Raw genomic sequence first — 72,089 nt, forward strand, 5'->3', positions numbered from 1 at the left:
AACATGAATCATGTAACCATGGAAAAATATTCTAAACTAACTAACTAAATAAATATTTTCAAATAAAAAAATTTTGATATTAGAGGATGTGGAGACAAGATGGTGAAGTAGTAGGAAAAAAAGTTCAGTAAGCCCTTCATTCTGCCCCCCAAAAAACTAACCTTACTTCAAGCAGGTCTAAGAAAGGGTGAAAAACCAAATTTTGATGAGAAAATCCAAGAAAAAGTAACTTTTTCTTGGCTAGATCTGAATAGGGAGGTCTGTGAACATGGATTTTAGATCTAGTCAGAAGCTACCATGTGTAGCATTCTAGGAGGTCCCAGGCACATAGGTAACATCTCAATGGTAATGAATGATAAATGGTTGTTTCCCTCATCTCACCATAAAGTGAATTTTCAAGTACAGTAAGAAGTTAATACATATGAAAGGAAGCCTAATGCTAGACAAGGCTACATTAAAATGCAATATGCCAAAGGAGCTTTTGCAACTTTGCTTATATTTTCTTCATTTAGCCACTGGTTTCCTGATGATAAGGTTCAAAAGACACATTGTCATTTGAATAAGCATTGGTATATCACAAAAATGCCATAGTCTCTCATACTCTTATCCTCTAATACAGTTTAAACTAGAGAAAGAGTCTCTGTTTTCTCTCTCTCAATCTCAAATCATCCACTAATAGGTTTGGATAAGAATCACTGTAAATTGCTATATATGTAATAGAAATTTTAAAAAGTAAAGGCACAGAGATATGTATTTGCAAAGGAACATGGTTTTCAATTGCATGTTGAGATGGATGTAGCAAGGAAGCAAAAAGGATAGTGGAATAGACACCAGACCTCTAATCAATCACACATTGGCTATTTCATCCTAATCTATACTCTGTTCATCTGCCTAATTTCTATTCTCCTGCATTTCACTTAGGAGTGGTCAGTATATCATTTCTGCTCCCAATCTCCTCAACTTTGCTGTCTACCTAAATCCCAGGTGAATAATTGCCTCTCCACCACTTTGTTCTCTTGTTAGCAAGGAAAGGACTGAGGAGTGAACTATTATTTAAGTACCTATTCAAAGAAATAAATAAAACTGGGCCAAAATCTGAGTTAAAATTGACTTTATTTGTAAGCGTACATAGTCAGTGGTTTCATTACACCCAGAATGTGATGAAAAACATCTCATGGATGTTCACAGTTTTCATAGGCTTTTGACATTTATACAAATCATTGATTAACAAATTCAAATATTCAAAGTATATTAGCTTGTAGTTGATAAATTCTGGTACTAGATCCAAGCATTTTATTGATCCTGTCACATATCCTCAGACAATGATTCTAGGAAGAGATTTATTGATCTTATAACTAATATACACAGATAATAACTCACAAAAAGAAACTTAAATAAACACAAAGTTGTCTCTTTGAGTTATAAAATCTGAGGACGCTTCTATTGACATACATTCCTAAAAAAGTATATGTGAGCAATAAATTCCTTCTTTTATAACCAACTGAATTATTACTTCTGTAACCTTTATCCAGAATCAGGAATTAGTAAAGATGTATACTTAACATAAGAAGGTTTACAACAAGAGCTCTTAAGCTAACTCTTCTTATCTGTCACAGCTAATTAACAACTGGGTTAACCTTTCTAATATTATAGTTACATATTTTACTAAATGATTATATAAGATGAATTGGTTTTATAATAAATGTTATAAAAATAAGTGAAATAAATGCAAGTTAAGCTCATCACTAAAATGTGCCAAGACACTGTCCTTTGGAATTATTATTTGTTAATAAAAAAGTCAATGAAAGAATTATCAATACATATTTCATTTGATCCTTACAGAAACCCTGTGGGATAGAGATTTTTAAGAAGACCCCAGTCATTATGAAGTAAGCCATCAGACACTTCAGGAGCAATGGTCTTTCTTCTTCTGAGTCTAAACCATTTGACTTCTTTTCAGAAAAACTCATCTAGGTCACCTGAAAATGGTAGCAACTGAGGTTATTTTCTGTGTGGCTCCTTCACAGTCTAGCTCATGATTCTGCCTCATCTCAGCAAAAAATGCCTTTGAAGGAAAGGTTGTATGTACCATAATGAATTGATTGATAGAGGAAAAGGACGGTGACAGAAACACTAAAGAGATGACAAATAGCAGACACAGACTGGCAGATACAAAGACAGACATAAAGGCAGACATAGGTATACAGACTTAGACAGACTAACAGATAGATAGATAGATAGATAGATAGATAGATAGATAGATAGATAGANACAGACTAACAGATAGATAGATAGATAGATAGATAGATAGATAGATAGATAGATAGATAGATAGATAGATAGAACTTTTTAAAGGGCTTACTTTGTGTCAGGCACTGTGCTAACTGGCAGTTGCTACTCAGTTTTTTCAGTTGTGTCTGACTCTGTGAAACCCTTTGGGGTTTTCTTGGAAAAGATACTGGAGTGGTTTGCTTTTCTTTATCCAGTTCATTTTATAGATGAGGAACTGAGACAAAGATAAATTAAGTGACTTATCTAGGGTCACACAACTAGTAAATGTCTGAAGTCAAATCTGAACTCAAGAAGATGAGATTTCCTGACTTTAGGCTGGCATTCTATCTGTGTGCCACCCACCTGCCATGCAATACAAGCAACCAAGTTTCTACTCCTGAGTAGTTGACATTCTAACAAGGGAAAATGACACATGAATGGAGTCACAGTGGGGATGAAGAGATTACATACCATGGTATGAGATGGAGATATCTAGGAAGCAATGTGGTGACTTGTATCTAGGTAAGATAATTACAAATTTACCTATCAAAACCATGGATATGTCAAATTGCAGAGTCCAATTTTCTTGTGGAAAGGAGATAGATATGATGGCCTTAATGAAGATGGCATGTCACAGAGAGAGCTAGGAAGGAGTAGAGCAGTGAAGAGGGAAGGAAAGCAGTATTTGCTTATTTTGCTCTGCATTGGTTCCTGTAGATATTTCCAGCTTTTTCTGAAATTTATCTTGTTTATAATTTCTTATACCACAATAGTATTCCATTACCAAAATGTACCACAATTTGTTCAGTCATTTCACAACTGATGGACATCCCCTCAATTTCCAATTCTTTGTCAACATAAAAAGAATTGCTATAAATATTTTTGTATAAGTAGATCCTTTCCTGAGAATGGAAGAATGTTAAGGAACCTTGTCCATCAATAGGGAATTTTTCTTTTGCTCTTATTTTATTATTCCTGTTGACTCCCTAAGAGCATAGGGCTGCAACCATCTCACGCCAATGGACTCTGTTCTGGGCAACTTCCCCCAGCTGGGCCCATGTCATTCCAACCGTTTTTGTTTCATTTTCGGCAGATCTTCGCCAGGTCTGTTTTGGCCTTCCGACTTTCCTCCTCCCTGAAGGGTTCCAGCTCAATGCTTGTCTGGCTACGTTGTCTTCCGGTTTTCATAGCGTATGTCCTATCCATCTCCACTCACGTTTCTTTATGTCCTGACTGATGGGATACTGGATTGTTCTTTCCCAGAGTCTGGCATTGGAGATCTTTTCAGGCCATCTGATGTTCAAGATGTGCCGTAGACATCTATTAACAAAGACCTGGAGTTTACTGGTGTTAGCGCTCGTCACTCTCCAGCTTTCTGATCCATATAGGAGGACGGCCTTTACGTTGGTATTGAAGATTCGGAGCTTAGTGACGAGGGACAGTGTTCTGGAGATCCAGACAGACCGCAGGGTGTTAAATGCATGTCTGGCTTTGTTGATTCGGCTTCTGATGTCCTCATCTGCCCCTCCGTCCTTGCTGACTATGCTACCCAAATAGGTGAAGTGGTCCGTCTCCTTGATGTTTTCTCCCTGTAGTTGGATTGGCAGGTCCTGTCTGCTGTTGACTGTGATCACCTCGGTCTTCTTCTTGTTGATCTTCAGACCTGTCTTCTCCGCTTCTTCGGAGAGTCCTGCAAGTTTGGATTGCGCATCCTGCTGCTTGTGAGAAAGGAGACAGATGTCATCCCCGAAGTCAAGGTCCTCAAGCTGCTTGGTAAGAGTCCATTGAATGCCCGTATTGTTGTCCTTGGTAATTCTTCTCATGGTCCAATCTATGACCATCAAGAAGATAAGGGGAGAGAGCATGCAACCTTGCTTCACTCCGGTCCTCACTGTGAGGGGAGCCGTCAGTTTCCCATTATGGATGACCTGGCAGGTAAAGTCTTCGTATAACCGCTGAATGATGTTGATGAGCTTCAGGGGAATCCCGTAATGCTGCATCAATCTCCAGATGATGCTCCTGTCTACACTGTCAAATGCCTTCTCGAAATCCACGAAAGTCATGTAGAGGGGGGACTGCCATTCAATGGACTGTTCAATGATGATTCTTAGAGTGACGATATGGTCGGTGCACGATCTGTGCTGACGAAACTCTGCTTGTTCTGTTCTCAGCTTCTTGTCCAAGGCCTCCTTCAGTCTTTCTAAGATTACTCTGGTCAGGATTTTGCTGGGAGCGGATAGAAGCATGATTCCTCGCCAGTTGCTGCATTGGGATAGGTCACCTTTCTTGGGTAGCTTCACCAGATAGCCTAGTTTCCAGTCTGTCGGGACTTGTTCCTGTTCCCAGATCTGCAGGAGGGGTTGTAGCATCTCCGCTGACATTTCTGGGTCTGCCTTGAGTGCCTCAGGGGGGATGCCGTCTGGACCTGCAGCCTTGCCGTTTTTCATGGTCTTGATGGCTTTGACGATCTCAACTTTGGTAGGTGGGCCCGTGTTCACCTGGAGCAGTTCAGTGGCTGGCGGTATGTCCGGAACAGTTGGTGGAGGCGGTCGGTTCAGGATCTCCTCAAAATGTTCTGCCCATCGGGCTCTCTGCCCTGCATCGCTTGTTATTGTCTTGCCAGTCTTGTCCTTCACTGGCTTGCTAGGGTTGTAATTCTTTCCCGATAGAATTCTTGTTATTTCGTATAGCCTCTTCATGTTCCCCTGCCCAGTTGCTGTTTCTGCTTCTTCGGTCATATCGTGAATGAACCTTCTCTTGTCATATCTTGCGCTCTTCTTGACCTGACGGTTAATTTCCCAGTACTGTGCTCGAAGTTCTTCTTTCTCCTGTTGATCTTGGCACTGGCTGATCTTCTGTTTCAGATCTCTTCTCTGTTGTATCTTGGCCCATGTCTCCTGTGTTAACCATTCCTTGCGCTTTCCCTCTCTCTTTCTCAGGACTTCTGCGCAGGTGGTCTTCCAGGTCTGCTGGAGTTTGGTCCAGTGGTCTTCGACTGTCTCTCTCATGAGTCCTGTCAAGGCCGCGAACTTGTTCTTGATTTCGCGATTGAATGCTTCTTTCTTCTCTCTGGTCTTTAGATCTTGCATGTTGAAATTGTGGTGTAATCTGCCTGAAAGGTCGTTGAATGATTTCAACTTGGTTCTAAAAGTTGCCACCAGGAGTTGGTGGTCCGAGGCCACATCTGCACCACGTCTTGCTCTAACATCTAGAAGGCTTCTTCTCTACTTGCGGGAAACTGTGATGTGATCTATCTGATTTTCCATCCTTCCATCAGGCGAAGTCCAGGTTGACTTATGAATTTTCTTGTGTGGTAATATAGTAGCCCCAATAGCAAGATCGTTGAAGGCACAGAAATCCATAAAGAGCTCTTCATTTTCGTTACAGGTGCCAACTCCATGCCTTCCCATGATGAGTTCCTTTCCTGTGTTGTCTTCTCCTACCTTTGCATTCAAGTCTCCCATGACGATCTTCAGGTCTCTTCTTGGTGCGCCGTCAAGTAGTGCCTGTAGGGAGCTGTAAAACTCTTCTTTTTCCCCTTCCTCTGCCGCATTGGTGGGTGCATAGCATTGGATGATGGTGATCTTCTTCCCCTTCTTTTGCTCTATGAAGGACATATTCCTTGCTCTTGGAAATCACCTTTGGTGAACAAAAGTCTTTTTATGTCCTGCTATGGGCTTACAGAATAAAGTTATATCATTTCACTGATGTTACAGAATACAAAAAGCTGTTGACTGTCAGTTGCATCAATAGATAATTTTTTTTCTTATCAGAACCTAGTCAAAATTAGTGTAGTTGTTGATTCAACATTTAAAGCGCATTGTTCTCTGTGCTCCATTTTCTTCATCCAGTATAGTTAATGCCTACATAAGAACAACCTATTTATTCTTGTACCAGGTTATTTAAGCCAATTTAAGATATCATGGGGTATTATTTCTATCTACAAGCATCCTCAGGCTAATAGAGTGGTATATGAATGGATAAATTTTAGTAGAAATAAAGCATATGAAACTTACCAGAGATCACAGTAAGAGGCACAGAGCAAGAGCACGTTTTCGAATGCAATAATTTCCCAGCCACTTATGGCACTCATTTCTGTGTGTCATGATATATCTAACTCTTACCATGCAGGTATTTGGTACTCTTTTTCAAATATCCTGTAAGTTCATTTTGAATCTAAAGATTCGCCTGATGACTAATATAAAAACTGGCACCCCACTTCTTCCAGGATTTCCCAGAGTTCTAAACCAATAATGTTAATAGAATTTCCCATTAGATTGTGGATTTCTTGAGAGCAGGGATTTTTTTTGTCCTTTTTTGCATCTCCAGCATTTGGCTAAGTACATGACAAATAGTATGTCCTTAAGAATTCTCATCGACTGACTGTCTACTCTCCATGTCCTCCAAAAATATTATAAATGCTATGCACTTGGATTATAGCACTTTTCTTTCATCATTCTCAATTATTTTTGCAATTTTGTGATGTTAGCATAGGGAAATTTGAAGTAGAAAGCATGAGAGACAGCTAAAGCAAATACCTTACTCTTATTCTTCTTATTCCACTACTATATTTATTTTTATTGAGAAATGCTTTCCCCTTTTGTTTATTTTATTGTCCTATAGTTCTCCTTTAAAGGGTAAGAGATAGGTATGTTTCTATATCCTCCTTCCCAATAAATCAAGGTAATGGTCCATTAGGTTTTGGGATGGAAACCATGTCCCTTCAAAGGAACCCAGGTGTTTGAGACTGAAGAATCCTCAAAGGCTAATTCAAATTGTATATGAATATATAAGAATCAACAAAAGTCCCCACTCTTTTGAATTATAGCTTCATTTACTAACCATCACTTTTAGAACTTTTCCAAGAATGAAAGACCAGGTAACTGACTGATGTAGTCTATAATTTTCAGAATTCTCTCTCTCTCTCTCTCTCTCTCTCTCTCTCTCTCTCTCTCTCTCTCTCTCTCTCTCACTTTCTCTCTCTCACTTTCTCTCTCTCTCTCCTTCTCTCTCTCTCCTTTTCTCTCTCTCTCTCTCCTTCTCTCCTCTCTCCTTCTCTCTCCTTCTCTCCTTCTCTCTCCTCTCTCTCCTCTCTCTCTCTCATTTTCACTCTCCCTCTTCCTCTTTCTCACCCCACTTTTTCTCTCTGAGTATGTATGTGTGTGTTATTCTCATTCTGCAATTAAGTGCTCTTGTTGCTAGTTTTATAGAACTAGGCTATACTCTTATATACATCCTTCTTTAATTGCCTTTACATTTATCTTATGAACATATCTTTTAAAAATCTAAATTGGTTGGTGAAATCCCTGTGCATCCACATCCATCTTCTTAGATAATTCCTGTATTTTCAAATTATATGTAAAATAAGTTCACAGTTTCTTATTCAAGCATCTTTCTTGTTCTTTGCATATTGAAATGTTTCTTTATTGATGATCATCTAGTTTCCATTAAAAATTTTAAAACGAAGAAGAAAAGATCCAGGGCCCAATTAGTTTGAATAATGAATCCTATGGAGTATTTACATTAATTTGAAAGAATTCTATTTAAAATTTTAATTAAAAAATATGTTAATTTTTGAGCCCAATGAAAATATGCAGTGCAAATTAAAATAAGTCAACTACTTTTCCAGAGTCATTATTTGCACTGATTGGGACTAGCTCATTTTCCTATTAATCCTGCACAACTTTGTGGCATGATATAAAACCTAACGTTCTTCTAAAGGCTTTGGGATCTGTTACTCTCAAATCTAGGGTCTATATATCATATTATATCCAGCTTTCCTTTACTTTGTTGTTAAAAAATGTAGGATAGAGTACAGTACTTCCCCTTAATATTCCCATCACTTCCACCACAGCAACAATTCCTTCCTGTTAATGAAAGCCAGATCAAGAAAATAGTATTTTACTGCCTCCTCCATATTTTCAAAGATAAAATTATCAGTAAGGTAAAAAAAAGAAGTTAATTGCTTCAAAGGGTTGTTTGTTTGTTTGTTTGTTTTTTACATAGAAAGATAGGAGCTGTATGGATAATTGTAGTCCTCTATCACAGTTATGTCAAGCACCTTTATCATGATTATAATATCATTTTTTCATCCAACTAGTTTGTATGACAAAAACTGCTTTTGTTTCTCTCTTATTTAAACTTTATTCAAATGTTTCTCCAATTCTCACACAGATCACATTCCAGTAAGAATATTCCTTTCACTGTCTCAGTGATAATTGTTGGCTTGAGTGATTTCTTTTAATTAGGACATCAAGTTCATCAAGCTTGTTGCCTAAATATTGGGCATTTATGTAAAGGCAATTGAAGCCATGTTTTAAAAAAGTATTTTAATTAATTAATTAACTTGTTTTAGCATTCTTTTCTTTCTCATATTTTAACTCCTGTGAACATACAGATATGTCAGATGTTTAGTCTTCTTTCTTCATTGTGAATATTTCTGTATATATACATAGCTTTCTACCTCCTACCTTCTTATTAAAATCCAATTTATTTCATTTTGACTTGATTCTATTTGGAGAATATCAAAATTTTTTACACCTTTTTTGTTAATAACTAAATTCTGAATAAGAGCATATCATTCTTTTCTCTTAGGCCATCATAAAAATCTACATTCTATTCTTAGATACTATCTTTTTTAACTATTCATTCACTGTATATTAGTAAGGCAATCTTTTGCTCCTATGGTTTTCAGTTTCTTGACCAACATAGTCATATTTAGCATCGAGAGGTTCCTTCTCTCATTACCATTCATTCCTTCAGAAATCACCAAGATTGGAAAATATTTATATATTTCTAATAGCTTTAGTATGATCTCTGCTATGCCATTGGTATTTGCCCCATAAACACAATAGACCTTGTTATCTTTGTTACCAAGTTTCCAAATATTTGCCTCCGTACTTTTGAGTGGAGAATTACCCATCACCATTACTTTTCTGTTTTCTTTTTGATATATACAAATTATATTTTTCTTTTTGGTTCTGTGACTTTACTTTATCTTTCCCTAGGTAATATGTAATGGCTCCCTTTACAAAGCATCTAGTTCCTTCTTTTCTTAAAGATGCTTAAATTTCTTTTTTTAGGTACAGTCATATACTTTTCTCTTTTAAGTAAGAACTTTTTTCAGTGCTTTAACCTCTTGACCCAGGATAACTTTCCTCTGTTCCATGTTAGATGCTTTTTACCTCACTCAAACCCAGTTTCTACTGTTTATATAGAAACACTTCTTTGATCCTTATAAGCTCTTATGTGGAAAAGATGTTAAACCTTTTCACTTTTCCCAGGAGGACAGAGAACAAATGATACTGAAAACATTAATAACAGTAATTTCTCTATAGTGTATATGCAAGCATATTAGTAGATAAGAAAATCTACTGGACTGGTAAAGAAACTTATCAGTGCCATTTGACACCTTTTTTGCAACTTTTATTCTTTGAAAGTTACCTAGAGTACTGAGAGGTTAAAGGACTTGTCCAATCTCATAATCGATAAGTGTCAGATGCAGTATTTGAATCCATATCTTTTTAGCTTCATGGACAACTATCTTGTAGCTCTCATGCTACTCTCTCACACAGTGCAATTCACTGGAAAATTCTGCTTTCTCTCCTTATTGATTATGATTCCAGGCTTTGTTTTTTGAAATACTTGTGGGTATTTACATTTCATTTTATAAACTTTTCATTAGGACATTTGTAGCTTTTTAAAAACTCGTAACAACTTGACAACCACATCTAACTTCTTTTCCTTCATCACAATTTTATTCAGGGGAAAATGAATTGAGAAATTGATTTTTTGAGAAATTGAGAAAAAAAAGAAAAATAAACAAAACCTAAGTATCATCTTTTACTTCAATGTAATAACACTATTGTGTACCCCCCACCCTGAGCCTTCATTCTACCTTAATCTATCTATCTGAATGGACACCTCATTAAGCAGTTGGTATACAAGGTATTAGAAAGTTTCATTTTTCTGCATTGTTTATCTGGCAAGAAGGCTCCCCAAAAGAAATAGCAAGTGAATTCTCTTGACAAGGGCAGTATATAGGAAAAGTGTTGCCTTAAATTTTAAAAAATATGCTTGAATACATAATTTTGTAGTATGGAACATTTTCAGTGTCTATTAAACATACTTATATTTAAAGTAAGTAAACTGTATGGAAAAGGTTCAAATACATGATCCTTTGCTCTAATTTTTTAAATTCTAATATCTGTTATCAGCAATAAAACTAGAGCAATGCCTTTTAATCTCTGCAATAGTTGGTGTCCTTAGGAGGCAGAAAAAGTAATCATGATCCCAAATGCCCTAGAAGTGTATTGCTTATGTTGTCTATTTACTCTTACATTGTCTGCATAGATTTGATGCACATTGGATGATGCATGGTCCCAAAGCTTCTAAAGTTCAAGCTATGTAAGTGGAAATTATTACCATAATAATATCTGTATTGACTCATGGGATGTTCCTTTATTCAGATTTAAACTCTAAGGATTTTGCTAATAATGATAATTATCTAACAAGCATATAATCTGTTCAAGAAGATATAATTTTCATGAACTAGAAGATCAGGAAATGCACTTACAGTGTGATATAATAGTTTAATAAGGTGATGATTTTATTTTGGTATTTTAAAGGTAGAACCTATAGCATGGGTCTCATGCCACAAAATGATATAGTTCACAATAATTGCAATGTTGAGGAAATATAGTTTAATGGAATATTCACTGTTGAAATTTATGGCACATTAATATTTCATTACATTCCATATCATAATTTGTTTAGCAAAATAAATGTCTAGATGGGAACTCTCTTAGTTTCCAAATTTTGACTACTATGAAAAAAACTCTAAATATTTTTGTATTTATGAGTCCTTTTTCCTTTTCTTAATTGCTTTGGCATACAGACCTAATTGTGCTATCTGTGAGTCAAAAGATATTCACACCATAGTGACTTTGAACCACTTCACAACTCCAACAACTATGAATTAAAATATTATTTTACTACACATTTCATTTTCTTCTTTTGTCATCTTTGCCAATCTAATCAATATGAGATGGGAACTCTGAGTTGTTTTAAGTGGTATTTTTCTGGTTATTAGCAGATAAAATGTTTTCATATGTCAGTTTATAGCTTAGATTTCTTCCTTTGAAAACTACTTGTTCAAATCTTTTGACTATTTAACTTTTGGAGAATAACTCTTAGTCTTACAAATTGATATTAGTTTCTTGCATATCCAGAAATAATTTCCTGATGAGAAAAAAATGAAACAAAACAAAACCTTTCTGCAAAGATTTCCACTTCATTTCCCATTTCTTCTCATTTTAACTGTATTCTTTTTTAAACTTTTAAATAATCATAAATTTCCATTTAGTCTTCTATTATTTATATGAATGTTAAATCTTTTCCTATACCTACATATGAGTAATAATTTCTTTTGTGCTCCACTAATTTATCATATGACCAAGTCATTTGAAGTTTCTCTTATCATTTGATGTACAATGTTCAACTATTCTTAATTTCTGTCAAACTTCTTTCCAGTTTCCCCAAAATAATTTCAAATGGTGAGTCTTTATCCCAGTAACAGAAACCTTTGGATATACTTGACCCAATTCTCTTTTGTTTATTTGTTTGTTTTGTTTATTTGTTTCTTATATACCCAATCTGTTCTCTAGTGCAATTCATTTAATAATTATGACTTCAAAGAGTAGTGTGAAATCTGATGCTGATAGGCCCCATTTCTACTTCTTTTTTCATTATTACCCTGAAGATTCTTGACTTTATTTTCTTTTACATGTCATTTTTTCTAATTCAACTCATTTATACTTTGGTGATGTGAATGGTTTAGACAACATTTTCCTTTTAAGTGTATCGGCATGGTCTGCCTAAAATCAATCAATATTTCACTATTTAAATCAGTCTCTATTTCTCTAAATATATTTGGTAGTTGAACTCATATAGTGATTTTATGCATTGAGATAAGCTCCCAGTTGTTATACAATTTCTGTAGTTGTAAATGCATTTTTACTTTCTGTCACTTACTGGATTTTTTTTTGGTAATATATAGGATCCTTCCACTATTATAGTTGTGCATATAGTTGTGTATAGTTATTATAGTTCCTTCCTCTAATTTGAATAATTTTTCTTCCTTTAAATAATTAAATACTGTAGAATATCAGAGTTCAAATTCCGCCTCAGATACTTACTACCTATGTGAATATAAGGAACATGATGCCTCTCTCAGACAGATTTCCCCAATTTTTGGGTGGGGGGTTATAATATCATCTACTTTACATTGCTATTATGAGGGGAAAATGAGATTTTGTACTTTAGAAAACTGTGCAAAAGTTAAAGTGTTAAATAAATGTTAGCTATTATATTTTAAATAAAGGCATTGAGTTGTGATAAGAAGACTCGCTTCTCTTCACTTTCCCTCTTCTCATTTCCTTTTCTCTTCCCCACATCACAGTGACTATCTCACCCAGGCTGGAAGTTCAGCAGATAATAATGAGCCTGATCCTTTCTCACTGTTACAATTAAAATTATCTTGAGAGGTTGATTCTTGGGTAAGAATAGAAGCTCATTGATTATAACAGTTTATTGGTTAGGGCAGCATCCTAACTGATAAAGTGATGTGAGTCTCCATAACTCTCTTGGGACAAAGGACAATCTGTGCTGAGGTAACTTAATAAATAGATTTTTTAGGAGCTCATTATTCTGTCTCTTTCTTGAATATTCCAAGACATCTTTAATTGATAGCTAATTAAGAGGTGGTCCATGAAATTTACCCCTCTATATCCCCACAGATAACTGGTCATGTAATCAGGAAAAGGACCCTTCTCCCCTTCATTTAATAATCCAATTCTGTCAGAAAGGAAGATTTTCCTTGAGATTTCCAAAGGCAAAGAAACTACAAAAAAGCAACAGACTAGATGGTATCTCTCACCCTGGTCTCAGACAAGGAAATACACTGTAATTTTCCCTAATATATAAAAATTAATACAGTATATAAAAATAAATTCTCATATGATTTAGGTCAGTTTATCCTACATTACGGAACCTGATAGCATCCCTCTAAAGGACATCACATCTTTAGTGCCAGGCAAAGTGGAAATACAATTGGCTTAGACCAGTGATTCCCAAAGTGGGTGCTACCGCCCCCTGGTGGGGGCTGCAGCGATCCAGGAAAGCAGTGATGGCCAAGGTGCATTTATCTTTCCTATTAATTGTTATTAAAATTTTAAAAATAATAATTTCCAGGGGGCTAAGTAATATTTTTTCTGGAAAGGGTGGTAGGCCAAAGAAGTTTGGGAACCACTGGCTTTGACTATTGCAATTCAATAATCTCAAACTCAAGTGATTTACTAGCCTTGGCCTACCAAGTAGCAACAATTTAAAAGATGTGAGACCATGTTTGAATTATCTTTATATGTCTATTTAAAATGTTTTATAATATTTTATTATTCACTTTTCCATTTAATAACAATTTAAATATACATTTTCAAAAATTTTGAGATCCACATTTTCTCCCTTTCTTCCTTCTCTCCCCTATCTGTGAGATGGCAAGCAATTTGCTTTTGTTGCTACATGTGAGATCATACAATACATTTTAGGCATGTTGTAAAAGAAAACAAAAGCCAAAAAAGAAATCTACCATCCCAAAGTAAAGTGAAAAGTAGTGTGCTTTGACCTGTATTCAGATGCCTTCAGTTCTTTCTCTGGAAATGGATGGCATTTTTCAACATAAGTCCTTCAGAATTGCATTGCTAAGAATAGATAAGTCCTTCATAGTTGGCCATCATACAGTATTGATGACACAGTGTACATACACTATTTTTCTGGTTCTGCTCATTTCAATTCACATGTATTCATTTTTATAGAACAGTAGTATTCCATCGCAATCATATACCACTGTAACTTGTTTAGCCATTCTTCAATTAATGGACATCACCTCGATTTTCAGTTCTCTGCCACCACACAAAGAGTTTCTATGAATATTTTTAAATAAATAGATCCTTTTCCCTTTTTAAAATCTCTTTGGGGTACAGAACAATACAAGTATTGCTGCATCAAAAAGTATGCACCATTTTATAGCTCTCAATTCACAACTCCACTAACAATGGATTAGTGTCTCAATTTTCCCACATCCCTACCAATGTTGATCATTCCTCTTTACTGTCATATGAGCCAATCTGATTGGTGTGAGGCAGTATCTCGAAGTTGTTTTGATTTCTATTTCTCTAGTCAATAGTAATTTAGAACATTTTTTCAATTGACTATAGATACCTTTGTTTCCTTCATCTAAATAGAGCTTATTCATATCCTTTGACAATTTATCAATTGGAGAATAACATTCTTATTTGTTTGACTCAGTTTTCAATATATTTGAGAAATGAGGACTTTATCAAGGAAACATGTAAAAAACTCCCTAGGTTCAGGTTTTCTGCTACCCTTCAAATCTTTGTTGTATTGATTTTGTTTATACAAAAACTTAAATTTAATATAATCAAAATTACCCATTTTATATCTCATAATGTTTTCTATCTCTTGTTTGATCATAAATTCTTCAATTATCCATAGATCTCTTAGATAAACTATTCTATATTTTCCTAATTTGCTTATGGTATTGATCTTTATAATAAAATCATGTTTTCATTTTGACCTTATATTGGTATAAGATGTGAGATATTGAACTATACCTAGTTTCTGCAAAATCCTTTCCAGTTCTCACAGTAGTTTTCTGTCAAAAAGTGAGTCTTGTTCCAAATGCTGAGATTTTGGGGTTTATCAGACACTAGATTATTATTGTCATATGTTACTGTGCATTGTGTACCTAATCTATTCAATTGATCCACTTTTCTATTTCTTAGTGAGTACCAGAGTGCTTTGATAAGTATTGCCTTATAGTACAATTTGAGATCTGGTACAGCTGGGCTACCTTCCTCATTTTTAAAAATTAATTCTCTTGATGAAAATGTATCATTTTTTCTAGTTCTATAAAATAATTTTGGGGTGCTTTGAGTTTAAATAAGTAATTGTCATTTTTGTTATATTGACTTGTCCTACCCAGGAACAAATAATATTTTTCCAATTGTTTGGATCTTTTATTTATATGAGAGATGTTTTCTAATTGTGTTCATATTTTTGGGTTTGTCTTAGCAAGCAGACACAATTATTTTATTTTAACTTGAGTTATTTTAAATGGAAACTCTTTTTCTCTATATAGCTGCTGGATTTTGTTGGTAATAAATAGAAATACTGTTAATTTATGAGGGTTTATTTTCTATCCTGCAACTTTTCCAAAGTTGTTAATTTGCTCAACTAATTTTTATTTGATTCTCTAGGATTCTTTTGTTACTATTATATCATCTGCAAAAATGATAATTTAATGAACTACTCTCTATCAATTTCTTTTTCTCTCTTCTTGCTGTAGTAGAATTTCTAGTACAATATTAAATAATACTGGTGATAATGGACTTTGTTATTTTACTCCTGATCTTAAGAGAAGTCTTCTAGGTTATCCACATTGCAGATAGTGTTTGCTGACAGTTTTAAATAGATACCACTTATCACTTTAAGGAAAGTTCCATTTATTCCTATTTTCTCTAGTGTTTTTAATAGGAATGAGTGTTGTATTTTGTCAAAAGTTTTTATCTGTCTATTGAGATAATCACATGATTTCTGTTGTTTTGTTATTGATAAGGTATGTTATGGTAATAGTTTTTCTAATTTTGAACTAGTCTTGTATTCCTGCTAAAAATTCCACCTAATGTATTTCGTGGAAACTATTTTTGGATTCTATTTTTTATTTCATTTAAATATCCTTCCCTACTTATGGAAGAATCAATTACATTCATTTTACAATAACAATTTTAATTTTATTTAATTCTCTTCATCCTGTCTTCATAGAGATTTTAAAAATATATCTTTGCTTGTATCACTGTCTTTGCAGCTAAAAAGTAGACATAAACATAGAGAATTTTACTGATACTTCTGTATTTAAAGGGCACATTTTCACCTTTAGAATTGTCTGTGTATGTGTGTATAATTGTGTGTGGATGTAATTATGTTTATTTATCCTATATATCACTCAGACAACAATGAGGTTCATATCTCCTCAATTCTTTCTTTCACATTTATACACTCCTTACCTTATGCATCACTTTCACATGACAGACAGTTCCCTTCCTTTCTTTTCAAGCAAAGTTACTTTATTTCCCATTTCTGTCTTCTCAAAACTCCCAAAGTAGAAAGAAACGATCTAAAAGCTTTCAGATTCTCATATTTGTCTTTCTCCATGATCCTAAAATATATTAGAGTTCTTAGAAGACATTTTAATTTTTATCTTAAAGTTCATCCTCAAATAGATATGAGCCCTATCCATGGACTAGCCTTTTTTAAAATAATTATATAATTATAATTATATATATTTTTATAACAAAGTTAACTTTTTTTCTTTGCAAATTCAACCCACTGATTCTGATTCTGTCTTCTAGGACAAAAGTGAATTAATATAGTCCTTCTTCCTCAGAACAGTGCTTCAAATAAATATACCTCCAGTATCTTCCTCTTTGAATCTTCTCTTTACTAACCAGTGCTACTTATTTCAAATGATCCTAAAACAAGGAATAGCTGGATGGTTCAGTGGATAGAGACTCAGACTGGAGAAGGGAGTCCTAGGTTTAAATCTGGCCTCAGACACTTCTTAGCTATGTGATCCTGATTAAATCTCTTAACATTGATTGTCTACACTTTTCTACTTTTCTGCATTGTATCCGATACTTAGTATCAATGCTAAGATAGAAGGTAAGGGTGTTTTGGTTTTTTTTTTTTTTAAGATTCTCAAATATCATGATATTGGGGAACTTCACCATTTTGGTCACCTTCTTCTAAATATTTTCTAATTTATCAAAGTTCTTACTAATATTGGACACTAAGAAGTATATATTATACTCTATATGTATTTGAGTAAGGTAGAATACATCGATATTGTCACCTGTAATAGTGATTCATTTCCATGCAACAAGCCTTTATTATCTACTATTTGCAAAAGCTTTGCACTAAGAACTGTTGAAATAAAGAGAAAAATAAGAGAATACGATCCCTCACAGAGCTGATAATCTACAAGAATCCTGCATAACTACACATTTTTTAATGTAGCATCTTACATTACCTTTTTTGGGGTGCTTCTGATTGATATTGTTTGCAGTCTAGTAAAATCCCCAATAATTTTCACAGATGAACTGTTCTTAGCCATACTTCCCTCATCTGTACTTATGAATTTGATATTTTTTAAAACCCAAGTGTAAGGCTTTATAGTTATCACTAATATAGTTAATCTCATTAAATTCAGACCAGTGTTATAGCCTATCCAAGATTTTTAGGGATGTTCATTCTGTCAAACCCTCTGTTAACTCCCCCTCTCATATTTTTGTCATCCACAATCTCTATAAGCATGACAGGTATTCCTAAATTCAATCTGTCAGCAATATTACACAGAGTTAAAGATATTTAAATTGAGTTCCATCAATCTGATGATCATTTTAATGAAATTACTTCTGAAATATTCCATCCTGCCCTGATCAGAGACATATTCTAACAGCATCCCTTACTCTGAAGCAAATGCCATGTCTTCTGTTTGCTGTGTATGTTTTGTAGTGGCCTTGGGCCAGAAGTCATAAACTGTGATCTGAAAGGAAATATTTCTTTATACCTGCTCTGGAAAATTAAAGGAGTACAGCTTCTAGTGACATCTGATGGTAACATGATATAATAATGCATAGAAATAAATCCACTTGAGTGTATCTGACTGTGATAGCAATAAATATCTTCTTCTAAAATATGATTCTACCTTTTTTATTCCCATTTCCCAAAGAGCAAAAGATATTAAAAATGGTCCTTATCTATAATGTTTATCTAATACTCATTGGAACAACATTTATTAAGTGTGCTGTCTGATATGATGTGATACAGAGGGAACTCAACAACCATTTCAGATTTTAAAAAGGAATGTATACAAAATGGAAATAAGAATATGGCATAGTCCAATAAAAAGAGTGATAAAGCAATGAAGATCAGAATCAACTAAGGCTAGCCAGGGATAGTCAGTTCAGCATAAAGGATTTTGTTGTTATTGGCCTTTGTTTTATTAGAGAAAAAGAGGAAGATCAAAGATGGATTACGATTGATGGTTAAGGCATGGATGATGATGGGAAAAGATGCCTGAAAGATGATTGAGCTGTTCAGTTCTTATATTGTTTCTATGCCCACATCCCAAGAATAATGATTGGTGTATGGGAAAGGAGAGAAAATAATGGTCCCTAAGGAAGTAATAGTAAACAAAAATACACGGATTAAGAGAACATGTACCTGGATTTGATAATTTCATTTTACCTAACCCAAATGAACTCCATTCTATAGTAGAGGACAGCAAATGATATTGCTAAATCTTTAAAAGATAATGAAATTTAAGAAGGATTATCACTTAGTAGAACAACAGGGCCCCTGAGGATGATGACTATTGTACATTTGTAGCTTTTATCCAAAGAAATTGGTATATACCTGGAATATAGTAGTCAATTAATAAATACTTATTTGAATTCTTGATGAAAGTGCATCCAGCTTTCTTATAAGATAAAAGAAGGTAATGTAGGCTACATTTCTGAGTTTGACCTCATATATAAGGAAATATTTTAGAATTTACTAAAGAGATACTTAGGAAATATTTAGAAAAGGAAGGGATTAAAAAATTAGCATTTTTTTATGAAAAGTTTGTTGCTGAATGACTTCTTTTACATGGGTGGAGATTGATTACATATAGATGCAATTGTTCTAGATTTTACCAAATAACTTTTTATTATATACTTAATAACCATCACCACCAACAAATGCATTAAAAAATTATGTGCTAAACTACAAAGTGCACGTTATTTACAATTGTTCGAAAACATATATGTGAGAGCTAATATAAAACACCTCTGCTTTTGAGTTCCCTTTGAATTGTTTTACTTTTACACTTTTTAATCTCTTGATTTTGTGGCTACTTAAAAAATATAATCACAGTATGTATTATTCTCTTTTCTTCTCTTCATAGATTTCCCTTATTTTCTTTATATTTACTTGTTATTAATAACATGATGTAATCCATTTAATTCAAATTTCCTAATCTTTTCAGCCATTTTTCCAAGTCATTGCATTTGGGTTTTTTCCAGTTTTTTTGTCATTATACACAAAGCTTCCATGAATATTTTCATATATACATAACTTTTTACCCTCTTAACAATACTCAGGAACTAATCCTAGTAACAGGACCTAGGGGTCAATGAGCATGAAAAGCTTAACAACTCTTAATGTATATTTCCATTTATTTACATATATTCCATATATTTCACAGATGATCTAGATTTGTAATACAGTGGTACCTTGATACATGAGCACCTTAAGTCTTGAACAATTTGAGATACAAGTAGTCACAATGAGTTTTTTTTGCTTTAAGTGATGAGCAAATATTTCAATCACAAGCTTCTGCCACCTTCCACTAGATAGCCTGTGGAATGTTCGGTTTCACAAGTTACATGAGGCTGTCTCATTTAGTTCAATGTTCATCTGGCCATGTGATCATCTGTATTGAATTGCTTTTACTTTCTTCTTTCTTTTTGTCTTTATTATTGTTTTTTTGGGGGGGACAAATTTCTTAACTTTTAATGATGAGTCCTGAAAATGGAGGAATTGAAGCAATTACAACAGTAGCAGCATGTGGAGGTTTTGCAGGAAATTAGTGAGGAGGAGCCCAAGGTGGATGAGGTAATCAGTACAAGTGAGATTAAGGAAATGTTGAGGATTTGGGAAAAAATTAAACAGTTTATTGAAAAGACACACCCAGAAAAAGTTGCAACAGGTCATGTGTTGGAGCTATGTAATGATACTTGTTTCACACATTATTGTATTTAGAGAGTAAATTATGTTATGTGATAGTACATGAAATAAAAACCTTCCCCACCAGCATCTTCACCTGACCTTGAAGATAAACAACAATTCAAACTAAAGTTTAGTTCTTTACATTCTTTTTTAGTATCCATATATAAATTTATTTGTTAGTTATAAAGTAAATTTTTGTATTTAAAAGCATGTAAAACAAAAAAATTGTGCTGTTTTGGGGGACCAGAACAAATTAATTGCATTTTTATTAATTTAAATGGGGAAGTTTGATTTGACACATGAGCAAATTGAGTTACGATCTTGGCCATGGAACGAATTAAACTCGTGTGTCAAAATTCCATTGTATTAGACCTATTTCTCCATATTCCTATCAACATTTAATTTGATCATCTTACCCCATCTAGTTCTCAGTTAATATGCACTACCTAAAGTAGTGCATAATATGCACTACCAAATTAGCTAAATTGGTCTTTAGGCTATAGACTGTTACCAGAACCATGCTTTTACCAAAACCAAGTCCTTCCAGCTTGGTCAAACCCAATGGGACTTTTTGCAGAATATCTATTTTCCTCAAACCATTGCTGTCCCACCAAAAACTATGTTTGGATTATTTGTATTCTTAGGCTTAGGTCTACTACTAACCTCATGCAGGTATATCAGGGCTCTCCAGACATCTGCTATATTTAATTTATCTAATGCTCTGTTCGTCTTAACTTATTTCTTATTTATTTTTTGGTTAGATTTTTCTAGTTTTGTATCTCATTTAGTTTTTTCCTTTAAAAATCTGGATACAATAATACTTGATACATACAAGTCTAATACTGATAATACTTCATTTCCCCACCCCAACATAATACAGTTACCCTGTTAATTTCTTCCAATTAAACTTATTTTCTCCCTAACTCTGTCATAGATCATGATTACTACCCCTACCTTTTCTGAATCAGCTAAGGTATAATATATTTTGCTCTAGCCTTCATTCTTTGTGTCTCTCACTTTCAGTATGTTTCTCATAACACATTGTCAGGTCTTGGGTTTTGAATGCGTTTGGGATTGAGACCAGGGAAGTCAAAGACTTTCCTCCTTAGTTTTCTTTGGCTGTTCAACTTCACTCCTGACTCCTGGCTGTTTTTGCCACCTTTAGCTTTGATTCTATGGAGGATTTTTTTGTTCTTATAGGTTTTGTTTTTTGATCACTTGTGGAGTGTATTAGGAAGTTGAGAAAGCTTCACTTTCTACTCTGCCATCTTCCTACAATGCATCTCCTTTCTTATTGAAAAGCTAGTAAACACAAAATCATTCTAATAAAGGAGAAGATGGAGATATATAAGCAAGAGTATAATGTAATAAAAGAGATTTTAAATGGCTTTCATGATTATCCTCAGATAATACTAATTAGTTGGTTGAAATTAACTTGTAATCTTCTGGTGGCTGAATAAAAAGAGAGTTGAACCTGGAATCAGGAAGAACTGAAATCAGATCTAGCCTCAGATACTTTTCAGTTGTGTGACCCTGGAAAATCATTTCACCTCTATTTGCTTCACTTTCTTCAACTGTAAAATGAGGATAATAAAAACACCTATGTCACAATGTTTTTAGGATGATCAAATGATATTATTTCTCAAATACTCTTAGTATAAAGGCTGGTCCATAGTGTGTTAGTGGAAATTTGGGGTTCATTGAGCTTTAATATTTAGATATATTATATAAACTTCCTGTGGACATTTAGGGGAATTGGAAACTACATTTCCCATGATTCCTCTTATGGAGGAAATGTGATTACGTAGACAGAGTTATAAGACTCCTGATGTGATTGGGAGACACTCTTTTTCATAAGAAGTAGCCAGGTGGGAGAAGGTAATGACGGGCGATTTGAATTAGATCTTATCAGGCACATGGCTATAACTATCAAAATGACTTTAAATAAACTACTAATACTTTTAATATCCATCTATATCAATATTATTTTAACAATAGTAAGTATAATATAAATGTTTATTCTTTTTATTAGCTTGGAAAACAGTCTCTAGGGAAAGGACGTAAAGATTTATGTTTGGCCCTACTACTAGTGACATACAAAAAGATTCAGATACCTTTCAGATAAAATATTCTGAAGATTCGAAGTTAGGAATTACATCTAATACAAAAGACAAAGATTCAGAACATGCATACAAGAGAAATCAGTAGGCAGAAACTTTGGATGGAATAAAAGGAGGAACTTTTAATTGGGGTTATTATAATAGATAGAAGTTGCAAAGAAGCCAATATAGGCTTGACATCACTCAGTCAGACATTAAACTGGCATTTTAAGTACCTAGATGGTGTACCAGACTCAGTGTATTATGAGTTGAGGATAAAAAAGAAAGTAAAATAAAACTAAAATAAAATAAAAACAATTAAAGCTCTCTAGAAGTTCATAATCAAATGGGGAGGGGGTGAACGTACAAACAAGATAAAGTGAGGGATGTCATTAAGATAAAAGAGGACCAAAAAAGGCTTCTTATAGATGAAAGGATTTTAGTTGGGGTTTGAAGAAAGATAGGAGGAAAAAAAGCTAGAAATGGGATAAGGAAATAGTGTTCCTGGGATTTAGGAACAGCCAGTTATCTTGGTAGAAATGGTAATTGCAAAAACAAAAACTGAGATCACTAAGTGAAATAGTATAGTGGGAGAAGAGAAGACTCAGGCCAGAACCTTGAAGGATTCCCAGGATTAGTGGTGTGGCATGGATAAAGATTCAGCAAAGGAGAGAGAGAAGTGGAGTGGTCCAACAGAAAGGAGGAGAACCAGGATAAGAACAGTGTCTACAATCTGGAATAAAAGAGTGTCAAAGACAAGAATGTGATTGATAGTGATAAAAGATACAGAGTTTAAGAGGAATTAAGAAAATCTAGTTTGATTACTCAATTAAGAGAGTCTGAGTGACTGTGGAGAAAGCTGTTTGGTTGAATGATGAGGTTAGAAGACAGACTGAAAAGAATCAAGAGAGTGAGTGGAGCAGAAGTGGAAGTAACTAATGTAGACAAGCTTCTCAGGACATACTGGTTAGCCACAAAATGGAAGAGTTATAATTATAGGATAGAGGAGATGGATGTGAGGCCTTTTGAAAATAGGGGAGACCTGTACATGCCTACATGGTTACAGGCAGTAGGGAAGCAGGGAGTAGACAGGGAATGATTGAAAATTAGTGGGAGAGATGGAATGGGGTAGGATGGATTCTGCTGTACATATAAAGAGATATGCCTTGCAAAGGAAGAGAATTGCGTCTTTATGAGAAACAAAGGAAGGAGATAGTGAATGAAGACATTTGAATGAATTGAGATAAGGAGCCTTGGAAACAAGGGAGTTCTTTGAAAGCTTTCAGCTTTTTCAGTAAAATGTGAGGCATTCTTTTAGCTGAGAGAATGGAGGGAAGATGGATCTGTGAGAGATCTGAAAGAAGATGAAAAAATTTGGAAAAGCCATTGAGTGGGTCAGTTAATTGATTAGGAATTTATAAAGGGATAACCTTGTTTCAATGAGGATCAGGTTGAGATTGTTTAACAAAAAGTAGGCTCAGTCAATATGGTTTTGTGACTTTCTCTAGCTTCAGTCAGTAAGGAATATAGCTTAAGAATTCCTTTTATTTTAATACCTTGCAACTGTGTGATTTGTAGTAAAAATATAGTCTCAGGTAAAAAACTGTGTAACTAGATTAAGAAAATTTTTTCCAGGACAATACCCAAGTTATAATCTTAATTGTCTTGTTATCATATTAACCATAGGTATTACTCTCTTTATCTTAGGTGTGTGAATCTATAATTTATATCAAATTAATTCATGTAAGAAGCTACAAGAACCAGAGGGTCACCCAAATGCCATGGAGGACAGAAGCCCTTCGAGATCAGGTCCCCTTAAGGGCATGGCTCATAAAAGGACTCCTGGGGGTTAGGGATTTTGATTTCCCATTCCTTATATGAAGAGGGACCTCTTCAAGTTCCTACACACACACACACACACACACTATGTAGGTTCTTCCTTTTACCTTAAAAAACCTGAAAATGTCAATGATTGACATCCCAGATTCATCTGGGGAATATGCAAGTTTCTGACTTGTTTGTCTTGCCCACCAAATTAAAATCAAAATTTACTGAAAGACTTCTTTGCCCAGTCTTTTTTTCTTTCATTTGGCACCCCACTGAGACTGAGGATGGATCCCGTACAACATCAGTCTCTTCAGCTAAAACATCACTGTGGCCTTTCTGCTCAGAGGACACTGTTGAAACTGTTGCCTGGACTTCCCTTCATTCAGGTCCCCAATAACTCTGAGCACCGGCAAAAGACTCCACCCTTGGAGGATCCTCTTCTTCTTTTCTTTGTGGACTCCTCACTGTTATGTGGTCTGTTTCATGTTTGTCTTGGTTTTAGGTTTATTCATGTATTCCAGATTCTTGATTTTTGTTGTTGTTAATATCCAGGAAGAATTTAGGTATTTTTGGTGTGCACACATAGGGATTTTGATTAAGGATTTCTCTCATGCTGAGGGAAGAGAATTTGGATGAATACTTCAAGTTTTTTTGGTTTTTTTTTTTTTTTTTGGTTTTTTCTCAAGAATGGTTTCCCCTCAAGGAAGGCTCTTCTTGCTTATAAGATAGCAACAACAAACCTTGGATCTTTCTTTTTGAGTGAAAGGTACAGAGTAGATTTTGCTCTAAAAGGGACTTTCTTGTTTAGTAGAGAGGAATAATTTGATTTGTGGTTTTTAATTTCACCAAAAGCATGTTACACTGGTTATATGCATGCATATACGGACTGATTGGATTCCCAACAGTCACAGTCACAGAAACTTGTATCTGTAGATGCTGAATTTTCTATTTTCCTGTTTTGTTAATATGCAAGAGAAATTCTTAAGCTAGTTATACAAGCTGTTATTTTGCTAGAAAGAGGAATGGGAAGTGAGTTTAGCTCTATTCCACCTGACAGCACACTCCAGAAATTGCTGCAAGCATAGGGAGAGGGCAGGCTCCTTGTTCAGTCTGACATGACAAAGATTAAACCTCAGTGAGTGAAAATATGTACAATTTTTTTTTAAGGAAGCCAGCCAATTAGTTAAATAATTAGATATAGCCAAATAAGAGAATCTGTGGGGTACTACTCTTCAGATTTTATACCCAGATAACAATAAAAACCTTTAAAAGGACTCCTGGGGGCAGAGCCAAGATGATGGAGTAAAAGCAAAGAAGCTCAGAGTCACTGTGAGAATACTCTCCAACCAATATTAAAATAACAGCACAGAAGGAATACAGGAGTGAAAGCACCAACAAGGAGGCAGAGTGAAATAACTTTCAAGAAAAAAACAAAACCTAAAAGGTAGGCAGAGAACATCTGGGGCAGTGGGGTGAGAGGTGAGTACAGTAAGAAAGACTAACAAGAAGTGCACCCCGCATATGGTGTCCCAGGTTTGGAATTTGAGCTCAAGCCAACATCCAGACCAGTGGTTCCCAAACTTTTTTGGCTTACTGCCCCCTTTCCAGAAAAAAATATTACTTAGCCCCCTGGAAATTAATTTTTTTTAATTTTAATAGCAATTAATAGGAAAGATAAATGGACCTGTGGCCATCACCATCTCCTTGGATTGCTGCAGCACCCACCAGGGGGTGGTAGCGCCCACTTTGCTAATCACTGATCCAGACTCTGAGACTACCTAGACAAATAGAGGCCCAACCAACCCACAACCCTTTAAAATATAAATCTCTGGAAAGGCCAGAATCCCAGTTCAGGGCAGTCTGTGCTGAATCAGGCTGATCTGTGTGGGCTCAGAGCAAAGCCAGGGGTCCCAGTCTGAGCTTGTGATAAAGACATAGACCCAATTTGGGGTGGTTTGTAGACCCAAGGGAGATCTGGACCTTTTTGCCAAAAGCTCAGGGTAAAGCCTAGGACTGGGCAATCAAATGTGTGCCTGATAAGATCTAGTACATAGTGAGACCAAAAACTTACACCTAACCCTGAGGCTATAATTTGGGCAGTCTGTTATCTGATCAAGCACAAAATAAGACCAAAAGCTTACACCCAACCCTGAGGCAAGTCTCTAAGTTATCTGCATCTCAAGAGTTAAATGAATCAGCTGTGGGAAGTGGCCCTCAGAGTTCTTAGCCATCATATCATCTTGGAAGTAGTGAAACCAGTAGAAACCAAGAAATAAAGCTAAGGATAGAATCAAAGAAGGGCTGAAGTTTAAGAGGGTACCCTAAACTCAGAGAACAAATTGTGTGGTGCAAGTGAAGGGAGGAAGGTAGGAGGATAGGATGGATGGGAGAAAGGAGAGAGGAAGGTAGAGGAAGGGAAAGGAAGAGGTAGCCGTCCCCAGCCCCCAGCAGGGGGAAATTGACCAGAGCCCTCAAATGAATGATCAGAGAACAACTTTAGGGTTTGAATAACTAGGTTTTATTTTAGTTAGGAAAGGGAAGGTCTAAAGAAAACTAGGAGGTAGGAAGAAAGGGAAAAAGGCTACAAGAGAGATAAGGGTTCAGCCTCCAGCTGGGGAGAGCACTGCATTCCAGGGTCTAGAGCTAGTGAGAGCTCAAGGTAGAGAGAGCTCCAGGGTAGAGAGGGCGGAGCTTCCAGCATAGAGAGAACTTCTTCCTGGGCAAAGGGTCAAGAGAGAGAAAAGGTGCCAAACTTTACATTTTTATATTTTCTCTGACACCTCCCACAAAGGAAGTAGGAGGGGAAGTTGTAGCAGAGAGAGTCCTGGAAGATGTAGACTTCCAGGATTTTACATTAAGTCCAAATGACACAAGAGCCTACCTATAAAAAGGTAGGAAAAATGAGCAGACAACAAAAAAAAGTACCTAAATCTAAAGACTTTCCATAGAGACAAAGAGCAAGGTACAGACACAGAAGGGGACAGAGAAAGCAAAGCAAACACAGGAAAATCCAAAGCGGGGAAGACAAATGAAAGCAATGCAAGAAGAAATGAAAAGAGAAACCCAAAAAGTGATGGAGCAAAATCAGACCTTAAAAATTAGAATTGAGCAACTAGAAACTAATGATTCCATGAGAAATCAAGAAACAATGAAACAAAATGAAAAAAATGAAAAAAAAAAACAGAAGAAAACATGAAGTATCTCATTGAAAAAACAACTGATCTAAAAAATAGATCCAGGAAAGACAATTTAAGAATTATTGGCCTACCTGAAAACCATAACCAAAAAAAAAAAAAAGGTTGGACATCATCACAAAATAAAAATATAAATTCAGAGAAAACCACCCAGATATTCTCACACAACAAAATAAAATAGAAATTGAAAAGAATCCACAGATCACCTCCAGAAAGAAATCTTCAAATGAAAACTTCCAGGAATATAATTGCTAAAATCAAGAACCCCTCCAAGACAAGGAGAAAATACTGCAAGCAGCCAGGAAGAAACAATTTAAATACCATGCAGCTATAATCAGGATGACACAAGGCCTAGTGCCTTCTCCATTAAAGCATCAGACAGTATGGTATGTGATATTCAGGAAGGTGAAAGATATAGGTTTACAACCCAGAGTCACCTATCCAGCAAAAGAGAGTATATTCTTTCAGAGGGAAAAAATGGACATTCAATAAGATAGAAGATTTCCAAGCATTCCTGAGGAATAAGCCAGACTTCAATAAAAAACAATTTGAAGTCAAAACACAAGACCCAAGAGAAACCTAAAAAGATAATTAGAAAGAGAAAATTTAAGGGACTCATTAAAGTCAAAATGTCTGTATTTCTATATGGAAAGAAGATATCTGTAATTTTCAAAAATTATTCTTAGAAGGAGAACAGATAGGAGGAATATACTTAAAAAGAAAGTGGGGAAGTAAGCTGATTATGATGATATGATATGTAAAATAAAATCAAGTAATGAAAAAGTGGATTGCACTGAGAAAAAAGGGAAGGGAGAATGGGGTAAATAACATAAAGTAGTGTGAAAAATCATTATGAGGAGAGGAGGATAAGGATGGTGACAGGGAATGATTAAAGTATGCTCTCATCATAACTGGCTCAGAGGGAGAAAAACACATTTACTCATTGAGTTATAGAATTCTATCTTACTCTATAGAGAAGTAGAAGGGGAATAAGACAAGGGAAGGGGGAAGTTTGGGGGTGGAGGAAGGAGGGGTTTGGGGGTGATAAAAAACAAAACACTAGTGATAAGGAATGGAGTGAAAGGGAATAGAGCAGGATAGAAACATGTATTGAGTGATCAAACATGCATAATCCAGTGGAATTGCTTGTTGGCTATGGAAGAGGAATAGAAAAGGGGAGGGAAAAAATATTAATCATGTACCATGGAAAAATACTTAAAAATAACTAAATAAAAATAAAAAAAAATCTTTAAGAGATTAACCTTACTTAGGGAAAAATTCAGAGCTAGGGACTTAGAATTCAGAATTTACTTTTTCCCCTTGTAGTAAATAAGGGGGGATACTTTATTATGGTGTTTTCATTTCCAGTCTGTTTATTTGTACTATCTATATCAATTCATATTAGCAGATGATTTCAAGCTTTACCTTAGCTCATACTTCTACCCTCAGTCAGATCTACTGGGGAGAGGGGGAGAAGAAATTGTGAATAACAAAACATTTGTTATTGTAAAATTTTGAAGTGTTATGTTCTCTCTCCCATCATCAATGCTGGTTACTTTGAAATGGAAGTTAGACAAAAGATAGATATTGAAGTAATCAGAAATTAAATATATCACTGAGTACTTCTTTGACTTCTTTATTGAAAATTTCTAAATTATGCCTGTTTCCAAATAATGAACATATATTTTTAAAATTAATAATTAAAAATTAATTAATGATAATTAATAAATTAGTTGAACTGTTTTGAAAGTGATAAATCTCAATTCTAAATTGGACTTTTAATGTTTGGATTTTGAAACATAGAAAATTTTCAGGTTCTGAATATGGAAAAAATAATTCAGTATTTGCAAAATGTTTTTCAATCAGACTTTACAGGGTTATAGATACTACTTAATTCTGTGAATTCTGATAAAAACATTTATTCCAACAATGGTCCTAAAGTCCACCTGGTTGTGAGTGAGAAATCCCCAGCCTTCTCATATGAAGATTATATTTTAGTGTTAGTAGTAGTCTTTGGATAATCATAATTATAATTCTAGGATAGTTAAATAATGTTGACATAAGTGACTTAATATCATAATACTCCTTATGATTTTAGTAGTGTTTTTATGATTATTTTAGTAGAAGTTTTAAGGTTTGAATTAAGTAGATAACTACTTTAATACTCATTGTTGACATAGACCTTAGTTCTAGCCTCAAATCTGCTATGTTATGCACCCACAACAATTATGGTCTTGAATTTGTGGCTTGGCCTTCATTAGTAGAGAGGTTCAAGACCTAGTACCTCCCCTTCACCCTGATATACACTCTAATAGACATCATCAATTACATCATGAAGCATAGAAAGTAAGATTCAGGACCCTCCCCCCCCCCCAACGTCTATCAAGTGATTTCTTCTACCAATGAGAAGTACTTCCTGACTGCCTCAACCAATGAATATTGCTTCTGCATCCCTCTGTTTTAAGCCAGGTATAACTGTTACCCTGACTTATTTTTAACTTGGTATATGAGTTATGATATTCTTTGGGTATAAAGGCCTCTCAGGATTCTGGATCTTTTGGTCTTGACCAGAAGTCTGGCTTTACTGTGAGACCAGCCCTCCGTCAATAAACCTATTTCTTTTTGACTTGGAGACTTCATTTCTCTTATTTGTATTCCTGTTAGAAATTACACAACATGGTTGACAGGGGAACATTTTTTTTTCCTCTCTGACATCCTATTGTTGCATATATGTTTCAATAACCTCATACCCTTTAGTGATCTTAGATTTAGTAAATCAAGTAAAACATGATAAATTAATGATGAAAAGTTAAGTGAAATGCAAAATCTATCAACATAGCACTAAGTATACTCCTTAAAGAGTTTTGATATTGTCAAACTTCACATTAATGGTTTGCATCTTGGAAAAAAGGAATTAAGGTTTGAGAGAGTTTTCAGAGGAATGCTCAAAACTATTTCCCATTAAAATCTTGTTAGAGTTAAATTTAAAAAAAAAAAAATTAAAATGTTGGACTGAAATAATTTTCTTCTTTCAAAGTACTGCCTAAAAACTAAATCATTTTACAGAAACTTTGCTCTGAAAACTTCTCATGATGTCCTTGTTATTTTTTAATTAAGGAAATAATAATTTCCCACACCATTCTTCAGATTTTTAAATACTTGCCACTATATTCAAACTTCTGTTTAAATTCTCTTTTATTTCACTTTTAGTGTGTTGTCTGATATAATTTAGAAGTACGTTTTTCTGTTATTTTAGAACTTGAGGGACTTCTTCTGAATTATAGTGTAATCTGCAATGTTATAAATTCACCTAAACTATTGCTATAAGCCTGGCCATAGCTCTATCATGCTCCTGTTACTCTTTTTTTTTCAAAAACATACTTTAGCACTCTAATAAAGGAAAGTATAAAGAAATTGTATGTGAGTAAGATCACATGAAGAGATTTAAATAAAAAGTTCATATAGTTTCTTAAAGCATTAGAATTTGTACCATGAATGGGAAAACCTGGCAAAACAGTCTAGCCTAGAAGTTCAAAAACTCAATGTTGATTATCCTACCTCTTTATAAGTTACTCTATTTTAAATTAAGAGATTAATAATTGTTTCCTTACCCTTTTTTTTTCTGAGAGTCTTCTTGGAACTTCTTCAAATTGCTGACTTAAGTACTTCTTCTAGACCCTCCTTTTAAAATTCTTAGATTTTTGAGTGAACCAAGATGTCTCTCATATTGTTTCTTTTTAAAAATTCGTCATTTCTTTTCATCTAATTCCTTCAAAATTGCTTTTGCTTCACTTTTTTCCTATCATTTGCTACATGCAATCTGATGCTGCTACTCTATTAAAACCTGTAATTCCTGTCTCCCTTATTGTAAACTTCCACTACTTCCTTTTTTTCCCCCATGCTGGCACCTTTTAGAGATGAGGTTTGGGGAGTAACTTGTCATCTCTCACAGTAGCATTACTATTTTGGGTAGATGTTAGAAATCAAATTAGATGAGCCCTAAAAAACTGGTGTTTGAATCCATTGCATCTTCATTTTGCAACACAAAATAATGAAAATTTTATTGTAAAATACTTCTGAGATTCTTCTTTTCAAGTAGAATTGTTATGAGAGTATTGGACTATCAATTGGACATCAGCTGTTACAAAAAAACTGTAAATAAGGTAATCTGAGTGGGTCAACAAAGGCAATTTGTGTGTGAGGAAAGATAATGGAGGTATTAGGTGATTATAAGGTGATTGGAGAAGGAATGACTTTAAGGGAAGATATGTAGGAGATAAAGGAAATGGGGTATATAGGAGAGGGCAGCTCAAACAGGTTTATACCCAGAGGCTTGAGACAGAGGATACAAGGAGGAAACTAGGGCCAGTAAGAAAATGTTTAGGTTTTGGCTAGAGGGTTTCTCTTGTTAGTTTCTCAGTCTCTTGAGGGAGGAGTCGAGAGGGCCCCTCCCTGCCAATCAAACTGATTGAGGAAGTCTTAAGGTAGGTACTTCCTGCCAAGATGGATGCCCCCAGTTCTTTCAATAAATAAAAGAAAATGAGTTCTTCCCTCTTTAGCCATTGTCTCAATCTTCAATACAATGATTCACCAGAAGCTTTGAGTAGGTAACAAGGAGATTTATTAAACTCAGGTTAGTCAGAGGGAAAGAGGTTCAGGATTTTCTAACTGCTGCTAGGGAGAGGGGGGATGGTGGGGGATGGGTCGCGGAGAGGTTTAGACTGAGAGAGCCTGGCTCTCCCAGTCAGGAAGATTTGACTGCCTTTTAAGTAAAGTCCTTATTAAATCACTAAAACTAGGGGTAACTTATTTGAGGATACTCTACTTGTCTATAAAAACTAAAACCCACAATATCTACTCATCACCCCTCCCTTCCACCCAGGACCCAAAGGAAATTCAGGGAAGGGGAGGGATATGGATGGAGAGATCAGGGAGAGGTCCAGAGAAATGAGATAGGTTTAAATCTCTCCAAGACAAAATAAGCACAGGCCAAGGCCGAAGCCAAGCCAAGCCAAAAGGCCAAAGCAAAAGCCTCCAGCCACAGCGAAAGCCAGAAGGCAAAAGCCCCGTTAGTTGGAACTTCACCTCTATTTATAGCTTTACGTTCTAACTGACTTTCTGAAGATTCTAAGATGTTTAACTGACTTTTTGTGACCCTTAGAAATTACAGAAGCAAAAAGTTTCTGTTAGCCACCTTGCATTACACAGCACAACACAGGTATTACCTACTATTCCCTTCATAATAGTTGGGGGAGTGATCTTTATAAATAGCCAGGTAGATCTCCATTCTGATTCAGTTGTTAATCTAATTTTGAGACATACTGAATCACTTTGTCATTTCCATGTCTTTTTTCTAGCCTCTGCCTGAGATTTAGCAAGGAACTTATTTTTAACTCATTTCTTTCTTCTCATATAGCAAACTGAGTAAATATAAGTCTACAAGCCTTTCTTTAACAAGTGAAATATTTGGAAGCGTCTTTTCCACAAGAACCTACCTAGCCATAAAACTCTGGGTATGAGAAATCAGATCATCCTAGGCTCTTCATACCACAATGGGGGACAGGAGAAATTTCCTATCAAATCAGGCATGCCCAAAGCTCTTGATGTCATTCATTATTCAGCTTACACAAGAGAAGTTGATTCTATTCCCTTGAAATTACAGCACATACTCCACAGCATATCATCTGAGTAGCTTTGTTTTCAGTTGTGCCACCTTATAAACTACCAAGCAAAACGCCTGTCTATATTTGAATATTTGGACTCTAACTTTGACCCTGCTGACCAAACCAACTGCTTCAGAAACTGTGATTTGGTTAGATTTCTACCATTTCACCTGAAGAACTATATAGACACAGATATGTATTGTTGCAGAATTTCCTTTCTAGGCTACTCCTGTAACTCTGGACTATCATCCCCAGTGGTCCTTATTCCTACATGGAACCAGCATTCAGTCACCCCATGTAGCCTAACTGCAAAGGACAGTTTTCTGCAGCTACTACAAAGGGCACTTTCCTGTGGACAATCCTCAAAAAGAGATTATTGCCATAAACCTCACATCAACAAATGTTGAACCATCAGCATCCACTACCAATGGCTACTGAAATTTCTGTGCCAGTGTCTCCAACCACCTGTTTCATTATCTTTTTCCTTTCCACTTCTTCCTCTCCAGTTGCCATCTGTGCACCTCAGTAGGGGAATGCCTCCTCTGGTCCATGTGTTGCCTTTAGAGGAATGCCCTCCATAGATATCTGTGCTATGCTTAGTCTGTATTGAACCAATCTTCATTAATATAAAGAGAAATGAAAGGGGGTGGGGGTTGCAAGAAGGAAATTTAATTCAGAAGCTTCTCATTTTATTTACTTAAGAATTCCTTTCATCTGATATCCTACAAATGTGTGATTTGTATTAAGAATATAGTCCCAGGTAAAAGTCTGTGTATATAACCAGATTAAGAATGTATTCCTAAAAAGACAAAAATATTTATAGCTGTGCTCTTTGTGGTGGCAAAAGTTGGGAAAATGAGGGGATGCCTTTCAATTGGGGAATGGCTGAACAAATTGTAGTATCTGCTGGTGATGGAATACTATGTGCTGAAAAGAATAATGAACTGGAGGAATTCCATGTGAACTGGAATGACCTCCAGGAATTGATGCAGAGCAAAAGGAGCAGAACCAGGAGGACCTTATACACAGAGATAGATACACTGTGGCACAATCAAATGTAATGTATTTCTCTACTAGCAGCAATGCAATGACCCAGAACAATTCTGAGGGACTTATGAGAAAGAACGCTATCCACATCCAGAGAAAGAACTGTGGGAGTAGAAACACAGAAGAAAAACAACTGCTTGATCACATGGGCTGATGGGGACATGATTGGGGATGTAGACTCTAAGTGATCACCCTAGTGCTAATATTAATAATATGGAAATAGGTCTTGATCAATGACACATGTAAAACCCAGTGGAATTGCTCATTGGCTACAGGAGGGAAGTGAGAAGAAGGAAGCGACAGAACATAAATCATATCAGCATGGAAAACTATTCTAAATTAATTAATTAAATAAAAATGTACAAATCAAAGAATGTATTCCTAGGATAGTACTTAAGTCATAATCTCAAGGATGTGAGCTGCCATATTAAATATAAGTGAGTTATTATAGGGGCATCTGGGTGGCTCAGTGGAACCCTATGAGATCTTTGTCTCCTGAACAGTCCATGGAAATCTTCCTGTAGAAGTCATTTTAGCTGATCCTCAAATGATTCTTACTCTGACATTGAATGAAGATGGAGTTAAAGGGCATTCCTTCTGGAAGGCATTGTTCATTTGTTGTTTTTTTTTTCAATTTAACTCAGATTATCTTAAAATGTCACATATAACAAGTGCACATAACATCCTAAGATTGATTTCCTGCTAAAAATGTGATATGATTATTGGAGTTAAATTATTATTAATGTAAAATCAGTCAACAATATTTTTTAAAAGCTACCATGTGCCAGCTATGCTAGGCAGATCAGTACCTATGGTAATTCAAGATCTCATTTTAAATTATCATAATAAGCTAGATTCTCCAATTTCTTCAAAAGAATTACTAGGGGCTTTATGATAGGAGATTAAAGTATATTAGTTATTAGTGATAGCATAATTTCTTTTCTTTATACTTAATAACCCACTGCTGACATATCTTGCAAGTCTTTCTGAAGGTTCATAAGCCTGGCTCCCTAGCAACATGAATTTATTAGTACAGTATTAGAGTGTGATGCCAAAATCTCACTCAATAGATGACCCGCTTGCTCATTTCAAAATTGTTTGATAAGCAAGAGAAAGAGGCCAGGGCTTCTTCACTCAACACAGAACTAGACAGAATCAATTTTCCTTTTGAAAATATCAATCTGAACTAGGCAAACATTATTTAGTGCAACATCTTATGCTAAATTCTAGGCATATATATGATTGAAGTTATTTACAATATTATCTGATTTATCCATCAGGGAGTAAAATGCCCCTATAAGTGAATTTACTGTGTAAGGGAAGTTTGGCTTTCAAGGTATGAGTTTTTGTAAATGTGCACAAACACATACACACACACACAGATACACCCTAGGAAAACTTCCTAGCTTATATCACATGATCCCTTGATTTTTTTAAACTGAATATACTACATGTAATTTGAGCCTTATTTTATGGCTAAATGGTCATGTTCATCATATATAAACTTATCTGTCATTTAAAGCTCTTTATTTGAAAAGCTCAGACATGTTTTCTGGTGTCCTGAAGCTACTAATATTTTCGCCTCTAAGTTTACTTTCTGTCTATTCTTTATGTATCTTGTATTTACCTATAAATATGTGTTTTGTAAGCATGTAGAAGGCGGGAACTATTTTGACTTTATCTTTTTATCATCAGGACTCAGTATAGTGACTGGCACAGAGCAAGTGCTTATCATTAGTTCTTGGCTATATATTCCATTGTGCTGTAATCCTGTGGTGCCCTTAAAGAATATTGACTTGAGTGGTTTGTCCAATTTTGATGTAATCTGTGTTTGAGATATCTGTTGAAGAAACTTCCTGTCAATAGGGAACAGTGACTGTTCTGCATAGATTGTCTTAGAGTTGCCTTAAGATACTGGAAGACAAAATGATTTACACACAGGACCCAAAGGCAATATGTATCTGTCATAGGAGGGATTCTAACCTAAGCTCTCTTGCCTTCCAGGCTAGCTATCTAACCAATATGACAATTCACAGCTTATCTAAAGTAGATAATGAAATATTTGTTAAATAAATATTTATGTCAATACCTAACAAACTGCTAGGTAAACTATGATTTTTATAATTTTTCTATCTCCATTGCTATTAGTCAAGGAAAATCAAGTGTGTGTGTGTGTGTGTGTGTGTGTGTGTGTGTGTGTGAACCTATTATTTCTTTGTGCTCATGTGTCTGACTTCATGATGCTCTTGCTTATCCCTCCCTCCTCGATTACTGGAATTCTAAAATATCTGCACTATATAACAAACCAGCTTATTAGGATGGTCATTGAGCTGTAAATAGAATTTAAAAATCCAAATAAGGTATTAAGCTATCTATCTATGAGTGAGTTTTATGGGCAGTTCTAAGTAATAGATTACATCAAAACTGAATTTGAAATGCAATGGTAGCACTTTTTTCTGGGGTCTTCACAGACATTTTCTATATGTTTTAGAATAAATATTTGCTAATTGTCAAGCAAGTTTATCTTTAGAATGCCATAGAGCTATGAACTGAATATATATAAATTTTAATTTCAGTAATCACATGAACATATTTATGTGAATTTTTTGTGTTTGTGTAAGCATGAACATGAAAGGCATAGATAGCATTCATTTCCACATGGGGGAAACTAATTTGACAATTAAAAATAAATTTTTATACTTCAAATATATTGATATAAGTCACAAATGCTGACATAGAGGGCAAGAAACTATTATAAAATATTATTATTTATTATTTTTGTTATCCTAAGATCCATCATGATCTTCATTAAATTACCATTAATTGCCTCCTCCTTAACATCATCATTATTTTAATCTAAAAATCATAGTTTTCCTGTAATGAATAGTGAAAATGCTACCATCAAGTCAAATTCACAATTCTTTCATAATTTTATCATCTTGTAAAATTGTATGTTAGTATTAAGTGGCTGTTTTCTCTTGAAAAGATCAATCTGAGCTGTCAATATAATTTAGTACATCATCTTATACTCCTCCACATATATTTAATGGAAGGTATGTAAAAATATCTCCTAATCCGTATGACCCTGTAGAGTTTGCTAGGGTTGTCCAGAATTAAATCTCAAAATCATTAACTAGGCATTTCTGACTCAAAGACTGACCTCTATCCACTATGCCACTGTGCCTCGCAAAGAAAAGGATATCATGAGAAATTTTTGTGTAAAACATATCAAACTTCACACAAAAAGCTACTGCATATACCATTTCAAGGAAGGTCACTAATCCTGATCTCATATGTGAAAGATTTATTGATAAAAATGAAAAACCATAAAGATGCAATATAATGTCACACAAATGAAATCATAGACCTTATGAATTCTCTCTCTCTGTTTCTCTGTCTCTGTCTTTCTGTCTTTCTGTCTCTCTCTTCTTCTCTCTCTCCGGTTTGCTATTTTAGAAAGGAAATATGGCTTACATCAAAACTTTTACACTGATCATGAAGTGGGAAATATCTTCTACAAAAAGTCCATTGTCACTTTTTATTTAATAATCTAAAGCTTTTGGATATTTTCCCCCCTTGGGTTAATTACAATTTCATTCTGTGTCCTGCTCAAACTTTTTGCAAGTCCAGATTTTTTTTTCTATCTTGTAATCTTTTATTTGTCACAATTTCCCTAAAGCTTTGAGTTAACCTCCATTGTCTATGTAGTTTTATAATGAAACTTTTAAAAATAGTCTTTCTCAAACAGTTGATAGAAGGATAACACATGCAATCACTCATATTTAAAAGTCATATCAATTGGCAAAGCAAACATATGCATATGCAAATCTTGCTGGCCTGATTTTTAAGTTCAATCGAAGACATCACTTTTTTTGTTGACCAGGTTTTGCATCAAGCTCTACAATGTCCATGAATTGCATTCTCTCAGAATATCTTCGCTTCTAAAAATGCTAAGAGGAGAAAAATGCACACATTGCAGCAATAGCTAGAGATGTTGTTTGGCAATATAGTTAATAACCATAGGCAATGTTTGCACAAAGGCAATTCTGCATGCCTGGAGAGCTGATCCATAAGTATAAGTTGCATCCTTGCTGCTGGGAATTCATATTATTTCCCTTGCTACTTGAATGGTTTCCATTCTTTTGGGAAAATCCCTTAAGTGTCTACCATTTCCCCCAGTTATCATTTCCATTTATCTTGCATTGAAACTGTCATCACTAAACAGCTCTTATAGATACTTTGGCTTCCAGGATCTTAGTATCTTGCCTTACTTTTTTCAGAAAAGCTTTGCTATTGATAGTAGGTGGACAGGGTAGGGAAGAGGAGGGGTCAGGCCAGACAAGTGGTGGTATGGAAGGAAAAGAATTCAGCTCTCCATGTAGTTAGATGGTATCATCGATTTTTCTCAGTGTCCCAGGCAGCATTGTTTCTCTTTCATCAAAAAGGTCTTAAATTGGACTTGGATAAACCTCAGGCATTGAAAACAGGTGAGATCAGGTTTTTCTGTCTTATGGTCTCTATCTCATTCCTAAGTATAATGGCATTCACATTAACAGGGAGGATTTTGAGGATTTCTTTTTCATTTTGAGTTTTAACCAATGCCTCTGCTTTTTGCTTCTTTTCCCAAGTTGCTTTATCAAGTTAATAAAAAAAAAGTCCCTGGAAACCCTGAAAACAGTAAGGGGTGTGAAACAAAAATCCAAAAGCACTCCTAAAGTCAATTTCAATGACTATATAAATATGTTATATTACAAATAGGTGTTATATATGTAATGTATACATTATGATATATAAATTTATGCACATATAACTATATATAATATATAAATTCAATTTGAACATGTTTTACATATCTATAATATTCAAATATAGTACACAGTGAACATAACAATGCTTGAAATAGTGTCAATGGGTTCAAAATTTTAGTTCTCATTAAGAAAGTCAGAAAATTCTCTAAAACTAATTTTCCTCAACTGTAAAATTGGACTTATAATATTTGCTTTAATGGCATTCTAGATTTGCAGATGAATGGGGCAGTAAATGTCAAGAAAATCAGTCCTTTAATTTATACATGAGGAAGGCTCAGAAAAATTAAATTACTTCCTCACCAAACCAGTAAGTAGCAAAGCAAATATTTGAATGTAGCAACTGCAATGACTGAAAAGCAACAACTCTCACTCAAACCAGGGGGGCTTTCAACTCTACTTAGTTGTCTTCTACACCTAGACTTTTTGTAAAGAACGTTCTTTGCAAACTTTATACTCTCTGCCATTAATTTTTGTATTTGTATGTTGTCAGTATATAAAGCACTGAGTATTTATTGACTGATTAATATTCTACTAATTTCTTCCCTCTTACCCTTCTCCCCCAAAGATCACAGTGGAAACCCTGAGCATTTTTTTCCAAAAATATCTATAAAATTCATTTCTGAGATACTATTTAGGCTTCTCTCAGTTTAAGGAAAATTGTATTACTTTTCTATCAATTCAAGTGAACTTTGGATTGATTGTGATCCAGAGGGACCCTTTGGGAGGTCACTTCATTTCAATTTGCTTTGAGGATAAATAAAATAGCTTCATTTATATTATCTGTTTGTTTGTTTTTAAGGTATCCCTCAGTAGAAGAAACAGTATGCAGGAAAAAAAAAGCACTGGATAATGTTTGGAGTGAAATTCTGAGGGGACTCATTCCCCAAAAACATCACTCTAATGAGCAGATAGGAGACTTGATGCTGGCAGAGTTCATGTGGCTTTATACAGAGGCATGGGGGGGTGGAATATAGAGTGAAAGATACTGTCCTCAGAAGTGGGGAAGGGCTACCTGGGCATAGGTAGCAAATTTGCAAGGGGTCGGGGCAAGGGGGGATGGATGAGGCATATTACCTGGGAATAGGTAGCACGCTCACAAGTGGGGGGAGATGGGACATGGGTGAGGCATAGGTAGCATGCTTACAGCTCACAAGGGGTGGGGGTGTAGGGTGAGGGAATACTTGACTGGGCATGGCCAGAAAGGGGGGAAGAGGGGGAAGAGAAGGAGTGAGGGAAAGACAGACAGACAGACAGACAGTCAGACAGACAGAGACTGAGACTCTACAGTCTGAGGTCCCAGAAACAGTGGGCCTTGAAGCCTAGGTTTGTTCAATTTTTATAGGGATTCAACACAATGCTATCTCCACTTTCCCATCCTCTGTATCTTATTATACTTTCCTTCTTCTATCTTCTTTCCTGTCCAAGGATTTATCAAGTTCAGGAAACACTTTTTGAAACATTACTCAGGTCATAGTATTGCAACATTTCTTGGGACATGTAGTCAAGATTATAACTTGTAAGATTTTTGATTTCTCTCATAAGAATTAGGTCACCCCCTAAACTTCTTCCCATAGAAGGGGGNAGAGAGAGAGAGAGAGAGAGAGAGAGAGAGAGAGAGAGAGAGAGAGAGAGAGAGAGGTTCCACAGTCTGAGATCCCCAAAACAGTGAGCATTGACTCCTAGGTTTACTCAGATTTTATAGGGATTTAACACAATGCTAGCTTTACTTTCCCATCATCTATTTCCGACTCCTATCTTCTTCCTGTCCAAAAATTTAACAGATTGTAAGAATTGAGGCCTTAGGTTTGCATTTTTTAGTTGAGTCAGGGTTTTAGGCCTGTCCAAGGATTTATCAAATTCAGGAAACACTTTTTGAAATATTACTCGGGCCATAGCATTGCAACATTTCTTGGGACATGTGGTCAAGATTATAACTTGTAAGTTTTGAGATTTCTCTCATAAGAATTAGGTCACCCCTGAACTTCTTGCCATAGAAGAAAAGGGGGAGGCAGTCTCTTAGCCACATTTGAAAAAGAGTATATTATATATATATATATATATATATATATATCTGCTTGGGGAGGGGGTTTCTTCTATTCTTCACAAGGAGAGAATGATATCTCCTAGTGGAAGGCACCTAATCACCATATTTCTATAGGAGGTTGCCAATCTATAATTATTAATACTAATCAATGTATATCAGGGAATAATGCAGAAATTTCATCCCACACAATAAGAAGGCAGAAAACGTACCTTTGGAAAGCAATTACTCTAGTTTCTAGAAACCTCATTCTTTCCATTTGTATTATTTTCCTCACAGGATTGTTGTCACTAACAATTCACTTCAGTTCAATCTAAAAAATATTTACTGAATACTTATCAGTTATGGAGATGTTCTGCTACTGTGTTGTAAAATATAATAAGCAGATTAATTTTGGGGAAAAAATGGAATCACCTACATGAAATTATGAAGAGTGAGATGAGTAGATCCAAGAGAATATTATACACAAAACTGAAATATTGCTTATGGAATGACTTTATGTATGTTCACCTCCTAGTAAAAGAATTAATAAATAGAAATAAGTAAGACATAGTTTTATACACACACACACATATACATATATATACATCTTTTTGTCAAATGATATCTTTTCTAATGGGGGAGGGGAAAGGGAGTTAACCCGGTATTTAAATGAAACAAAGAAATTTAAATTAAAAAATCTATATGAATGCAAATAAATAAAAAAGAATTAGAAAAATATTGAGAGGAAGATTTGAAGGACTTCACATATTATTGGAAGAAATACAAATGGGAATCAGGTAAGTAAATACAAAATAGCTTGGAAAAGACAAAAACACTGTTAATTAAGGAATAAAGTATTTAAGAAAAGCTTACCATAGGACATAGCACCTGAATCTTGATGTGAGTCAAGGATTCTAAGACACAGGGACAATGAAAAATATGGAAATTTCATGAATTTGCATAAGTTGATAAGATAACTGTATAACTACTTTGTCTTAAAGTTTAAAAAAGTGACAATTACAAAATAATTTATTAAGAATCTACTATGTGCTAAGTCCTGCTGGAATGCCCATAAAAACAAAAGAGAACCTGTTCTCAATGCATTTATATTCTGTAGGTAACAGAGGTAGGAATATCTGTAGTCTGTTTTTCTTACTTATGCTAAAGTTTTCCCTTTCTGTGTCCAGGTTGGCCCAAGATGTCAGTGTGTCATCTCACATGGTTTTATTTCTGTTAAGCTTGCTTGTCAGAGGGCATTGTGGTATAATATAATGCCTTGCCTACATTCCCTTGAGTCCCTGTGCTTTGTTCTTTTGGAATTTCTATTGTGGCATGCTCTAGTGAATTCTAGGATAAGGGTTTTAGGCAGAGTAATACTGCAGCAATATAGGCTCTTTTTTTTTTTCAAGTCCTATTTGTTCCTTTCCTAAACTTTACTGTTTATCCAGAACAAAAAACATCTTAGCTCATCAACCTGGTAGCTCCCAGAGAAGGCTTAAGGATCATTTATTAATGCGTTAAGCATCATGCTAGGTTCTTGGAATGCATTACTGAGCATAAAACAATCCCTCTTTGCAAGGAGCTTACATTAGAATGGAGGAGACAACCAGCACACAAATAAGTATATACAGGATAAATATAGAGGGAAGAAATACAAATTCATCAACTAATTGCTGACTACTAAAGTATATATGGGCAGTGTGTCACAATGGTTAGGGTGCTGATCCTGGAGTTAGGAAGATTCATCTACATGAATTCAAAACTGACCCTAGATATTTACTAGCTGTGTGACTCCTACTTATAGGTAGTATTCTTTCTTTTTTTTCCATAGACAATAAAAAGCATTACTTCGTTTCTTTTGGAACAATTCACTGAGTCACAAGTTGAGATTGTATACTAATATGCTTTATCAGTGTGGCATTAGTGAAGATAAGAGAAGTTAGAGTAGGCTTTTTTTCCCGTTGGTCTTTGATTCTTGGAGGGTAGGAGGAGGAAATAAGGAAGAGAAAATAACTACAAAGTGCCATTTTATACTTTTATTGCTTTGGTTTTTCTCTCTACTTCCTAATTTCTGTAGCTCCCAAAGTTTCATTCATCTAAATCAGCCTCAGGCTTCACTTATCTCTAATCCCCCCAAATCGTGTTCCAACTGATGACATAAAGCAGTGATCTCACTTTAAATTTACTTAACCTTCCATTTCAGAAGTTGAAGTGTACTTTTTTTTTCTTTTGGCTTAGGCAATCACACACTGTAAGTTGGTTCTTCAGTGGAAGCCTTTAGGAGGCACTTAGAAATTTCCATTAAGAGAATGAGTAGCAAGGCAATGGTAGGTACCCTCTTAGCTTTCACAGAGTTCCTGGGGTTCACTATTGTGGTGAACAAATAATTCAGCGTAGCTTCAGGTAAAAAGAATTCTTCTGATTTCTCAGATTGTGTTTTCTAAGCAATTTTTTTTACTACACATTTTCTCTTTTAAATGTTTCTGTAGATTCCCCTTCACAAAATTTCAACATCTCTTAAATCACTAATACCACCATTATTTCCAACATCTTTTAATAGAATCTAACTAATTAGTAATTTAGATTAAAACATGTTTGAAATAATTTTCTTCTAGTCCAAACACACACACACACACACACACACACACACACACACACACACACACTTTTTTGGGAGGAGGAGAATTAAGAAATGTGAACCTAGAATGAAATGAAGAAAGGATATATGACAAAGTAACTTTTTTGAAACAAGGAAAACAAAATTTTTATCCTTCTTTGAGTTTCATATAAAATAAAGCAGTTACTGAAGTGAGAGGCAGTGTCAAATTTTATGTCCTAAAATTTGTCTTCTAGCTGGGTGAAAATCTTTCAAACCCAGGAAGCTGTGTTAAATTTGTTTTAAACAATATCCCATTGGATATCCTGAAGATGTTAAAAAAAGATACTTCGTTGCAAGTAAATTATTTTAGTACAGATAGGGTTTTGGTTTGGTTTCTATTTTTTAAAAAGTAGTTTTCTTGTTGTGTGTCATTTCTTTTAGGTACATATTTTCTGAGAGAGAAAGACAAGGTGATTTAGCTGTAAAGAAGGATATTTTGGTTCATTCACTTGCCCTCCATCTATTTGACCAGATAAAGCTGTCAGAAATTGGAATGCATCCAGTCTTTCCTTGTTATTAATAACCAGGAAAATAAATGTTTTGGCTTCTAGGAAAATATACTGAGGTAAGAACTTTAGTCAGGTCAGGATGGACTGGTTGTTGAGTTAAGAAATTTGCACACAGATCTTTGATAATATGACACACTATATATAGTTAAATAGTCATAAGGACTTGGCCAACAAGAGAATCCTTTGAAATACAGAGGGGGTGTTTAAAGAACAGGGATTTTGATCCCACTATCACCTTTCTTTATGAAATAAGTTTTATTAAATTTTATTTTTTTACATGTCAATATGATTTTTTTAATGTTGATACAATTTTCTGACATTTTTGTGATCCCTGTTCTCTCCCTCCTTCTAGCCTTTCCTCCTCTTCATAAGGCAAGTAATATTTTTTATCTTTGTCTTTTTTTTTAGAATGTTTTCCCATGGTTACATGATTCATATTCTTTTGCTCTCCTCAACTCCTCCAACCCCCAACCACACCCCTGTAGCCTACACACAATTCCACTAGATTTTACATTTATCATTGATCAAGACCTATTTCCATATTCTTGATAGATGCACTAGGTTAATTATTTAGCATCTGTATCCCCAATAATATCCCCCCCCCAACCCATGTATTCAAACATTTGTTTTTCTTCTGTGTTTCTACTCCCACAGTTCTCCTTCTGGATGTGGATAGTTTTCTTTCTCATAAGTCCCTCAGCGTTGTTCTGGATCATTGCATTGCTGCTACTAGAGAAGTCCATTACATTCGATTGTACAATAGTATATCAGTTTCTGTGTAAAATACTATCCTAGTTTTGCTCCTTTCACTCTGAATCAATTCCTGGAGATCATTCCAGTTCACATGGAATTCCTCCAGTTTGTTATTCCTTTGAGCACAATAGTATTCCATCACCAGCAGATACCACAATTTGTTCAGCCATTCCCCAATTGAAAGGCATACACTCGTTTTCCAGGTTTTTGCCACTAAAAAGAGTACAGCTATAAATATTTTTGTGCATGTCTTTTTCCTTACGATTTCTTTGGGGTATAAACCCAGCAGTGGTATGACTGGATCGAAAGGTAGACAGTCTTTTAAAGCCCTTTGAACACAGTTCCAAATTGCCATCCAGAATGGCTGGATCAATTCACAGCTCCACCAACAATGTATCAATGTCCCAATTTTGCCACATCCTCTCCAAAATTCACCAGTTTCCCTTGCTGTCATGTTAACCACTCTGCTAGGTGTGGTGTGGTACCTAAGAATTGTTTTGATTTGCATTTCTCTAATTATAAGAGATTTAGAACACGTTCTTATATGCTTATTGATAGCTTTGGTTTCTTTATCTAAAAAGTACCTATTCATGTCCCTTGCCCATTTATCGATTGGAGGATGTCTTGATTTTTTTGTACAATTGATTTAGCTCCTTATATATTTGAGTAATTAGACCTGTCAGAGTTTTTTGTTATAAAGATTTTTTCCCAATTTGTTGCTTCCCTCATAATTTTGGTAGCATTGATTTTGTCTGTACAAAACCTTTTTAGTTTAATGTAGTCAAAATTATTTATTTTAAATTTTGTAATTTTTTCAAACTCTTGCTTGGTTTTAAAATCTTTCCTTTCCCAAAGATCTGATAAGTATACTATTCTGTGCTCACTAATTTACTTATAGTTCCCTGTTTTATATTCAAGTCATTTACCCATTCTGAGTTGATCTTGGTATAGGGTGTGAGATGTTAATCTAGACCCAATCTCTCCTATATTGTTTTCCAATTTTCCTAGCAGTTTTTGTAAAATAGTCCGTTATTGTCCCAAAAGCATGTTCTTTGGCTTTATCATAGACTGTCTTGCTGAGGACCTTACCCCTAGTCTATTCCACTGATCCTCCCTTCTGTCTCTTAGCCAGAACCATATTGTCTTGATGACCACTGCTTTATAGTATAGTTTAAGATCTGGTACTGCTAGGCCACCTTCCTTCATATTTTTTATCATTATTTCTCTTGATATTCTTGATCTTTTGTTCTTCCAAATGAACTTTGTGATAGTTTTTTCTAATTCTGTAAAAAAGTTTTTTGGTATTTTAATAGGTATAGCACTAAGTAAGTGAACTAATTTGGGTAGGATGGTCATTTTTATTATGTTAGTTCATCCTACCCATGAGCAATAAATGCTTTTTCAATTGTTTGGATTAACTTTTAATTGTGTGAAAAGGGTTCCATAGTTGTATTCTTATAATTCCTGTGTTTGTCTTCGCAACTAGATTCCTAAATATTTTATAATGTCTAAGATGATTTTAAATGGAATTTCTCTTTCACTCTTCCTGCTGCGATGCATTGGAAATATATAGAAATGCTAATGATTTATGTGCATTTATTTTGTATCCTGCAACTTTGCTAAAGTTGTTGATTATTTCTACAAGCTTCTTAGTTGATTCTCTGGGATTTTTTAAGTATACCATCATATCATCTGCAAAGAGTGAAAGCTTGGTCTCCTCTGTCTATTTTAATACCTTCAATTTCTTTTTCTTCTCTAATTGCTACTGCTAGTGTTTCCAGTACAATGTTAAATAGAGGTGACAATGGGCATCCTTGTTTCACTCTTGACCTTATTGGGAATACTTCAAATTTATCCCCATTGCAGATGATGTTTGTTGATGATTTTAGATATATGCCATTTATTATTTTTAGGAAAGGCCCTTCTATTCCTATACTTTCTAGTGTTTTCAGTAGGAATGGTTGTTGTATTTTGTCAAAGGCTTTTTTAGCATCTATTGAGATAATCATGGGATTTTTATTGATTTGCTTGTTTATATGGTCAATTAAGTGGAGGTTTTCCTAATGTTGAACCACGCTTGCATTCCTCGTATAAATCCCACCTGATCCTAATGAATAACCCTTGTGATCACTTGCTGGAGTCTTTTTGCTAGTATTCTGTTTAAGATTTTGGCATCCATGTCCATTAAAGAGATTGGTCTGTAGTTTTGTTTCTCTGTTTTTGATCTACTTGGCTTTGGGATCAGTACCATATTTGTGTCATAAAAGGCGTTTGTTAGAACTCCTTCTTTTCTTATTATGTCAAATAATTTGTATATTATTGGGATTCATTGTTCTTTGAAGGTTTGATAGATTTCACTTGTGAATCCATCTGGTCCTGGGGATTTTTTCTTAGAGCATTCTTTGATGGCTTGTTCAATTTCTTTTTCTGATATTTAAGTATTCTATTTCTTCTACGGTTAATCTAGGCAATTTATATATTTTTGTAAATATTCATCCATATCACCTAGATTGCTATATTTATTGCCATATAATTGGGCAAAATAATTTTTAATGATTGCCTTGATTTCCTCTTCATTAGAGGTGAGGTTTCCCTTATCATCCTTGATAATGATAATTTGGTTTTCTTCTTTCCTTTTGTTTATTAGATGAACCAGTACTTTATCTATTTTATTTGTTTTTTCTAAGTACTAGCTTCTGATCTTAATTATTAATTCAATAATTCTTTTACTTTCAATTTTACTGATTTCTCCTTTAATTTTATGATCTCTAATTTAGTTTTTTTTTAAACCCTTAACTTCTGTGTATTGGCTCCTTGGTGGAAGAGTGGTAAGGGTGGGCAATGGGGGTCAAGTGACTTCCCCAGGGTCACACAGCTGGGAAGTGTCTGAGTCCGGATTTGAACCTAGGACCTCCTGTCTCTAGGCCTTACTCTCAATCCACTGAGCTACCTAGCTGCCCTTCTAATTTAGTTTTTAACTGGGGATTTTTAAGTTGTTCTCTTCCTAGTTTTTTGATTTACATGCCAGTTCATTGAACTCCCTCCCTTATCTGTTAATATATGCATTCAAAGATATAAATTTTCCCCTAAGTACTCTTTGGCTGCATCCCACAGATTTGGTAGGAGGTCTCATCATTGTCATTCTCTTCAATGAAATCATTAGTCGTTTCTATGATTTGTTCTTTAATCAACTGATTTTGGAGAGTCATATTATTAAATTTCCAATTAATTTTTGATTGACCTTTCTACATGCCCTTACTAATTATTATTTTTATTATATCATGATCTGAAAAGGTTACATTTATTATTTCTGCTCTTTTGCATTTGTTTGCATTTTTCTATGTCCTACTGCATGGTCAATCTTTGAGAATGTACCATGTGCTGCTGAAAAGTACATGTATTCCTCTTTGTCCCTATTTATTTTTCTCCACATACCTATTCTAATTTTTCTAGGATTTCATTCACCTCTCTTACCTCTTTCTTATTTATTTTTCAGTTTGATTTGTCTAGATATGATAGAGAAAGGTTTAAGTTTCCCATTACTATAGTTTTACTTTCTATTTCCTCCTTGAGTTCTGCCATTTTCTCCTTTAGAAATTTGGATGCCATACCATTTGGTGCATACATGTAGAGTACTGATATTTCCTCGTTGTCTATACTGCCTTTTATCAATATGTAATTAACTTCCATATCTCTTTTAATCAGATCTATTTTTACTTTGGCTTTGTCAGATATCATAATTGCAACTCCTCCCTTCTTTTTCTCAGTTGAAGCCCAAAAGATTTTGCTTCAGCCATTGACCTTAACCCTGTGTATGTTCATCTGCCTCGTGTGTTTCTTGTAGACAACATATAGTAGGATTTTGTTTTCTAATCCTCTCTGCTATTTGCTTCTGTTTTATGGTCAAGTTCATCCCATTCACATTTAAAGTTATAATTATCAGCTGTGTATTACCCAACATTTTGGTATCCTCTCCTAGTTCTACCCCTTCTTCTTACAGTATTTCCTTTTAAAGGATTGGTTTGTTTTAAATCAGTCCCCCTTGTCTCCTTCCTTGGTTTACTTTTCTTTTCACCCCCTCCCTTTTTATTCTCCTCTTATTATTTTTTAAGGCCTAATGAATTCCCTGCCACCTCTCTTCCCCTCCCTTTATGAACTCCCTGCCACATCCTGTGTAATCCTAATTGGTGTTCCTTGATATCTTAATTGTCTCTTTCTGGCTTCTTGTAATATTTTCTCCTTAACTTGGAAGCTTTTGAATGTGGTTATTACATTCTTTGGAGTTGTCTTTTTTTTTAAACCCTTACCTTCTATCTTGGAGCCAGTACTGTGTATTGGCTCCAAGGCAGAATTATGGTAATGGTAGGCAATGGGGGTCAAGTGACTTGCCCAGGGTCATACAGCTGGGAAGTGTCTGAGGCCAGATTTGAACCTAGTACCACTCTTTTCTAGGCCTGGCTCTCAATCCACTGAGCTACCTAGCTGCCCCCTTTGGAGTTGTCTTTTTAGGATTTAGTGTAGAGGGTGTTATATGGGTCTCTTTCAATGTCTATTTTGCCTTCTTGTTCAAGGATATCGGAGCAGTTTTCTTGAATAATTTCTTGTACTATGATATCTAGATTTCTTTGTGTCTCTGATTTTTCCAGAAACCCAATAATTCTCAAGTTGTCTCTTCTAGACCTGTTTTCTTGATCTATCATCTTCTCATTAAGATATTTCATGTTTTCTTCTACTTTGTCAGTTTTTTTCTTTGCTTTATTAATTCTTACTGTCTTGTGAGATCATTGGCTTCTACTTGCCCAATTCTAGCCGTTAAAGACTGGTTTTCAGCTATAATTCCTTGGTTTTCCTTTTCTGTCTGGTCTATCTGGCTCTTCATGGCTTTCAGCTGGTCATTTCTGGTATTCAATTTTCTTATCATTTTATTTGATTTCTGAACCTTAATTTCCTATTGCAAAATTCTGCATTTTAAACTGTTATTTTCTTTTTGAACTATTTCCCACTTTTTTTTGCCAAATCTCTTCCACCTTTCTCATGATCTCAGATTAGAAGTATTCAAGAGCTTGTGACCAATTTTCATTTTTTTGGGGAGGGTTTGGATGCGTTTACTTGTCCTCTGCTGTCTGTTCTGTGGTCTGGATTTTTTTCTATGTAAAAATTATCTAGAGTTAGTGCTTTTTTCTTGTTTTTTTTTTGTTTGTTGGTTTTTCTTGAGCATTGCTAGCCATTACTCTGCTGTTTCTTGCTTCCCTCAGAAGTTTAGGTGAAGAGGGAAGACTCTCTGTGTATGGAGCTATGGAGCAGTTTTTGTCTGAGGCTACTTTTTGAGTCTGTGTGTGGTTTCTGCTCTATGCTGCCCCAGCCTATCTCCCCTCTTTCCGCCCAAGGTTCATACTCTTCAGCCTCCTGGGGTTTCATATCTAGCTGATCTCAAGGGTGCTCTTGATCTGCTGCCAAGAACTTAGAGTTTGTTCCCCCACTGCTTTAATTCTATGGTACTAGCTATGAATCCTGCCCTGTAGGTAGGGTCGGGGAAGTTTTGATCAGCTCACTTTTTGGATGGAGTTAATTTGCCCCCTTATAGTGTGGAAATTTCAAAATCCCACGTACCTTCAATGCTGTGCCCTATTGTGGAGTCCCTTTACTCATCTGAACTTGGACTTTTTGTTCTTTTGAGGTATCATACAGGTCCGTGGTGGGGAGGGTAAAAGGTCTGCAACTACTCTTGCAGCCATCTTAAGCGGAGGACACTGAAAGCAGTTATTATAAAAGGCAAACAAGAAAAGTTCAGCCTTGAGGCATGGTTAACCTTTATTTTTACTATAGTTCCTCAATATTGTATTATTAGTATTTTCTAGAACCATGAAATAGCACATATACGGGATTCTATTCTATAATGCCTGCTGGCTGGCACAGTATTTAGAGGGTAGACTTGGAATCAGGAAGAGCCTGTGAATTCTTTTTCAAGACATTTACTAGGCATATGATCCTGGGCATATTTAACTTTAACATTAAACCTCAGTTTCCTCATCTGTAAAGCAGGGGAAATAATAGCAACTATGCCATAGTGTTGTGGTGAGGATTAAAGGATTATATATATATATATATATATGTATATTTGTATATATGTAGAAAAATATAGATAGAGATATAAACACACTCATATATGAATAATTCTTTGCAAACACGAAAGTATTATGTAAATAAAATAATTCAGAGGTAGAATTTGGGTATGAGTCACAAGACTTGGCTTCTGATCATTATCCTATCACTCATTAGCTCACTTTCATCTTCTCTATGACTCTATTTCTTCATCTATAAAATTGGAATGAATATACCGGTCTTGTCTTACCCACAGGATTTTCTCATATGAGCTTAAGATATGTGAAATTCCTCTTAAAAGTTTTAAATATTTTATATAATTAAGGGATGATGCCATGTGATTTATCTCCTAAATTACTAGATCTGAGGTTTTGGTAGGAAATATCAGTCTGATTGGAAAGGGATGTCTGGGAACTCCAGACCAAATAAATGCAAAAGGGCAGGACATTCAATTTAGGAAGCTTCCAGTGATAATAGGAAGAGGTCAAAGTATTCAATTGGTATCAGATAATTTAAAAATATGCAATATGACATCTTGGTAGGTGGATGGAGCATCAGTAGTGTCTAATGTCAGATAATAAACAAAGGTTTAAACAGCAGCACCTTCTGGAAGCTCTAAATGGGGAACTATTTATGGGGACTATCATTTGAGGGCAAGTCTCTAGGATATAAAAGGACTGTGGAGTGAGCAAAGTAGGACCTCAGTCTCAGGATTTGAGATGATAATAATAGCTAACATATATAGAAATTTAAAATTCATAAGGAACACACAGGTAGAAAAATAATTTAAACTTAGGGGATGGAAGCAGGGGCATAAGATTATCACTCCATTTCTTATGACAAAGTGGTAGCAAAAATAGTTTTATACTTCATAAACTTAGGTAAAAATAATTGTGTAAATGCAATTTTGTGTATTGTGAACTTAATGGAAATACTTTATATACTCCCCAAAGTTCAACTGGGTATCAATGAGCAGATTCTTGGCTTCTGATCTGTCTGTGCTCTGCCACAACTGGATCAGAGGTTAGGAGGAGAAATAACTGAAGTGCGGCTTACTGTTGTGGAGTAGTGAATAGTCAGTAATGAACTATATCAGTAAGAATACAAGGGTCCTGGAGGTGGAAATTTTATAGAAGGTAGAGAAAAATGTGTTAATGGAAGTCAGCTGTCATGCTGTGACCTTGTTTCTACCACTTATTAATACAGAAAGGAACCTACATTTCTTTCTGTTAATGAGTCTACTGTTTTATATTCATCCTGATTTGATTTTCAAATTCAATAGTGACTCCTTTCTCTCTACTTCTACATATTGCAAACCTTCACAATTCTTTTTAGAGTTCAAGTAAACTAAGTTATTTCCCATTGTACAAATTCATCCTGCACTTTCCAAAATTGACAATTTTGCCCATCGTGTTTGCTTAGCCTACAAGGTGCTTCATTCATTATCTCTGCCTTTAAAATTCCTGCCATTGACAATTTTCACATAAAGAAATTAAAACTATCAATAAGCACATGAAAAAGTATTCTAAATCTCTTATATTTAGAGAAATACAAGTCAAAACAACTCTGAGGTACCACTTCACATGTGGTAGATTGACTAATATGACAACAAAGGAAAATAATCAATGTTGGAGGGGATGTGGCAAAATTGGGACAGTAATACATTGCTGGTGGAGTTGTGAACTAATCCAACCAATTTGGATGGCAATTCAGAACTGTGACCAAAGGGCTTTAAAAGACTATCTGCCTTTTGATCCAGCCATATCACTGCTGGGTTTGTACCCCCAAAGAGATAATAAGGAAAAAGACTTGTACAAAAATATTTATAGCTATGCTCTTTGTGGTGGCAAAAAATTAGAAAATGAGGAGATACCTTTAGATTGGGGAATGGCTGGACAAATTTTGGCATCTGTTGGTGATGGAATACTACTGTGCCAAAATGAATAATGAACTGGAGGAATTCCATGTGAACTGGAATGACCTTCAAGAATTGATGCAGAGCGAAAAGAGCAAAACCTGGAGAACCCTATACACAGAAACAGATACACTGTGGTACAATCCAATTTAATAGACTTCTCTACCAGCAGCAAGGCAATGATCAAGGACAACTTGGAGGGACTTATGAAAAAGAACGCTATCTACATTCAGAGGAAGAACTGTGGAAGCAGAAACACAGAAGAAAAACAATTGCTTGATCACATGTTTTGATGGGGATATGATTGGGGATATTGACTCTAAATGATCACTCTATTAAAAACATTAATAATATGGAAATAAGTCTTGATCAATGATAAATGTAAAACGCAGTGGAATTGCTTGTTGACTACATGATGGGGGAGGGAAGAGGCAAGGGAAAGAACATGAATCGTGTAAACATAGAAAATTATTCAAAATTAATTAATTTTTAAAAATTCCTGTCATTAAAATTAAACAAACAAACTAGCCCTAGTGCACCCTCCTACATGAAGGAGGAAGCATTCCTTTAAAAAACAAAAACAAAGGGGGGCAGCTGGGTAGCTCAGTGGATTGAGAGCCAGGCCTAGAGACGGGAGGTCCTGGGTTCAAATCCGGCCTTAGACACTTCCCAGCTGTGTGACCCTGGGCAAGTCACTTGACCCCCATTGCCTACCCTTACCAATCTTCCACCTATAAGTCAATACACAGAAGTTAAGGGTTTAAAATTAAAAAAACAAACAAAACAAAAACAAAAACAAAAACCTTACCATCTTTCTTAGAATCAAATTATGAATATTATGTATTGGTTCTAAGACAGAAGAGTGGTAAAGGCTCAGCAATAATGGTCAAGTGCCTTGTCCAGGGTCACATAGCTAAGAAGTGTCTTAAGTCATATTTGAACTAAGGCATATAGTACATCTAGGCATGGTTCTCAATCCAAGGAGGAAACATTCTATTCTATAGAGAAAAGAGTTTCAGACTGAGAATCGGAAGACTTGGTTTGGGCTCTGTCTCCTACTCATTGTGTCGCCATGACTACTTTACCTCTTTGGGAATCAGTTCTTCAGTTGAATTAAATAAGTACTTGTGAAATATCTACAATTTGTTTGACATATAATGCTTATATGACCCTAGGCAGTGATTTAGCTTCTCAAAGTTTTATGCAAATTTCAAAGACCATTGGTTGCTGATTAAGTGCCAAACAACAATGGAAGAGGCTGTTTTCTCCTAGAATAGGATTTCACAGACCCAGGCTTCATCCCAATGAACCTGGCTATAATGACAAAAAAAATAAGAGTCCATGTTTTCAAGGAACTTATATGTTCTATTTTTTTTTCCTCTATATGAAGTGATTGGATAGGGTGGTATATGACTACAGCATGGGAAACCAGAGCACTCTCTGGGGGCATGCTTACCACCCTCTCCACTCCCACCCCCACCCCCAGAGTTTGTTACTGTAAAAGCAGAGGGACTCAGGTGAAGATGCTCCCTTCCCCCTCTCCATCTTGCCTAAGGACATTCTTTCATGTCACCTGACCCTCAGCCCAGCAGTCCAATGGGAACACACAGAGCGTATGGTGGAAGGCTCACAGGCGGCAGAGCTGGAGGGGAGCAGAGTGCTCTGGCTACTCCCCTCTTCTCTCTATATTCCTCACTTCACTGCCTCTTTGCCCAGGGGCCCAATGGGAGTGCTTTCTCATCCCCTGTATGGGGTAAGGGGGGGCAGGGCAAGCCCAGCACTCAGTTAAGGACATGGCATAGCACACAGTCTCTAAAAGGTTCGCCATCACTGATATATAATGTCCAATTAGAGAATCTGGGAATAGAAAGGTCCCTACGAGCCATTTAGTCCTCCACCCTTTCCCCTTGAAGATGATGAAACTGAGTTCCCAAGTAAGGTCACTTGTCAAAGATAAAAGAGATGGTGAAGAATAGAAATGGGATTTACCTTTACTTAAATCCTAGTCCTTTGTAACTTACTATTTTTTGCTAATTTTGGGTTCTGGAATTCTCCAAATATCTCTTTATATCTCTTTGCTCCTCCCCTGTCTAATCGATAAATGAACTCCTAAGTATTATTAAGCCACTTTTATGACCAGGCACTCTGAATAGAAGCAGAGATACAAACACAATGAATGAAACAATCTATGCTTAATGTGAGCTTATATCCTAATGGGTATAATATCATTTTGCCATGCAAAATGGAGACCAGGGTGAGTGACACCCAACAGTTTTAGAATTTATAACCAACCCAGATGCCATGAGCCAGAGTGCAAAAAGCAGTTACTGCCAGGACTATAAAAGAAAGAAATTTGAACAAGAAACATTCTCATTCCTGAGAAGGGACCTGGGTGTTTGGGTGATTAGGCAAACCAAACCTACTTAGGTTGTCTGCGTCCTGTTCCAATATTTATCACATCCTCAACTTCTGGACAAAATTGCTATGTATTAATCACTGAACATCAAAGAAGAACAACATCAAGACTCAATCAATCTGGTTAAGGCCAAAGGTGCCTGGCCTGGCTAGAGAGCCACAGAGAGGGAAACCTCTCCAGCAGACAGTCTCAACCTGTTTGCCCTTTGATTGCCAAACCTGATCATCGGTAGTTTAGTGAAGTTTCTCAACACCTCTTTCCTTCAACCCTGTTCCTTTCCCTGAGTTGTTAATAATTAAATCTTGAAAGTCTACTCAGGTGAAAGTCATTATTGTCCTAAGTATCAATAATCTTATCCTTGGGCTTGAAGGAAGGGATTGCTGAAGCAAAGTCAAATCACAGTCATCTGTATTCTCCATTAGTCTATAGCTTTATCCATCAATCTAAACCCAGGATATGCAGCCAGAGAAGCTGTGTGATCCAATTCACAGCTCCTCACTTGATCACTTATTCCTGGGCACTGTTAGGTGGGAGTTGGGTGTTTAGCTGAGCTTCAAATACTTTGTTGGACCTGGTGTTCTCCTAGGCTTCCCACCTTCACTCAGTGCAGGTACTTATACCATCAGAGGACCCTGGGCCATTTCTCCATCAGGCCCTATCCGATATCACCATACCACCTATAACATGGGGAGAAATAGAATAAAGATAAAATGAATAAATACAAATTTAACTACATTAAACTACGTTTGGGAGAGAGGTCAATAGCATTTAGGAAAATCATGGAAGGCTTCCTGTAGAAGATGGCATTTAAGGTACATCTTATAGAGGGAGGAATTCTGAGGCAGAGGTGAGGAAGAAGTGTATTCTAGAAATAAAGTTAGTGCTGTGTGGAAAGAATAGAGAGGTTTAATTTGTCTGGATCACACAAAGATGGGAAATAATACCCAATAGGTCTATAAGGAAAGATTGAAGAAAGGCTTTAAAAAAGAGTAAAAAAAAACAGGGGCAGCTGGGTAGGTCTAAAAGGAAAGATTGAAGAAAGGCTTTAAAAAATTGTAAAAAACAAGGGCACCTGGGTAGCTCAGTGGATTGAGAGTCAGGCCTAGAGACAGGAGGTCCTAGGTTCAAATCTGGCCTCAGACACTTCCCAGCTGTGTGACCCTGGGCAAGTCACTTGACCCCCATTGCCCACCTTTACCAATCTTCCACCTAGGAGCCAATACACAGAAGTTAAGGGCTTAAAAATAAACAAACAAATAAATACATGATTAAGAGTACAATTTAAGGGACGGTGGTTTTATAGATTTAGAGCTAGAAGGATAGTAGGAGACATCTACACCTACTTTCTCATTTTATAGATGAGGAATTTGAGATAGACATGGGCAAAATGATTCTCTCAGGATCTTACCCATAACTTGTATATTTCCTTCAAATGCTCCCTCCACCCTACCAAAAAATACATAAAAACTTTTCTTTAATAAAAGAAAATAACCATATCCAAGTAAAACAAATATGTTACTCATCATAGATATATTTATAGATAATATTATAGGTACATTTATATTAGTATTTCCTGCTTCTTCAACATAGTAGAAAAGTTATAGAATAAAGATACAGGAATACACACATGTTATATATACACACATATTCCTTCACCTTTCTATCATATTCAAGAAGCATCATCAGTGTTCTGGAACTGTGGTGTGTTATTAAATTAATCAGAGTTCTGAAATTTTATGAAGACTTTTGCTTTTATTTGTGGAAGGGGTCATCAGTCCATGTCTGATCCTATACCTTGTTTCCAGTGATCCTGTTTATAACTTATAAATTATTTAATATAGCCACATTCATAGTGTTCACAAGCTTTAGTTGGCAGACTTTAGTCCTCTCCCTCTTGCTCTCACTCTTAGCAGGACTGTGGGATTCATTTCACCTTAAACATCCTTCACCCTAGTGCTGTATGCTTCAACCTCACAGGGAACACCTTAATTCAAGTGTGTAATAATGAATGAATGAATGAACGAAGCATTTATTCAGAATCTATTATGTGCAAAATAGTGTGCAAGGTATTGGGGTTGCAAATAGAAAAGCAAGACAGACCTTCCTTTCAAGAAAGGGGCTCACAATTCAAATAGGGGAGACAACCTATATGGATTTTTCCACCTTCCTGACAAATGGATAGATACCATGATACTTGGGGTTCAGTTGCAGAGTAAAATAAATGCCTACTGAATGATTTAGTATATGAATGAATACTCTACATAACCCAGCTTAGTTCATAACCCAAAAAAAGTTACTCAGAATTTAACTTACAGCCTTCACTATATTTCATGTTTATAGAGGGATAATACTGATTCCATGAAAATAGGTAGAGTCTAAAAAACAAATATAGAAACAACAACAACAACAACAGAACCCTAACACCAAACTCAAAGAATATCTGACCTATGATTCAGCATAGGAAAAAAAAAAAGAATTGCTTACTGAAACATGTTGGCAAGTATATCGCATTATAAACTGAATAGTATAAAATAGACATAATACATACCTATGATGTAGGAATCTAGAATAGTGATTCCCAAAGTGGGCTCTACTGTCCCCTGGCAGGTGCTGCAGTGATCCAGCGGGGCGGTGATGGCCACACTTTTTTTTGTATTAGATTCTATTATGAGTTCAACAAATAATTTCATAATTTCCAGGTGGCCCTAAGTAATATCTTTTCTGGAAAGGGGGCAGTAGGCCAAAAAAGTTTGGGAACCACTTATCTAGAACAAAAAATTAAATAAGTAAAGTATATGAAAATCAATATGAAAATCAAATGAAAATGGTTCAGTCTTACAGATAAGCTATTTTTACTGAACTGAAGTTAGGGAAATGAACTTAATTAAGAGAATATCCTTTTATTCAAGCTTTTGAAATGAGAGATTAATTTTTAATATAAAAATGTGATTTCTTATTGATCTAGAAAACAGTATACTTGACTCATCCTCCTTTTCCTCTGACTAGAAACTGAGATTTCATCCCTAGGTCTCAAGCTATATTAGTTAAGCTTTTTCCTTATTTTGCCTTAACCTATTTCCCTTTAGTTTCTTCACTATTCCATTTGAAGGTATGTTGTCTTTTAAATGTTTAAAGGAACATATACTATCAAAGAATGTAAGATATTGATGATGGTATAAATTAGTATTTTGATATCTAAAGGGATTAGAAAAAAATCCTTGACAATATAAACTGCCAATACATGTGTATGAAGAAAAACAGCATTCGGACAGGATTTATAGCTTTGGATAAATAATATAAATATTTAAAGAAAAAAAGAAAAATAAGATTTCATGTTATAAAACAAAAAACTTCAAATATCTTCATGAATTATATTAATGATATCTTACTTTTTAGGAAGTTATATGTCATGAAGAAGTAAAGAAAGATCTTTTACTTATTAAGAGAAATTTGAGGACAAAGAATTTCAGTGCCATTAAAGAGAAGAGAGACTGTGTCAAAAACTTCAGAACTGTACAACATGTTGGGTTCTGATACTTTGTATATGCAGTTTTTCTGACTAAAGAGGCCAAAATCAAAAAAGAGAGAAAAAAAGACCATATAAGAATTTTTGAGACTAAAGTATGACATTAAATTATTGATTTGAGAAGGGAAATTTGTGAAGTTTTGATTTGTAATTGAAAGATGAATAACTGAGAATAACGTGACTATCAATGAAGCCATGGAAAAGATAGGAACCAGAGAGGTAAACAAGTTATAGAAGAATGGCTGTGTACATTGAAAACACTTTGGATTAAGGTTTAAGAACTACAGTGATGAGTAAAGGAAGAACATTTCCTTTTTAATGGAATTATCCTTAGATATTAGATAATGTAATCCAATGATAGTATTTTATCTTTGAAAACTTAGACTTGATAGTAGGAAAGCAGGTTGGAATGAGAGAGCCAATTCCATTGGGAAGTAATGATTTAATACGCCCCACGTGAAAGATTATAAACATTGAAGTCTAAGGAGAAAAATTGAAGATATAGCCAGGAGGCTGAAAAATTATTCTGATGAAGCTGTGGCAGTCAGAAGCAGCCCTCTGAAAAAAAACTTTAGCTGACTGATTCTTGATAGGTGGAGGGAGAATTGAGTTAATTGGCCAAGAGTTCCAGGGACAGAAATTGTGGGTCTGTGAAACATTTATAAGGACACTTTGCTCTTTGCTGCCTCTTCTGGCTTAATAAGGAAAAGTCAAGGGGTCTCTGCAGGAGCTTTTGTTTCTTGGTGAGCTGGTTTAAAGAAATCAATTTTGGCAGTGAGCTTTTTTTTATAATTGAGCAATGCTACATCCAGAAAAGAAAAGGAGATTTTTTTTCCAGCTGAAAAAATGGTAAGGATTAACATTCAGACACTGAGCAGAGAAACATTTACATGTGGAATAGATGAGAAGATGTTGCTGAATGGATAAATAATATCGAAACTTGCAGCACCGTAAGTTACATTAAACATAGATTTCCCCCTTCATAGGCTTCTTTGTCAGGTATTTATCAGTGTGTGTGTTCACTGTAGACAATGAATATGATCTGTGTTTGAAAACATATTATGAGTTTATAATTTATGCATTTGGTTGTTCGATTGTTTTTAGTCATGTCTGACTCTTTGTGACCCCATTTGAGGTTTTTTTTGGTAAAGATACTAGAGTGGTTTTGCCATTTCCTTCTCCAGTTCATTTTACAGATGAAGAAACTATGTCAAACAGGTTTAAGTGACTTGCCCAGGATCATACAGTAAGTGTCTGAGTTCCAGATTGGAACCTGGAAGATAAGTCTTTCTTTCCTCAGACCCAGCAATTTATCCATTGCCCACCTAGCTGCCTCCTTGTGGGTATCTAAATTAATGTTATTTGGCTTATCATTAGGTAAATGGTTATAGTTAAGATTTGAAAGTTCCTCCTGAAAGGTTGATTGTGTAAATATCACACAGTGTTTGGAAATCACACTTCTTCAGTGACTAATTGTGTACATTGAAAATACTTTGGATAGGAACTCAAGAAGTACCATGAAGAGATGGAAAAGTACATTTCCTTTCAACAGGATAACTCCTAAACACCTAAGAGACTTTGAATATAATTCTAGGATGGTATCTTATCTTTGGAAACTTAGACCTGATAGCATGAGAGTAGGTTGGAGTGAGAAATCTACTCCCATTAAAAAGCAGGGTTTTCACATGTCCCATCCAAGAGAATACACACACACACACACACACACACACACACACACACACACACATATATATATATATATATATATATATATATATTTGTAGGGATACTTATATTCTGTTCTGAGTATAATCCCATTGTACATTATTTTATTACATTATACTGCTATGCTCATGCTGACCTCTACATATGATTTCTACTACCATTTGAAATAAACTCTTTGAAGGAAAAGATTCTTCCATAAAAACTTGTCACTCCCCTATAAAAAATAGGCCCTGTGGAGTAATGGCATCTATATTGTTAAATTTTCTTCTTAATTATGAATTTAATGAGCTTCATCAAAAATTTGATATTAAAACACAATAAAAACATGATTTTATATGAAACTTTGCTTTTTAAGTTTAGGAAACATGAAATTGTGTTTCATGAAATTCAATTTCAATTAAAAAAAATTTTGTTGCTATTCTCAATCTACTTTGCTGTCTATCATATATACCCACTAATTCTGGTGGAACTCTTGGAATTCTTTTCTTTCTATCTTCTCTCTCTTGGTGACCTCATTAGCTTTCAGTGATTCACTTACTGTCTTTGTGAAAATATCTCTGAAATATATGTACTATATGTATATATATATATATATATATATATATATATATCCATCACTAGTTTCTTTCTTGAGCTGGTATTCCACATCTTCAACATGACCCTGAAATAACTCCAGGGCTTCCCTATTGTCTTAGGCATCAAATATAAAATTCCTATGTTTGACAGTTAAATATCTTCACAAGGTGGCTTCTTCCTAACTTGCCATTTTTCTTAAACATTGTTCCACTTCTCATATTCAAAAACCTAGTCATATGGATCTACTCCCTTTTCCATATACCTAAATATCCTCAAATTTGAATCGTCTCTCATCTCTATGCTTTTACATTGGAGGTGACCTAAACCCTGAATATGTTCCCTCTTTACCTCCACTTCTGAATCCCTGGTTTCCTTTGATAAAATTTAAGTACCAACTTCCAAATAAACTTTCTTCCAAATATTCCTTGTATTCATTTTGTGTCCATTCTATGCATGGGCATGTGTATATATTGTGTGCGTGTGCATTATCATATGTGCACACATGTACACATATATGTTAAGTGCTTATGTACTATGATAATGTATGTATTCTTATTTTTCATTTTCTAGTAAACTAGGGAACAACACACTGGATTCATCCTCACATGTGTACTGTGCATACATTCATAGATGTATATATGCCCATGAATACACATATATGTTATATGTGATGTCTTTTTGTCTCCTCAATTGGAAATTGAACAACTTGAGGGGCAGGAATGGTTTCATTTTTTTATTTTGTATCTCTAGCACCTAATAGACTATCTGAAACAGCCAACATTTATTAGTTGTTGTTACCATTTAAAAATATGATATTATGTAACATAATAATATGAAATGTATGATTTGTAAGCATAGTAAGTATGTAATAATTATTTAATTTATTTTCTATTATTCATTATATTATATTTCTGTGATTATTTATTTGTATTTATGTAGTAGTAATAAAACTACTCTATTTGGTTTTCCCCATCTGATCTACATTTTGTACTCTTTAATGTATTTACAAATATTTTATTTATTCTTTTGATGTCTTATTTTTTAAACATTCTACCTCTGATCTTTTAATATGCTAATTTGTCTTCAACTTCTTATTGACCAAAATTAGGGAATTTAGATAGGTGATAAATTTAATTTACTCACTTTAAATATACAATATATTATTATGAAAGTAATTCAGTTACATTTAGCTAGGTGTAATATAACGAATTAAATACTGGAAACATTTCAAAAAAATCTTTCCTTAATTACTTACCCTAATCTTTTTAGAGAAATTCACACTGAATGAATTTTAGAATCAGAGTTTCACTGTAAAATTTAAATTGGTACATAAGTGACAATTATATGAGCTTAACATTCTTGGAAAATACTAATTATTAGGAGTAACAATGAAAAATTGGCTGAATCATGCAGCTTCACCTATTGCTTCTCAATTTTAAAAAAAAATTTGTCTAAACTGTTTGTGTAAATTGAGGTGAAGAAAATATTTCTGCCTAATAGATACTTGTAAGTAGAATAAAATGTGTGTGGTGGCTGCACATGTGTAATGCTGAGACCCTATTGGTTATTTCACACACTTAAAAGTAATTGTCTTTTTTAGGGAAGAAATCATTTTGACTGAATCAATCAGAAAAATGCTATGCATGGTTGGTTACTGTTCTTTTTACTTGAAGAGGACCAAAATGGCATCACTAATGTCAGGATCAAAATAGCGTTTACTGTAACATAAATAACCTTAAGAGGGGTGAACTGCCTCACAGAACTCCACAGTGCCCCCAGAACTCCAGGAGAGGGGGCAGTTGGGATAGTTAAGAATGTGGGTATAAAAAGCAGGACACCCAGCTTGGCAAGATCACTCTTTGGGGGACAGAGGGAGCTGGGTGGCTGGAAGGGGTAGCATTACTTCTTCTTACTAGCTTAAGCTTATCTCTAACCCAGAGAGCAGGAAGAATCATTGCTATATACTTCATACAGACTCTATCGAGCATATTTTCCCAAGCCTGTGAGCACTGTGACAAAGCCCTGCAATGCAGTGACCCAGCCAACCCTAAACCACTACAAATCTACAATCAAGGCCATCACTACCATCTTGGACTTGTTATTTGATTTTAGGAGATAGTTTAGATCGTAAGGGAGTTTAGGGGAAATAGTTAAATTCAGAGGCTTTCCTTTCTGGGGGATTAGCTACCCTGATAGCACCTTGAAGATCTTAGATAGATTTTACCTTTCCCTCAAACCTAGAATTTTTTGCTCCTTCCCAGTTTCCCTGAATTAATAAATACCTTCTCTTGTTAAGAAAGAGTGTGCAAGTGAGCTGTTGTGTTTCAGGCTATATAAGCCATTTTCATACTTTACCTAAGTCAAATCTCCATCTTGGAAGATCTTGAAAGTTGTGATTCCTGTGATTAAGGAAGCTGCTTGAAGATATCCTGAGCACTTTACCTATCTGGGGCTTAGGAAATAAACCTCAAACAGTGGAAGCTGCCTATTTCTGTGGGATTATTCCCTTTTTGCCAGCCAATTTAGCCCTGCAAAAGCTAAGTCAGATAGCCACCATTTCTGGACAGAGAAGGATTCTGTTATTAGCAGTTACCAGAGGCAGCAACTGCCAAGGGAGGGGATGGAGAAAGAATTCCATCCACTCGCTCTCCTCCCTCTTTCTAGAGGTGTTACAGCCAAGGGTTTGGAGTCTGCTGAGACATCATTGATAACTGATCCCATTTTTGCAGTATACCGGAGGCTAATAGGACTGTAAAATGTAAAATGGTAAAGTGTTAGGGACAAAGTCTTTTGACTTCAGAATTTGGATTTAAGCAAGGCAGAGTTTCATGAAATCATCAGCCTTATTCTCTCTTCTCAGGTCATCAGAGTCCAGTGGCAAGACAAAAGTCAAAATGTCTGGCAATAGCTGGGATGCAGACTTGTATCTTGGATGCCTAAACATTCCTCTGCACCTGCTTTATCATTTTCATGGCTTGTGGAACAAATTGTTCACATCTACCTAGTCTCCCCATGAAGTCTTCACATATTTGCGGTAGATATCCTCCAACTCACTGACAGGTTTGAAGACTGTCAGTTGCCCTCAATCTGGTTTAACTCTCCTATTGAGAAGGTTTTACCAGGGTGTGGCCACAGCCCATGCTACAAATTCTTGTAGCTTTAGGTGAGAGTTAAGTGGCAGGTGAATACCAAAGGAGGAAAACCACCCTTAAAAAGTGCTAGAAGCCCTAATACCAAAGGAATTGTCTTCTTAAATACTCCTCACACCTCAAACCTGTATACTGCCTTGAATCAAGCAAAGCCATTCGGTAAGGAATTTGGTTACATCCCAAAACCATTTGTATAAAAGGGAGAGATATCTCAGAACTAGATAGTTATTTCCAATGTTTGCAATTGGAGAGGGATGAATGTGGTAATACAGAGCTGAATCTAGAACCAGTAACTCCCCAGAGTTTACAAAACAAGGAAGAGAATTAGGACTCTGCTGTTGTCAAAAAGGAAAATATTGAGAAAGACCATCTTGATAGGCATCTCAGAGCAGAAGAAAGAGACTAATGATGCCACCTCTGTATCTGTTATCTAAGTCATTGACTAGGTTGGTACTACTCTAATCAGTGCAATGACAAATCATGATTCCAGAAGACTGGGATGAAAACGTGCTACCAATGGTTTGATATAGAAGTAATTGAATTAGAATGAATGAGATGTTCATTTTTGACATGACCAATGAGGGACTTTATATTACTCAATAATGGATATTTCTTATGAGATTTTCCACCTCTTTGTTACTATTCAATGAAACAAGATGGGGTTAGGGAGTAAAATGTAGAGAAAACAAATTTGTTAAATGGGAGGATAAAGTGCCTAAGGTTTAAGACATGTGAGGTCAATTTATGAAATCACAAAGTCTTTAAATTTTTTGTCATACTATATTCCTACAGCTAGTTTCCCCTAGTATTTTCTTACATCAAGGTAATTACAACATCCAGTGCAAACAAGACAAGTAAATTTGATGGATGGTTCCTTGGGGTAGTTGATGATGGATGTCTCCTTTTAAAAAATAGGCTAAAATAATATCATGAGTAGAACACAAGATTTTTTAACTGCTAGGTGAGAGAATGGATAATTTAGATTTTTCTAAGGCAATGAACTTTATACTTCAGTATCACAATATCTTTTATTAGAGGCTTACAAAATCTTCAAAGACATTTTAAAGATTTGTATTTTTTTAATTCAATTCCCTCTGAGTGTAGTTTTGTTTTTCTGAATCATTGAAGTCAGGCAAGATCTGACACTTCTATTTATTATTAAGACCCAAGCTGCCCAAGTTAGCTTAACAGAGCATCACTTGAGAATCCCTGGAGAGTCAATACCTCAGCAGTGTAATTTCGAAGTTCTCATTTCTGCTTTCTACTCTCCCTCCAGCTCCCAATCTTAGTTTAGATTGTTGGGCACACCTAACATCTCTTCACTTTAACAAACATTTTAACTTCAATATCTTCCTTCTCAAGAGTGACTCAGTTTTCTGCATTTTGCCTTGCCTGGGATTTATGTATTTTCAGTCAGCCATTTCAACTATTATGTCCTTTGTATCTCACCTGTCTTTATCCATTCTGGAGATCTTTTGAATATACATTCATTTATACTAATCTCTAGTAATTGTGTTCTAAAGAGAAAAGTTCAGAAATCATATCTTACATTATTTAGTAATTAATTGGTGAAATTAATAGCAAAATAATTAGACTGTAATAATGGAAAACCCAAGTCACATTCTAAGAATGAAACAAGCATTTACATTATTTTAAGATAATTTTCTTCTTCTCTTTTTTCTAGTTATTTTTTCCCTCAAGAAAGCTATATACCTTCTTTAGGGCATATTTTCTATTTATTCAATCAGTAAATGAACATTTAATAAGCACATACTATATGCTGGACAGTGTGCTAAAGTTTGATGAATAACAGAAAGACAAAAAATGTCTGTGTCCCTGAAGGGCTCTAATGGGATAAACAACATGCAAATAACTTATGAAAATAAATTATATACAAGGTGAATAGAGAATAATCAATAGAATAAAGGTGATAATAATTAGGAGTCATTGTAAAAGACTTCCTGTAGAAGGTACAATTTTAGCTGAGACTTTAAGGAAGCTAGAGAAGCAAGAGATGAGGAGGGAGAGCATTCTAACCCTTAGGGACAACCACTAAAAAAAGTCATGAGATGGAAAATGGAGTGCTTTGTTCAAGGAATATAGAAAGGAGGCCACTGTCACTGGATGGAAGGGTCACATGTGGAAGGAAAAGAAGATAGAAGATTAGAAGGTTAGCAAGTGGCCAGATTATTAAAGACTATATACCACAACAAGGAATTTTATGGTTGATTTTGGAGGTGAGTGAGAGCCACTGAAACTTATTAAGTAGAGGAAGGGAGCATGGTCCGGATGAGCACTTAAGGAAGATTACTTTAACAGCTAAGAGGAGGATGAACTGGAATGGGGAAAGAGTTGAGGTTGCTAGATCAATTAATAAGCCATCAAAGTAGTACAAAGATGTGATGAGAGCCTGCATTAAGATGGTTGAGAACAGTAACAAAAGAATACCTATTGGAAGGAGATTGTAAAAGTGATAGAGTAGGACATAGCAAGGTTTAAATTCTTTGGAAAGAGTAGAAAGAGTGAATTTCATGAACTAGAGGGGAAAAAGTCCAAAAACTGAGACCTCTTCCCCTTTCCCTTTTTTACAGCCAATACCCACTTTTCTACAAAATTTCAATTCTGGTTTTTTGACAAAACATATAATGGGCTGTAGTTAGTGTTTCACCATCTTTATTGATTTATTTGACACTGTCCTCTGATATTTAAACAGAGAGTGGAAAATATGTTTAATTATAATTCTCTTAAAACACAATTTTCTTAAATTATTTATTCTGAAGTAGGAAATTTTCATTTTTATGTTGTTAATTTTGTTCTTTCTTTGAAAAATCAAATTAGTTGTTTTAACTATTGTATTAAAAACAAAATGCAGACTTAGAAGATCAATATTTATATCCTTGTTCTGTCTTTTGCTACTTACATGACCTTGGACAATTCATTAAACTTATTTAGGGTCCAGATTCATCATATATAAAATGAAAGAGTTATATGATATGATTAAAATGATAAATCTATGAGTTAGGAAATTAGTATCCAGAGGAAGGCAACAGGATAGGAAAGAACCACTGAAACATGCCATATGAGCAGTTGATGAAAGAATTAGATGAGCTTCCTAGAGAACAGAGCTTTTTCCTTGAAATCCTAGTAGTTTTATCATGTTTTTGTTTTCGTGCTTGGCCTCTTACCCTTCCATTGTGAAATAGACTCCTGGGTTTAACATCCTCAGCCTCTATGCACTGGGAATTATGGGGATTAGCTCCCTCATTTGGCTTCTTAGCTAGAGTAATCTCTATGAAGCAAGGATAGGTTCTCAATACCCTCTTCCAACATTGGAGCTGTCTATAACCTTCTCCTAATGCAGTTTTACCTGAGCAACAGTTTCACAAGTAGACTCACATACAAACCTTGTTTGTTTTTAGTTGATTTTAGTCATGTTCAACTCTTTGAGAACCCTTTTGGAGTTTTCTTGGCAGACATATTCGAGTGGTTTGCCATTTCCTTCTTCATCTCCTTTTACAGATGAGGAAACAAAAGGCAAACAGGGTTAAGTGACTTGCTCAGGCTCACACAGCTAGTACATGTCTAAAGCTAGATTTTTACTCTGGTCTTCTTGACTTCAGGAATAGCTCTCTATTTATTGTTCCAACCAATTGCCCTTAAACACAAATCTACAATCAGTTAGAGATAGGCTGTTCTGCTCAGTATGTGGAATTAGCTAAGCTTAAGAAAATAAGTGGAAACTTTAAATATTTAAGTCAGCAGATGTTTCTTTATGAGACCTTGTTCTGCGTTTATATATTATGGTGTGGATTCAGCTTTAATTAATCTCAATTTGGTATATACTTTGTCTTGTTGGAATTATGGGGTTGTAAAGGTATGTAAGGGGGAAATCTGCTTTATCATCTTATAACTCACATACTCCACTTTAGCACATTAAAAAAAATTAAGACTACAAAAGACAGAATAAAGAAATTATATTTACCACATGAAATTTAATAATGATTATTTGTATCTATATAATGTTTGCAATACATCTATCTCTCTATACTCTGTCTCTCTTATCTTCTTTCTCTCTGTCTCTTTTTGTCTTAGTCTTTGTCTCTTTCTCTCTCAGCTATCTCATTAACCCTCCTCCCAATTGGCACTGGTTCATTAGGGTTCCCCAGAGAGGCAATTGTTACAATTATTCTCAGGGTTCTATGGTTAATCCTTATGGGTGGCTAAACTTCTAGTAATAAAAGTTTAAATTCCCCTCAAGTACACTTACCATTAACCAGCTTACTTAATTCTTAAAAACTCATTTACTCAAAAGAAAAAAAATAATATATGTTTTAATTTTTTAATTTTAATTTTAATTACACAACATTCTATTCATAAACATAGTGTTCATGGGGAAAAGTGGATAAACAGTTAAAAGTACCATATTAGTGAAGGACACAGGTAGGAAACATGTGGCTAAAGCAGCTAACATCTCTCGAACTATAGTCTATAGTAATTTCCTTTCTTCTTTTCAGGGATTGTCTTTACAAATTTCATTAATGAGTGTGGTGGCTTTTTTAGATGTGTAACTTTATATCTTGGTGGTGTTTCATTGTTGGTCCAAAGTCCTCACGGCTGGGACAGAACATTTTGCTACTGCAGTAACGCTTTTCCAGTTTTTTTCAAAAATTTTACCTGTCAGCTAAGCCATAATAAGACAATATATATTTTCCCAATAGTCACAAAAGATTTCTATGATTCAGAGTTCCTCAATTACAAACTCTAAACTTCTCCTACTGGTCACATATAAATGAGTAGTTGGGAAAAAAGGAACTGATTTGAGACTGCCCTGGGTAAGTGCATTACCTCCATGGACTGCATCCTTACTATTTTTCATAAATATATATACTTATATTTATATATTTTTTAATTTATATTTAAAATGTGCTTTATCATCTATAGCTATTACATATATATATATATATACATATATATATATATATATATATATGCCTGTGTGTGTGTATGTATATATAAACTGAGGACCAGGAAACCTAATTACCCTTCCAGAGTTCTATAGAGCTTTTCAGTGTCTGAGGAAGGAACCCAGTACCTTCTGATTCCAAATTCAACATATTATGTGTTACATCAGATTGTTTCTGAAGATAAGCTACTGGTTCCCAAAAAATAGAAATAAAATAACAGGTATTACTTCTAAATTTTTAATCAAGAGGAAACAAGATGTTTTCAAATTCTATTTCTAACACCAGGACATTTTCTGTTATTCATTAAAAATAACAGAAGGACATCTATTCTGAGAAAATTACAACTTAAGACATTTCAATACTATAGCCAATGACATTTAATTTGAAATGAAAATTATCCCCACATTAACATGGCAATTATTTCTGTCCAGGAAATCCTATTATCATAGTTTATATAATACAAAAACTCTGGGTCATAATTAAGTCACTTAAATTCATCAGATGTCTGGTCAAAACCACTGGCATATAAATTGATTGAATTTGATAACTAGGGATTAACAGTTGTATTCCACATTCCAAATAGCCTTATCATAGTGATTTTGTGATTTTGTTATGTAAAATTAAGTGAGAAGCTCTTTTAGAACCTACTATTCATTTATGCCAAAATATGAAAATGAATATTATATATCTATATATCTATATATCATAAATTTTTAAGATACTATTGTTCTATTACAAAGACTTCTCTAGAAAATGAATACTAAAATAACATTTCTTGTTTAAGCAATATTTTTAAAATTGAAATTTCTTCAATGCAGAATGAATTAAGTTTAAAAATTATTTCTAAAACTGAGATAATTTCTACATGAAGAAAGCTGACTTGACTATTGTTATAACTAAACTAAAGCTGGCTTATTGATAACCAATCTATTATCAATTAGCTGTTATAGTAATTTTAGTTGTCAGGTGTTAAACTATTTACTGGCAAATAGATGGACATCAGGAAGCAGTTTGATCCAACTCTAATTTATTTAGTTGAGGTGGGAAAGGCAATAAGAAGTAGGAATAGGAGTTAAGAATAAGGTAAGAAAACTTTTAATCCCTAGTACTAAAATTGTCTGTATTACACAACCCCCCAAAGGTGTTCTTCACAGAGCTTCTTCTTTGTCTACCAAGATAGACACTACACTTAACTACACTAACTGAAGAAAAATTAACTTCTGTCTTACTAATCTATGCTCCAACGATGAACTTTAAGTATATAATAAACTTGAGAGAGAAGCTGAGTTTCTCTCTCTCTTCAGAGAAGAAGCAGGTCTTCTCATAGTTTGTCTCCCTTCAATCCAAATTGTCAGCTCAGTTCCCAAAAACTGCTCTTCAGCTCCCCCCTCTGGTGAAGAGGGGAAAAGCTCTCAGTCAACACTTCTCCCTTTAGTATGTATCTCAGCTCTCAAATAAACAGTAACTAAAGTCATTAAAATCTTCTTTTTCTGTCAGAGAAAAGACTCAGCCACTTGCTCTCAAGTGGAAGTCTAAGAGACAGGCCCAGAAATCTCCAGCTACCTCTCCTTTATCCCAGGCCTTTTAGAGAGCCCTCTACAAATTCTTTGGGTTCTTCCTCTTAAAGGGAACAGCGTAAAAGTGGACATACCCTTTCTCTGTTGTGAAACCTGGTTCGTAATAAAAACTAAATAAATTCTTACCACAACACTATTTAAAAATCTATAAAGTGTTTAAATTATTAAGGTGATGAATTTTAATTTATAGGAATTTCCTTGATAGGAAAAAATTGAGTAATAATCTAGAGTTGTTGTTCAGTCATTTAGTCATGTCTGACTCTTCATGACCCCATGGACCATAACATGCCAGGCCTTTCTATCTCCTACTACATACATTTGTTGCTTTCATGAGACTATGCATCTCATCCTCTGGTATCCCCTTCTTTTGTCCTCAGTGTTTCCCAAAATCAGAGAATGACTTTTCTAGTGAGTTTTGTCTTTGGTCTGTGACCAAAATATTTAAGGTTAATTGTCAATATTTGACCTTCCAGGGAACAGTATGATATAAATTTTTTTAAGTATTGTCTGATTTGATCCCTTTTGTTGTCAAGGAGATTATCAAAACTCTTCTCCAGTGCCATAATTTTAGAGCATCAGTTCTGCAGCACTCAGATTTCCTTATAGCTCAACTCTAATAGCTATATATTGCTATTGGAAAACAACAAAAAGCATAGTTTTTACCATATAGATTTTTATTGCCTAGATAATGTCTCTGCTTTTTAGTCTGCTATTCAGATTTTCCAAAGCTTTCCTTCCATGGTGTATCTTTTTATTTTATGGTTACAGTACCATTTATAGTGATCTTTCAGCCCCAAAATATAAAATCTAACACTGCTTCCATTTCTTCTCCTTCTATTTGCCAGGAAGACAAATAGCCCTAGTTGCTAATATCTTAGTGGTTTTTTTTTTTAATTTTTAAACTCAGGCTACCTTTCATACTTTCCTCATACATCCTCTTGAAGAGACTTCTTAATTCTTCTTCACTTTCTGCCATCACCAACTACATATTGGAAATTGTTGATATTTCTCCCAGAAATATTAATTCTGGCTTTTGATTCATCCAGCTGGAATTCCACATGATGTACTCTGACTATAAATGAAACAAATAAGGCAACATTATACAGCTTTGTCCTATTCCTATTTAAATATTAAACCAGCCAAGGATTCCATGTTGAGTTTTAACTATTTTTTGGCCTGTATACTGTAATGTGGGTAATTTGATGAAAAGTATGGTATAAGGGAAATTGAAAGGAGGATGTTGGAGACTTGCTAAATGGGTAATCTGGGATTAAAGGAGATTCAGGGTATAATAGGACTGAAGTCAGGAGTATAACACAGAAGGGAAACAGAGATCTTTTGGGAGAAGAAATTAAACTAAACAGACAAACACAGCAGGC

This window comes from Gracilinanus agilis, chromosome 3, assembly GCF_016433145.1.
Source record: "Gracilinanus agilis isolate LMUSP501 chromosome 3, AgileGrace, whole genome shotgun sequence".
In the NCBI taxonomy this organism is placed as follows: domain Eukaryota; kingdom Metazoa; phylum Chordata; class Mammalia; order Didelphimorphia; family Didelphidae; genus Gracilinanus; species Gracilinanus agilis.